This window comes from Lynx rufus, unplaced genomic scaffold, assembly GCF_022079265.1.
Source record: "Lynx rufus isolate CCGP_SWC_20201006 ecotype Redwood Valley unplaced genomic scaffold, mLynRuf1.p SCAF_13, whole genome shotgun sequence".
Classification (NCBI taxonomy): domain Eukaryota; kingdom Metazoa; phylum Chordata; class Mammalia; order Carnivora; family Felidae; genus Lynx; species Lynx rufus.
Window position 1 is genome coordinate 23,920,860 of NW_025814827.1, and position 60,885 is coordinate 23,981,744.

Below are 60,885 nucleotides of genomic sequence, written 5' to 3' on the forward strand. Positions count from 1 at the left end.
TTGGTTGGAATTTCAATGAGTTTATTTTTAGTTTGGGAAGGAAATGATATTTTCATTATTTTGCATCTTCCCATCCATAAACATGGTAAATCTCTGCTTTTATTTGCATCTTCTTTTGTATCTATCAGTAGAATTTTATAGTTTTTCCGTGTAAAGCAGGCTCTCGTTTTCTTAACTTTATTCCTAAATATTTAAGGTCATCTTTTCCACAATATATTTTCTGATTGGTTGATGCAATTGATATTTGCATATTGATCTTTTATTTTATAACTTTGAAGTTTGGATAGTTCCGATGTAGACATTATTTGTATTGCGTGTAAACATTTTAGTGTTGTCTATTTTCAATAAACAACAGTTTATTTCCTTTCAGTCTTCCTTTCCCTTTCTCCTTTTTCTTACTGCACTGACTAGGGATTCCAGAACAAAATTAAATAGAAACAGTAATAGAAGCATTCCTTTTCTTTTCTTTTTTTTTTTAGTTTTATTTATTTTTTATTTATTTTTTTCAATATATGAAATTTATTGTCAAATTGGTTTCCATACAACACCCAGTGCTCATCCCAAAAGGTGCCCTCCTCAATACCCATCACTCACCCTCTCCACCCTCCCACCCCCACCAACCCTCAGTTTGTTCTCAGTTTTTAAGAGTCTCTTAGAAGCATTCCTTTTCTTATTCTTGACCTCAAAGGAAATGCTTCTAATACTTCACCATTAATTGTGAAGTTTGCTCTGTGTTGTAGGTAGATACACATAACACCAATATTGACATTCTGGTTGATGAAGGAGAAATAAATATATATAAAATTCACTCTAATCCACAAATTGTAGATATTAGCTTTTATCATTTGGATTATGGATAAATGATCAAAAAACTTACAGGAAGATTGAATATTTGCAAACAGCCCCAATGTCTATGGGAAAAAAAAACTCACAAAGAACCCTAATTATAAAATGTCAAATAAGTATGAATTCAAGCTGATTCATTCCTGAGATCTACAGGAAACTCTTGTGAAGATCACAAAAAGGAATCATGGAGAAAATTCTGAGGATTGTATAGAACTTACTTCAGAGCATTTTATAACTTATTTGGAGGTGTTTTATGACCCAGGATTTCTCAGGGCTGGTGAAATTGAACATAACTAGGGATGGTTTAGAAATTTGCCTTTATGAGAGAGAAGTGGGATGGCTTTTGAATCTCTATTTTTTGGTGGTACTTTTTTTGTTTACTTGCACTTTTACAGAGGCCTTGGTCATTTTGTAAAGTAATTAAGAGATCATCACTTAGTCTTTTTTCCTGCTTGACTCATTTTCTGCCCCTTATTTTGGTACCTACTGTTCTATCTTTCGGTAATCTCTGACTTGTCAAGGTCATCTTTCTGGTTCCTTATCTAGGCCTGTATTTCACCCCTTTAATTTAGCCTTTCCCAAACTGCTAAATTTATGAGAAGGAGGGTTTCCATGGTCAAACAAGCTTGGGAAATACAGTGTTAAGCCAAATCCAATAGCTTACTTTACCACTGGAGGCCTTCTAGAGCCTTCAGTATTCTAATGTTCATTGCGAATCTCCAAAAGGGAAATACAGCTTGTAGTATTTCCCCAATTAATCAATTAACTTTTTCCAAATGACACTTCATATAATCCAGTTCATTAATCTTCAAATAAAAACTTCCAGTGCTTGGGGCACCTGGGTGGCTCTTTCAGTTAAGCATCTGACTTCTGCTTAGGTCATGATCTCATGGTTCTTGAGTTTGAGCTCCGCATCGGGCTCTCTGCTGACAGCTCAGATTCTGTGTCTCCCTCTCTCTCTGCCACTTCCCCGCTCGTACTCTGTCTCTCTCTCTCCCTCAAAAATAAATAAACATTAAAACAATTAAAAAAAAACTTCCAGTGCTTATAAACTTTTCCTTAGTGGAAGACACATTATATGCTCTCTTGCTACTAGACCACAAATTCTTTGAGGACTATTTCTTTTTCTTGAAGTATTATCTGACCTCGTTATATATTGAAACTCTGCCATTCCACCTCTCTTATAGTTCCTGAGATGGGCACACTGGACACTACTCAAAAATTCATGTATGGCACAATCTTGCTAAAGAATCCATTTTACCTTCCAGGATCTTTTTATTACACCTCAATTTAACTACTTGTGCTTTATTCAAGGCTCTAAGATAGGTACTTCTGGTGCTAAAAAGATGAGTAAGATGTAGTTACACCTCACTGGAGCATGTGTAGAGGAGATAGTACGTGACACAAAACACAAGTTAAATGCTAAACAAGAGGTACAAACTGCCTTGGGATTCAATGGAGAAACACTAACAATTGGACAGGTAGGGGAGGGAGACACATGGGAAGAATCAGGAAAGATTTCTTGGAGGATGTATCATTTGGGATGGGCTTTAAATTTTTGAAAAATATGGACAGTATTCGAAGAGTGGCATTACAGGGGCATATAGCATATGCAAACGGAAAGGTAGGAAAGAGGGGCAAGTTCAAGTGGCTCTTTCTGGCAGGATGTATATAGGATAAGTTGTAGATAGGATATGGCCAGAGCATGGATAATAAAAATGGAAACAATACTTTGGGTGCCAGTATGAGTTACGTTAATGCTATTGTCCACAGGGAGCCAATGAAGAATTTTTGAGTGGGAGGGTGATGTTAGGGCCACTTGCTCCTCTCCTCTCCTTTGTGGTGTCTCCTAAGCTCTAGTTCCTTTGCCTCTGACCAGCTCAGCGACATACAGAAACTTCAGCCAATGAATTAAACTTCCGGGGGCGCCTGGGTGGCTCAGTCGGTTAAGCGTCCGACTTCAGCTCAGGTCACGATCTCACGGTCCGTGAGTTCGAGCCCCGCGTCGGGATCTGGGCTGATGATGGCCCAGAGCCTGGAGCCTGCTTCCGATTCTGTGTCTCCCTCTCTCTCTGACCCTCCCCCGTTCATGCTCTGCCTCTCTCTGTCTCAAAAATAAATAAACGTTAAAAAAAAAAAAATTAAACTTCCGGTCTCCTGACCTGCGTATAGGGTACCTCCTCTTGTAGAGCTGTCCAGAGTAGAACAGAAACTGTGTCATCAGACTCTGATTAAATGCATACCCACTCTATGTAGAATACTGTTAGAAGTCAGAATGTTGAAGAGTGTTCAGATGAAGAATACAGACAAGAGGTCATTGGTGAATTTAATGATAATACTTTGGGCAGCTATTATTGCAGCCTATTAAAGAGGGAACTGAGAAGAAAAAAGATGGGTGCAGATAGTGTATTTTAAATAGTGAGCCACGAGAATGGATGCAGCTAGTGAGCCAGGAGAATTGACTGTAACTAATCACTTGTGCCTGGCAGCTCAGGACTAAAATTGGCACAGGTGCGCAGGGAAGAGTGAAACCCAAACAACCGGAGGGTTAGTTTGAAGTCACCCACCTGGTTCAAAGTTGAAAGGCCTGTCCTTTCTGGTATGATGCCAAAAGGTCTCGACCCCCCCCCCCCCCCAAAATGTTGAGATGGGCCTGGAGAATCTGTGTGTGTTCAGTGGCCTTAATGTTTTCTGTGACGTGGACTTTGAGGTCATCAGGGTGGTCGGGTGAGGGGAGGGAAGTACCCTTCAGCTTGGAGGTCTGAGAAAGCTGGCGTGCTGGGGAATCAATACAGGAAGCAGAGCAAAGCTTTGGTGTTTTGTAGTGGTCGGGACAGGGCTCTCGCTAGGCTCTGTGGGCTCGGCGCAGGGTCCCCCCCGGGGCCGAGGACTCCTGAGGGTGGGACCCTCTCGGTCCCCGCGGCCGCGGGCTTCAGTGCGCCTCGCTTCCCGGCACCGCAGGGCCTGCCCGGCACCGGCAAGCAGGGTGGAGCCGCGGCGGTCTGCCGGGCAGCTGCGGGAGCTCGTCTCGCTCTTCCGCTTGCAGGTGAGCCCGGGGAAGGTGGGACGCGCAGGAGGGGGCGCCCGCCATGCCCGGACCGCAGCTCCCCGCCGCGGCCTCCAGCCCGCCGCCCCCGCGGAACGGCCTGCCGCAGCCCCTGTGAGGCCGAGGAAGAGGAGGCGGCGGCGGCGAAGGCGCCGCCCCCTTGGCGAGCTTCGCGACCTGGCGGCCTCCGCAGGACCCATGGCGGATTCCTCGCCCGCGCTGTCCCTGCGGGAAGGCGGCCCCCGAGCCCCCCGGCCCTCGGCTCCCTCGCCGCCCGCGCGCTCGCGCTCGGGCTCGGAATCCGAGGAGGCCGAGCTGTCGCTGAGCCTGGCCCGCACCAAGACCCGCTCGTACGGCAGCACTGCCAGCGTGCGGGCGCCGCTGGGCGCCGGCGTCATCGAGCGCCATGTGGAGCACCGGGTCCGCGCCGGCGACACGCTACAGGGCATCGCGCTCAAATACGGAGTCACGGTGAGCAGGGCGCGCCGCGGCGGCTGGGGCTGGTCGCACGGGCGGGGGCTCGTGGCGGGACGCGGAGTACTGGGGGTCGGGCAGGCAGCCATCTGTTCCCAGGCTCTCTCCCAGCGCGCGCCGAGGACCGCGGCAGTGGTCTCCAAAGGTGGTTCTGTACCCAGAAGGGCAGGCCTCCGAGGCTCCCTCCCCAGGTAGGTGCATCGAGTTCCCGGTGTCCTGCCCAGACACCGCCCAGATCAGTGAGGAAGGCCAAAGAGGACCTGGGAGCTAAGTTCACCCGATTTTCAGGCCAGATCACAGTACTCAAAGCTGAACTGAGGTGTTGACTCGGGGCAGAGAATTTTGTTTTCTCTGTAAACAAGCGCTGTGATGAGTCAGGGATGGTACGATTGTCTCCGCCGGATGGTTCTGGTTCTATCGATTATGCTGCTTTATTTAGAAGTGAAATTACACCCCTGGGCTCACTGGCAACTGTGAATGTGACACCTGTCGCTAAGCAGCAGCCCAGAACTGGGGTCTAGGTGAGCTGAAGAGCTGTGTTTATTATAAATTTATAAGTGTGTGTGTCCTGGGCATATTGCATTACACTTCTGGGAATAACATGGAAACCTGAGGGAACATATTGTCTCATTAAAATTACTTATAATTAACTCTGAGCTATGTGATGGCCTTTTTACATCTGAGTTCTGTATCAGTTTTCAATGTTCTTTCCTGAAACACCTAAGACAGCAATGGGAAGAAAGGCGATCTTCTCTGTATCTTTCTCTTAAAGAGAAACTCTTCCTGGCCCTTCACAGAATGACAGAGACTGAGTAATTTATTTTGCACATTCAAGTTGGAACTATATGTTTACCTAGCAGATCATTTTGAGACCAGGAATCTTGCTGTGCAGGCATATACTGATATTATTATGCTATGGTAGGCCCTTTCCGTCCTCCTGGGAGTTTGCAAATGTGAACATAGAACTACAATTCTTATGTATATCAGTAAAGCCTGGTTTGGGTCAGAGCCAGAGAAGAGCAGAGTTGGGGAGTATCAGCAACTACCTTCTGCTGAATGCCCGCTGTGTGCCAGATATTACATTTGTCCTGTTCCATCTCGTTCTTATTCAGTTTGATTTCCCTAAAGAGCCTTGGAGGTAGGTATAATTAACCTGTTTACAGATGGGAAGATGGATGAAAGGTAAGGATATTAAGTATGTTTATTCACTGAGAGCAATTTGAATTAGTACACAGCTGCACTTGCGTTACTTACAGCTCTGAAACAGCTGACTGCAGTTCTCTACTTTTCATCAAATGCTTTCTAATCTATGCTTTTGCTTAATATAGATCCTGTTACTCATAACCTTATCACCCCTTTCGGGTAAAGTATAAACCAGATTCTTCACTACTTTCATGAAGACTTGGTTTTAAGATGTTAAGTATAATGAGTTGGGAACTGTAATCTATACCCTCAAAGAGTCTCTCTCAACTTCAACACTATTGATATTATGGACCCTATAATTCTTTGTTTGTGTAGGTTGTGCCGTGCATTGTAGGATGTTTAACAGCATCTCTGAGCTCTGCCTATTAGATGCCAGTAAGACCCCCAGCCTCCATCCAGACATTGCCAAATATTCCCCAGCAAGAAACTCTTCATTGAGGACCACTGGTTTATTACATGTGTATCATTTCCTTTGGGCCCTGAAGTATAGTTGATGAAATTTTTAGAGACTCTTCCACTGGTTGTGTAGAACCAGTGAAAGTGATAATTCTTACTGTAACAGTGAAGTGATGTTATTGCTTTAATTCACATGTACAGATATTAGTTGGATTTACTCGTTGTAAGTTGAGATTTTAGGTAGAAGCTAAAAAGGCAGAAAGGTTTTTTTTCTTTCCATGACTGAACAGAAAGAAGTTGAATGAGTTAAGTTTCAAATATTGACTACCAAGGTTATAAATAATTTAAATGATTGTTTAAAGGAATAGGTGATGATGTGTTGGAGATTTAGAGACCCAGGGCAGTCACCTGGAAATTAAGAGTCAGTCCAGGCAAACATTCGACTTTAATATCCCCTGTCTGGCAATAGCCAGGCATGGTTCTGCTGTGTTACTGAGAGGAGCAGGAATTCTCAGGGAAGCCTGTCTGCTGATGACAGCTCTCCAGCCACCCAGCTGGGAACCAGGCAGGACTTCAGTCCCTCAGAGGGAGAGACTGGTAACAGCCAGTAGTATTTTAGGTACCAGCGTGTTACCAGAACAGTGACTCTGACAAGGGGTGAAGATGGAGATCTGTTTGTCAACCCTTGGTTTTCAGGGGAACAAAACAGAAACTGGCTTTCTTAAGTGATGCTTGATGGCTGGCAGCAGGGTACATCCCAAGATATGGGAATAAATATGTTCCTCAAACTTGCCTGGGTAAGGGAATGCCCTGGGGCAAACTAAAAATAAAGAATCCTAACTGACCTTGAGCCTACTGGATCAGAATATGCAGAGAAGGAGCACAGCAATCTTCATGTTTTACAAGCATGGCATCTTGGCCTGTTCCCAAAGCACTGTCCTTCCTGGGGTCTTTGCGCTTGCTGTTTCACCTGTGTGGAACAGTCTGTCCCTGATCACTGCATGGAAGGTTTGCTTCATGGGTGTATGACCTGGGTAGTCACACGGAGCCCCATGCTTAGAAGAGCCTCGCATTTGGTGTAATGCTTTACTATTGCCATCTTGAAGTTTTTAGTACTCTGTGAACAAGGGCCCCATGTTTTCACTTTTCACTGGGCCCTGCAAATTATGCAGCTGACCTTGGCAGTGTGACTTCCTCCCTCACTGCTTACATGTCTCCTCCCTGAAGCCTTCCTGACTGCTTTCTGTCAAATTATAGCCTTCCTTCACACCTGCTTTCCCCTTCCCTGCCTTGTTTTCCCAACAGTATTTATTGTTCATCTCCTTTTCCTTTTTGTCTTTTTTTCCAGCTTCTATCTTTTTGGTGATACATTAGCGAATAAATAGAAATCCATACCCTCATGGAGCTTATATCTTAGTCAGTAGAGACAGTAAGTAAGCAAACGAAATATGTTTTATGCCAGGTATTGATAAACAATATGAAGGAAAATTAAGCAGGGAAAGGAGATAATGAAGGCTAGTGGGGGTGGCTATAATTATTTAAAATGGGATAGCCACAAAGAACTCACTGAGAAGGAGGCAAGTTGTATGTGTGTGTGTGTGTGGGGGGGTGCAGATATCTGTGAAGAACATTCCAGGCAGCAGCAACAGCCAGTGGTGCAAAGGCCCTGAGGTGGAAGTATAATTGGCAAGTTCCAGGAGTAGTGTACCTGGTGCTTACAATGCAATGGCATGTATTTGGACCTTGAAGGCCACTGTAAGAACTTTGGCTCTTTCTCTGAGTGAGTTGGGAAGCATTGGAGAAGTTCAAGTAGAAGAATGACATGATCTGACTTAGGCACTAGAAGGACCACTCTGGATGCTGCTTTGAGAACAGGCTGTAGTGAGAGAGTGCCAGGGCGTGGAAACCAGATCAGTTGAAGGCTTTGTAATAAATGCAGGTGAGAGGATGGCAGCTTGGACCAGAGCAGCAGAGAAGGAGGTGGTGGGAAGTAGTTGGGTTCTAGATGATTTGTTGATATGCCGTATATTTTCTGCTTACTTGTTTACTGTTTTATTTGAGTATCTCTGCCCTACAAATGGGCCCAGGGATGCAGGAGGCTTCTCTATAGGAAAGAAGAATGTGGATGTTCAAGAATCTGGCCACGTCTGAAGCCTGAGGGACCCCAGTTCTTCTGCCATGGCCTTAGAAAATATCTTAAGGACCCTTCCCACCATTCCTTTTAAAGTCATTATTATTAATAATGGCATTTATTATTTTTTAGCTGTTTTTTTAATGTTTATTTGAGAGGGAGAGAGAGCAGGGGAGAGGGCAGAGAGAGAAGGAGACAGAATCCCAAGCAGGCCCCATGCCATTAGCACAGAGTCTGATGCAGGGCTGGATCCCACAAACAAACAGTGAGATCATGACCTGAGCTGAAATCAAGAGTTGCCTTACCAACTGAGCCACCCAGGAGCCCCCACCTTTTTTTTTTTTTTAACCTGTTTCTTTTGTTTTTTTTTTTATTTTTTTTTTAACATTTATTTATTTTTGAGACAGAGGGAGACAGAGAATGAACAGGGGAGGGGCAGAGAGAGAGGGAGACACAGAATCTGAAACAGGCTCCAGGCTCTGAGCTGTCAGCACAGGGCCCGACGCGGGGCTCGAACTCAGGGACCGTGAGATCATGACCTGAGCTGAAGTCGGACGCTTAACCAACCAAGCCACCCAGGCGCCCCTTTTTTAACCTGTTTTTATTGAGCCTTGCTTGTTTGAGTCCTTGTGCCTCATGCTGGGGCTACAAGATGATACATGCACTCCTCTTTTTATTCATGGTGACTTTTTCCACTACTGCTTTCCACTAGCCTATAGCTACTTGAGAAGCCAGGTTGCTTGTCCAACTCATCTCTGGACATTCTGTGTTAGCCTGAGGCCGGCACATGGCAGGTCCTCCATATATGTATGGACCTGACCCACAGGCCTGACCACTGTGAAATCAGTAGGCCCTAGAGCAGACCCTGAAAGGTGGAGGCCAGGGTAGGGGTTGAGTGACTTATTTTACAAAGTGTGGTTTGAGGCTCTTCTCTATCCAGCCTACGGAAAGGTTGCTGCTACTGGGATGGTGCTGGTTTTCTCCCCTTCCACCAGCAGGAGGTTTTTACATCAAATTAAACATGGGGTTATATTTGAGCATCTCTACTAATGCATTTGAGGAAGTGGTCTGGGAGACTGAAACTTCTTGGGCTGGGTTGAGAAACTATTAAGGGCAGTTCAGATCTCAGACGTGAATTTGCTTGGGCTGGAATTTCCCTGGCTGTGCTTATCTCTACTGAGACATTAAGGCCCTTTCCCTCACCCCGTGTTCTAGATTTAGCTATGGCATTTGTGGCCTTGTTAGCTCCTCTCGGATGCAAGCATCTAGAGGAAACTCACTGATGCTAGCCAGCCACTGTGAGCTTTTTGTTTGGAAACCCTGGAAAAACATCTAGAAAACAGTATACAGACTAAAAGTGGGCAGGAGACAGGGAGGGGACTTCTTATTTGCATAAACTTTTTCTTTGTCTCTTTGCTTTCCCCCTGGCAGCTCGCCTGTCTGCTCCCCTCTCCAGAGGCCACATTGTCTTCAGTGCCCTCAATCACTTCCTGTCCAGTTTAATTCCCAGGGTCTTCTCACTTTCTTCCAGTGAACTGCTAAACTCCAGTCGCTTCTTAACACTTCCCCTACCAGAAGTGTTTGAGGTTTAATAGATTCTCATGTATTCTTTTTTAAAAAACAGCTTTATTGAGGTATAATTTACATACCACAAAATAAACCCATTTTAAGTGTATTCAAGGACTTTCAGTGAATTTACAGAGTTGTGCAACCATCACCACAATCCAATTTTAGAACCGTGCCATCACCCTGAAAAGATCCCCGTTACTTCCTGTTTCCTTCTCTAGCCCCGGGCAACCATGAATATATTTTCTAATCTATAGATTGGCCTTTTCTGGGGATTTCATATAAATGGTGCCTCCTATATTCTTCTGAAATAGCATGGAAAGGAAGTAAATCCTATTCCCCTAATTAGCACATGGCACTGGAGGAGTCTGATTGCCCCCAGCACCTAGAACTTAAGAGTGTGAGACAGTGGGCTGATGGGTGAATCTAGCACTTACTAGAAAATGATCTGGAGAGAGTCCTTTAATTAAGTCTTTTCTGTAAAATAATAATAACCAAATGAAAGTTGTATGTATGTATGCATATATTCTAAACCACAGAGTGCCATAAAAATGTTAGTTCTGAATGTATCCTGAAATGTTTTTGGAAGGGTTTGTCTTTTTTAAGGAGTGGAGAGGAAGAAACAGAAACGAACAAGGAGATCATGACCTGAGCCAAAGTCAGGCGCTTAACTGACTGAGCCACCCAGGCACCCCTACAGGGGAATCATTTTATTTTATTTATTATTATTATTATTTTTTTTTTTAATGTTTATTTTTTTTGAGAGAGAGACAGAACATGAGCGGGAGGGGGGCCGAGGGAGAGGGAGACATAGAATCCAAAGCAGGCTCCAGGCTCTGAGCTGTCAGCACTGAGCCCCATGTGGAGCTCAAACTCATGAACTGTGGTATCATGACCTGAGCTAAAGGCCTATGCTTAACCGACTGAGCTACCCAGGTGCCCCAGGGCAATCATTTTAAAGAAGTTTTTAAATTATTGATGGCACTTGTTCTACCTAATGTCACCATGGTTGTCATCTTGTGGCCACCTTGTTACCTCGTACTTAATTCTTCTGTAATCTGTTTTTTAGTGACCAATTTCATTGAGTCATGCTGTTCCATCCTGAGCATGGGAGAGAATTTTGAAATGAAAGTATTTGATTGCTATCCCTATCCCTGACTCATCTGCCCACAAAAAACACAGGGTAGTTCTTTGTCACTCTGAACAGGTCACACTTTTTATTCTCAGCATTAATTGGGTTTTAAGAAATGTGGAGAACAGAGGGGTGGGAGAAATAGGTGAACTTTTTTTTTTAGTTTAAATAAATTGAGGGGCGCCTGGGTGGCTCAGTCGGTTGAGCGTCAACTTCGGTGCTCACAGTTCATGAGTTCAAGCCCCACATCGGGGTCTGTGCTGACAGTGTGGAGCCTGGAGTCTGCTTCAGGTTCTGTGTCTCCCTCACTCTCTGTCCCTCCCCCTCTCATGCTCACTCTCTGTCTTTCGTTCTCAAAAGCAAATAAACATTAAAAATTTTTTTAAATAAATTGAATAATTTTTTTTTCCTTTTAAAGCCAAAGGAGTTAGGTTCTATATTGAAGGCAGCATGGCTTCCCCAAAGGTAATTCCTTCTCCACCATCCACCCAAGGCCTGGTATGATCCAATCTTGTTTTAGAAGGATAACTCTAGGGGTGCCTGAGTGGCACAGTCAGGTAAGCTTCCGACTTTGGCTCAGGTCATGATCTCACGGTTCGTGAGTTCGAGGCCCACATCGGGCTCTGGGCTGACAGCTCAGAGCCTGGAGCCCACTTCAGATTCTGTGTCTCCTTCTGTCTACCCCTCCGCTGCTTGCACTCTGTCTCTCGCATTGTCTCAAAAATAAATAAACATAAAAAAAAAAAGAAGGATAACTCTAGCAGTAGAGTGGAGGAAATATTGTATATTGGGGAGGGTAGAGAAAAGGGATCCTAATATCTTCTAAGAGTCCTAATTTACTGTCCTTTGCTTTATGTGTTCCTAACACAACCCAGATCTGCATTGTGATAGTGCCAGAAAACTGCAATTTTCAAAGGTTATGACAATTCAAATCCGTGTGATATCCAAAATTTGAGGCAGCTATCGTTATTCTATATATGTTTTTAACAGCAAACCTTGATGGCTTTTTATTACAGTTGCAGTTAAGCATACTAGAATTTGAATACACTGGACCGTTTACCATTAACATAATCATTTATCTCTGGTAATCATGGACTACCGGGATTAGAATATTCCAGAGCTTCAGTGTTTATTTCTGTAACATTCCTGACAAGTGTGTGTGCCCTGGATGAGATTTAATAGAAGCTCCTCCTTATTTCTCCAGGGAGCCCATTCATTCATGGAAAACTCTTATAGCGACTTCTTCCTTATATTGAAAGTCTTAAACTTTTGACAAGATCTTTCAACACAAGGTTTCTAGTTCTAAACCTAGGAGACAAAAGTTCAGAGGAATTTCAAACTTTTCACCTGATAGCATCTGAGCTGCTTTGTGCTTGGAAAAATAAATAAATAAAGTAAAAATTGGGTGTTAGGAAATGTTGAACAGAGCCAGGTTGGGAAAACTCTAGAGTTTTCCAGCTCTTCCTTGGGTTGGATCATGACTTTTCTTAGCTTTATGTGAGGTGACATTCCCAGAACATTAGACCCAGCTATGTTCAGATAAAAGTATAAAACATTCCTAAAACATCATTTCACTGTTTGGGATTATCCCTAGTCTCTTGTATGTGCTGTTGTGGCTTCCTCCGTGACTAGGCTTCCTGTTTCCACTGATGCCTCTTTATTGCCAGTCCATTTTCCACAAAGCTGCCTGAGTGCCCTTTAACTGTAATCAGATTGTGTCAGTCCCTTTCTTCACCCTCCAGTGGCTTCTCATCACATTTAAAGTAACACCTAAATTTTATCCCTTGGCATGCAAGGTCCTATGTAGCCTGGAGTTTTGCTCATTACTCCCTACACTTCAGCCACACTACATTTTTACTGTGCTGGGGCATTGCAGCTGCTTTTTCTCCCCAGAATGCTCCCCCCCACCCCGACTCCTAGCTTTTTGCATGGCTGGTTAATTCCTTAACTTTACTACAGGTACAGAGTTTGCAGCCTGTGCGGTTGGTTCAAGCCACTACTTGTAGAGGAGAACAAGTTAAGATCAAATTTATCACCTTCGGGCAAAAAAACATAAAGCTTACACACCTCAGGGCACTGACAACATATAATGTTAATTATCCAGGCATGTCTGTATGAAATTTTTTTATATATTCTTACTTTGTAGGAGAAATATTTTTTATTGTGAGAAATTCCTACCTCCTTCCTTCTCATCTGCTGAATACATGTTAGGATCTGCCCTTGCCTGTTACTTTCTCCTTTTTAACCACATTTAATAATATGATAGCAACTATTATCATTATTTTTGAGGGCTTCCTGGGGGCTATGCATTGTTCTAAATACCTGAGTTGATTCGTGTAATCCTCATAATGATCATATTGCATGGGAGGTACTATTATTATCCCTACTTTACAGAAAAGAAAACAGAACCATTAATGATTAGAAAGTGGCAAAGCCAGGGTTTGAACCCAGAAAGTATGGCCCCGGAGCCCATGTTTCCAACTACTACCTGTATTAAACTCATTGACCTGTTTTCACCTTCAGACTCAAATCTGCTGGTTCTTAGATTGTTCCCCACCTTGATGCTGTGTCTGGATATCTCTGGTGTCCTTGATGCTGGCATCCTGTGTATCATCTCAGAGTCTAGACCATAGAGTGAATGTATACCTGAAATGCTTGCTGATGATACTGAGATGGAGATAGCACAGTCTCCAACTTCCAGAAGCTTATAGACTAATTCAAGAGGCAATTCTATGGGTGAATCAGTGGGATGATGCACAAGAACCTAGACAACTCTGCCCTTTACTCCCTGTGCTCCTTAACTGTACCCAGCTGTTGATTCAGTCACCTTGTCTTGTATTCCTGTCACTGGCCCTTTGCCTGGCTGTGATGGCCTGTCTTGCTTTGAATGATAGCTGTATGGGTCAGGGTTCTGGCAAGAAACAGTGGGCTCAGGGGGTGTGGCCAAAGAGAATTTAGTCAAGGGACATTTATTTTTATTATTTTTTTTAAATTTTTTTAATGTTTATTTTTGAGACAGAGAGAGACAGAGAGTGAATGGGGGAGGGTCAGAGAGAGAGGGAGACACAGAATCTGAAGCAGGCTCCAGGCTCCGAGCTGTCAGCACAGAGCCCGATGCGGGGCTCGAACTCACAAACTGTGAGATCATGACCTGAGCTGGTCAGACACTTAACCGACTGAGCCACCCAGGCACCCCTAGTCAAGGGACATTTATAGAATGGGAGCAGGGTTGAGGGAACCAAGAAGGGATGGTGAAGCAACCTGAGACTAGCAACAGCAGGAAGATATTACCCCTAGGCTTGAAGGGCCAGGGGAAGAAGTGGTGTACCCCACACGGGGAGAGCTGGAGCCTGGGATAAGGGAGGGGTTACCTGGCAGGAACTCTGCCATAGAGGAATGCAGCTACTGGAGTCATTCATGGTGCTGTCTTTCTGCTGGTGCCTTCCATTGGAACTCCCACTGGAATGCCAACGACATGGCTTAGGTAATGCAGTTCTTAAGAGGTCAGCCTCTTGGAGTTTGGAACAGGCTCAAGAAGAGTTGGGGATGGATTGGATGGTGAGGGTGTATTTAAAGGGAGAGTAACACAACAGATGACTTACTGTCCCTTTCTGGTTACCTCCTGGGGTTAATCTTTTATGCCTGTTCCTCTAACCTGTTTTAATTAATTCATCTATCTATCTATCTATCTATCTATCTATCTATTTATCTATCCTTCCACCCTAAGCACTTAGTGTGTACAAGATCTTTGTTAGCCTCAAGGAAGCTATAGAAATAAAAGTGCTTGTCCTTAAGGAACTCACAGTTTATGCTTGGTGTTCTCAGTTCTGCCTCAGCAATGAGATCTGGTGTTCCCTATCAATTCCTGTCCTCCTTCATTATTCTCAGAAAATGGTAGACCCCTGCCAATAAGCATTTCAAAGAGCACTGTATCAGTGAAGTCTCTTTCATTTACAAGAGACAGAAAACCTAACTCAAATTGGCTTAGGCAAAACAACAACAAACAAACAAACAATGGCATTTATTAGCTCAAGAATGCAAAGGCCCTAGGGTATTCTGGCTTTAGGCTTTGATTCAGAGGTCTGATTGCTTTCCTCCAAGGTGGCCTTGTTGTCGGGTTCCATGAAGTGGACAGATTGCTGCTCTTTCTGGTAGAGAAAATGGAGGACCTTTCCCCTCCCAGACCCAGCAAAAGTGTCCTTGCATCTCTGAATCATTCCAAGATGGGACTGTGACCTATCATGAAAGCGAGGACACTGTGACACTGCAAAGGGCAAGAATGAGTCATATGCTCACCCTGGAGTGGGGAAGGGGGCAGTTGTTCTGTGCCAATGGAAGCCCACATACTAGGATGGAGGATGTGGATGCTAGCTGATAAATAGGAAAAAAACCCAAGGGGATATTAAAGGCAGAGTCAATATACCTGAACCTGTTATGGATAAGGTATTCGAATTATTTTAAATCACTCACATTGAAGCCTAAACTAGACCAGAGATACTTAGGATTTTTAGACTTTAATTTTGTCTCCTAAATGCCCCTGCCTATTCATGCCTCTCTTTCCCACCCTCACCTTCTCTCCTTTACCAAGAAACTAGAACACAAAAGACCAACCCACTCTACACAAAAGATGCTTTAATGTAGTACCTTTAAAAGAAAAAAAAGCTTTCACTGTACTATTTGTGTAGATTCAGCTTATAGTAAGAAATCAGGAGATAGAGGGTCCATTTACTAGTCGACTGTTGTTTTTTCAGGCTCTTTGATACAGAAATCTAATTTTTTCACTCACAATCAATTTGGCATTAAAAGATCCCGTAATTTGGTCCCATTAGTCACGCACTTTTATCTTGACTTCAGAGTCAGACAGAAATTCCAGCTCATACATTTAAAGAACTGTAGGCACTTGGTCAAATCAGTCATCTCAATTTCTTCATTGGAAAAGAGAGTAGTATCATCTGCTGCTAAATATTTTCTTTCTCTCTTATATATCCTGTCTGTTTATCTACTTACCTACCTATCTGTCTCCTCTAAGCAAGCATGTATATAATCTTTCATTTAATCTTCCCGACAACCCTGTGAAGGCTAGAGGGTACCTATTTTACATACCAGGAAACAGGCTGAATGAAAGAAATAACAAGCTAAGCTTGTGTTGAGACCTTTGGTGTTGGAGGAGCTGGGATTTGAAACCAGGTCTGTCAGATTCCTAAGCCTGTGTGCTTCGTTATCTTACCAAACTGTCTCGGTTCTGTGCCTCCCAAGAAGGAGCTGAGGTGAAAATTCGATGGCACGGGGCGCGGAGGAGCCTGGCATCCCCATACACTGTTAATGCCGTGTGGTGAACGCCAAGTGCACGCATTTCTCCCGCTCGCTGGGAGCCCACAGACGTGCAGCCCTGCCTGCGCTCACAGCATTGTGGACTGAAGCACCCCACTTATCTCTCTGGAGTGTCCTTTTCTTCTTTTGCAAAAAGGAGATGATAGTATCTCGATTACTACCCAACCCGTGTAAATTCTGTTCTCCCTTTCGCCCCCAGCTCCCAACTCTGTGGTCTGCACGAAGCTTCCGCAGGTGTGAAAGAGTTTGAGGTTCTAGAAACTGTATTAAATGCCAGCTTCTTCATCTGCCAGTTTACGATGGTTCCATGATACATAATCTCTATGAGTTTTGTTTATTTGTAAAGTGAATCTTTAAATACCTTCTCCGGGGTAGGAAATACGAGATACTGTATGTAAAGTGCTGCCCACCTCCTCTCCTTACCTCTACTGCTTCTGCCCATTCTTCAAGGCCCATCTAAAGTCAGAAGAATCAAAATCAGAACTCCACCTTCTCCTTGAGGCCTTTCTTAACAACTGCAACCCCAGTCTGCACCATTCTTGCAAATTCTCATTGTATTTATCCCTGTACCAGCTCCTGTATCCTTTATATTTACCAAACACAATTCCAGAGACATAGGAAGCACCCTGTAAGTAAAAGAACAGTACTAGTTTTTTTTTTTTAATCAAATAATAGAAATGTTAAAACAAGACTGGAAGTTAGAAAATAAGTGCTAAAAATTCTACATTTTTTAATTTCAGGGATTGAAGGCTGCTTGGTAAAAGCTGCCTTGTAGGGCGAATATAATAGTGGGGGGAGAAATTAGGCTTTCCTTTTTTAAAGTTGAGAAACAATTTCCTGACATCTCTTGAAGTAACTAGGGGTACCTGGGGTAGTAACTAAACCCAAATTAACAGTCTCAAATCCAGGGGCACCTGGGTGGCTCAGTTGGTTGGGTGTCTGACTTGAGCTCAGGTCATGATCTCACTGTTGGCTTCAGATCCTCTATCCCTCTCTCTCTCTCTGCCCCTCCCCCACTTGCACGCGCATGCTCTCTCTCAAAAATAAATAAAACATTAAAAAAAAAAAAAGAATCTCAAATCCAGAGAAAGCATTGCACAACGAGCCCAGATATTTTTAGGTGCTTGTATAATAAACCCTACTAATGGATTTATTTACATAAAACTCTGTTTCCTTTTTCATATTTTAGATGGAGCAGATTAAAAGGGCAAATAAACTGTTTACGAATGATTGTATATTTCTGAAGAAAACTTTGAACATCCCAGTTATATCAGAGAAGCCTTTGTTGTTTAATGGGCTTAACTCAATAGATTCTCCAGAAAATGAAACTGTTGATAGCAGTTTTTCTCATGAAGAAGAGCCAGCAGCAGCTGGAGAAGACCTCTCTCCTTCCAGTCCTCAAGAATCTGATGTTCAGCCTGTACAACCTGAAGAAGTGTCAGCTAGAGATTTCCTGCAGAGACTAGACTTGCAGATTAAGTTGTCAACACAGGCAGCCAAGAAACTAAAAGAAGAGAGCAGGTAAAAATATGCTGGTAAAATGTCAGAAGCTGAATAAATTACTCTTACGATGTCCTTGCTTTGCTGAGTTTTGTTTTGTTTTCTCTCTGCTTCTGTTTCCTTTTTTCTCTTTTGCTTTAAAAACTGTATTTTAATTCTAGAAAGTCATTTTTAATATATGAGGTCTAAAAAGAGCTATTGCATTCTGCATAGGGCTTTATCTATTGCAATGTGCTTGTTTTTAGCTCTGTTACTTGTTATAAAAAGTTTGGGGGTGGTGGGGTGGCTCAGTCGATTAAGTGTCTGACTCTTGATTTTGGCTCAGGTCAGGATCCTAGGGTCGTGAGATTGAGCCCCGCATCAGGCTCCACCCTGATTGTGGAGCCTGCTTAAGAATCAATCTGTTGGTCTGTCTCTGTCTCTGTCTCTGTCTCTGTGTCTCCCCCCCTCCTCCACCCCTCTCCCCCACTTGAACTCCTTCTCTCTAAAAAAATAAATAAAATATATATATATATATATACATATATATATATATATTTTTTTTTTTTTAAAGTTTGTTTCTTTGCTTTAGTAGCATAACTGTCCAGCTAGCAGTCCTGGATGGCAGCCAAGCAGAAACATCTAGTTTACCCCTTCAAAGGAAGCAATGCCCTAGGGAATACTTGCGAAATACTGATCCCAATAAATTTGTCAAAGACCTTGTCCATTATTTGTTACTAGGTGTCTTTCATGTGAGCTTTTTTCTTTGTTCTTTGTTCTTTGTTAGGGAAAATCTTTCTCTCTCCTATAGAATTGGTTTTCTTCTTCCTTTATGATTCCAAACATGGCACAAGCTATTGTGTTTGCTTTTTTTTGCCCTGGCTACCAGGAAGCTTGCAACTAAAACTGATTTTCAGTTCAACTAGTACAGTATTTCATATGGCTAATATATTTGGATCCTTCTCCTTTCCTTAATCCTGATATTTTATTTCTAATTCATCTTATTATATGTATTTGTTGTAGGCACATCAAGCCCTTTGGAGAAAAAGGTGGCATATAAAAACTATAAACAAATATGAATATAATAATTTTATAATTTAGTACATTTTGTTTAAATGTAATAGAAAATATAAATATAAAGCAAGTACCATTCTTTATTCCAGTAACTGAGATGCCAATAAAATGCATCTAATGAGTATTTACCCTAATGAGTATTTACATTTCATCCAAGACATGCAAAATATTATATATTGATGTACTCCTGCACTTCTTTGGCAAGTGGATATTAAGTTGTATAATAAGTACAGTATATATATTAGTTATCTGAATATCATTTTAAAACACTGATTTATGCTGAATTTTCACTTTTTTTCAGAGATGAAGAAAGTCCTTATGCAGCTTCCCTCTATCACAGTTAGATGATCAGGGACGATAATCTAACCTGGATTAAAAGGTGGTTGGATCATGAAGAAACCAACAACTAAAGATTCAAAAGCATATACATCCTTAAATCACAACCAAATAGTTTCACCTACTGCAATTGCACTGACGTGATTATTTCCTCTGGCTTTCTATGATTTTAAGTCTTTATTATGGCATGAGAGCAAAATCGTATCCTAAAGATCATCACTTTTGTAGGTGATGGTAGTTTTTAGACTAGTTTTTGTAAATACTAGTTAACATAAAGCATCAAAGACTATATACATATTCAAGCTGAAAACAGTATTTATCTTCTGAAAAATCCTAATGATGTGAAATATATGGTTGCTGTTTAAGTGATGCTGATTTTGCTATGTGTTTATAACTTAAGTGCTATATATATATATATATATTTCGATATGTATTGCAATATTCTGTATTAATATAAAGAACCAAATTTTGTCTGCTATTTTGTAAGAATAAACTACAAAAGCCTGAATGAGAAAATAAACTATGTTTTCATATTTGAGTCTGTAATTTTTTTCAACAAATAGAAATAAAATTGATTTTTAAATTATTTTTGAAATGGTGACAGCTTTTCCATTTTAATTGCTTTTATTATTATAATTGGAATTTTTAAAAAGTTTCAGTAATCTAAAAGCAAATCAATTATGGGTATTAGTAGCCTTTGCATTTTCATAATATTTGAACTGGTTTGTTTGAGGTATAGTTTAAACACAGAATATGATCAGAAGGAGAAATAAAAAATACCATGCACTGAGACACTGGTGAATTCTAGTTTAGATTTCATGAAGTCACTTTGGAGAGTGTTTTTTAGTCACTGTGCTCATTTGAGTTGAGGATTAAGCTTTTATTTACCTCATTTGTATCATATGTACAGGTTATAGCAGTAAGACTTAAGCAATACATTACTTACAATTAAAGGGTTTTTTTGGTCTCAATTTTTATTCAAGTATCAGGTTAAATCTTAAGCTTCCACAAAAATTTCCCATATTTACCCGTCCCCCACTTCCCCAAAGGAATCTGCTTTCTGTGGAGCAAACAGGACTTTCCCCTCATTTTCTCTTCCCTTTCTTGCTCCTCCAGGTCTTCTGTTAAGCAGGAAACAGGTGTCCTTAGGTGTCAATGCAACAGAGCTGGTAGAAGCAGAACCGCACAGGTCCAGCCCTTGAGGGTGACGTATAGGTGCATGCATGGGAACAGCAGTTGTCTGCCCTTGGCTGGAATTTGTTCATAACATACATAATCCCTTGTGTTTTTTTTTTTCTCATGCTATTATTGTTTTTGATATAGGGTGATATGTTTTTCTCTTAAAGTTTATTTATTTTGAGGGAGAGAGGGAGAGGGTGTGAGTGTGGGGGAGGGGCAAAGAGAGAGGGAGAGAGATTATCCCAAGCAGGTTCTGCACCGTCCACTGTCTGCACAGAACCCAACACAGGGTGCGAACCGTGACCTGAGGCAAAATCAAGAGTCAGATGCTCGAATGACTCACTCAGGGCCACTGAGGCACCCCAGGGTGATCTCTTGATCATGCTTGCTACTACCTATGAGGAGTTAGTTGGAAGAGGAGAAAACAAGAAGAAAAAAAAATTGGGGTGCCTGGGTGGCTCAGTCGGTTGAGCGTCCGACTTCAGCTCAGGTCATGATCTCATGGCTGGTGAGTTCGGGCCCCACGTTGGGCTCTGTGCTGATGCCTCAGAGCCTGGAGCCTGCTTCGGATTCTGTGTCTCCCTCTCTCTCTGCCCCTCCTCTGCTCATGCTCTGTCTCTCTCTCTCTGTCAAAAATAAACATTTTTTAAAAAATTAAAAAAAAAGGGAAACCATCATGTCTGTAAGAAAAGGTCTAGGCCTCTCTGGAGGCAAAGGAACTTTAAAAAATGTAAAGTTATGTTGTTTAACATAAGCTGAAATTTGAAAGAAATCCAAAAGACATAAATCCAAAAACACTATCCAAAAGATGTAATATAAGCAGAAATTTAAAATTAAGGGCACAATCTTAGAAATACTCTTCTGAATATTTCATCATTGCCTAAGGTCTCTCTTAGCACTTTGTGGCCAAAACATCTCTCTCCTTCATTAAATTAAATTCTGAATTTGTTGTGGCCACAGCTGACCTGTCTTGGACCAGAGTACTTTAGTACTGCCTTGGAGGAGTAGACTGAGCCACAAGGAACCAGGTTTGAGGCCACGCTTTAACTGCTTCTTGGCCATCAGAATTTGAGCACATGCTGTGCCCTTGTTCTTTTTGTGAACCAGTTTCCTCATTTATAAAACAAGGCTGACGATCCCCTGCTTGTCTTGGTTACTGCTGGGAGCTAATGAATGTCACTGTGTCGGAAAACTGCAATACATTCCCTAAGTAAATGTCTCATTTTAAAATATACCGCATAGATAAATTATAGAAAAGTGAATGGATAAAATGCTTTAATTGCAGCCAGACTTTTTTTTTTTTCTGATGTAAAAGCTGCCCATTTGGACTTAGCCCTATAGGACACAGGTGAGGTAGCAGTCATGTTATCAAAAATGACATTAAAATGCTCTGACTCATTGTGTTTGGCAAGGATATTTTGGGCATAGGTTGTTTTTAGCTCTCCCTTACTGCTCACCAGTGAGTACTGGCTTGTCTAGAACATACTGAGTTTAGTTTTTGTGTGTGTCAGGCTTTGGTTTTTGTTTATTTTTACAACTCAGGAGGGGGAGGAGCAGCAGTGGTTTCCTACCCATGAAAAATAGCCTCTTACATTTCCCTATAAGTTCCTCCGTCCTCACCAAAAAGTAGGTACCAAGCAGGAGCATTCAAGACAAGTATCAGAAGGCCATTTGGATTAGGGACAGCTAATACACAGAGCATCATATTCAGATTTCCAACTGAAATATATAGAAAAATATGTTATTACTTTATGCTGAATAATGCATTTGCAAAGCATTCTTTGGTTTGGGAACATTGCCCATTAACATTTCAGGAGGACCTTGGGCCACTGTGGGTTTCCAGGGATGTGTTTGTGATGGTAGCTGAGGGAGAGGAGATGCAGGGACCCCAAGTTCATTAACCTTTTCCTCAGGGAAGTTCATTTACCAGCTCTGGTCCACAAAGAAGGGAATGATTGTTTTCTGTGTTTCTGTTCTACTGCCTGGCTTTCTTGCTCTCAATTGAGAAATGTTGGCCTGGATTAAATTCAGCTTAGATAACCCAGATCTGGCATACATTTTTACTTTGCTTTGGTAGTGTTTATGACCTCATTTTTCTTCTTGGGGAGCATACAGTTATCCCTATTAATAAAGTGGATGTCTGAAAATTCACTAATAGAAAATATTAAGAGTGGGGGAAATTACTGATGAAACCAGCAACTCCTATGCCCATTTTCCAGGTTCCTTTCTGCACCAGTGGGACTGATAAAGAGCCAGCAGGAACAGCCAAAAAGCAGAGAGCTATCCTTTATGCTAGATAGGCTTTGAGAAAATGTTAATTTATTTTAACTCCCAAAAGGGAACTGGTGATGGAAATGACATCTTGTAACAGACATATTCTATGAGGTGTTTTGATACCCAGCATGCCTTGAAAACAGAACCCCCTAATTCTTCAGGGGGTGTCTATGTGACACAGCGGGAAGAAGCTTCAGTTTTAAATTCAGTCTGTTACAGGCTTTCCAAAGCAGCATATCTCTGATTATAAAATGTAAATCTATAAGGAAATAAGGATTCTATATACAAAATCTCAGCTTACATACAACTTTACTTCTCAAATTGTTTTTATGGCAAGAAAGCTATGTTTGACCACTTCTAAAAGGTTAACTACTGCACTTTCGTCACTTTCTAAAAATCCTTGACTCAAATTACTTTAATCACAGACTTAGAAGTGTTTGAAGCTATGTTTTCTGAAACAGTTTAAAGACTCCTGAATCTTTTGCCATTTTTACAGGCTGCTGTAAATACGCTTGATGGCATCGGCTTCTTCTTTATCAAGGATGCCCTTCTCCACGTAAGCATCAGCTTGTTGGTTGATGAAGTCCCTCATCTTTGAAAGGTCATAATCTGGAAAATATCGTCAGAGTGTCATGAGCAGAGATAGGAAAGAGACATCCCCTTATAGTGATTGCCATGAACTAAGAAGCGTTTTATACAAAAACACAACTACTATTCCATCGCAGTCTTTCACATCAGAAGACATATTAGATGTTGGCATTTTTTCAGTCTTTACAGTTTAAAATCGTGTTTATGTATATTGTCTCATTTGTTGTCCATGATCGCACCTGCAAGGTGTTCAGGTAGGGAGTATCACCATCATTTGAGCATGGGGAGAACAGGCCCATAGACTATGGCTTTGAAAACTTTTTATACCAATCACCTGGGGGCTCTTACAGATTTGTATCAGTAGGTCCGAGGCAGAGGTCCAGATCCTGCATTTTAAATACACTCCCAGGAGATATTGCTGCTGCTGGTTTGGGAATCACACTTGGGGAGACAATATCCTAAAGCTTAAGTACCTTCAAGGTCACACAGGTAGTAAGAGTTACAAATAGAACCAGGTGTTTTGATTTTCTGTAATTGTTATACAGGTTAAGTTCCTGTTGATGTGACAACCCATTTTTTTTTTCCGAGTTAAGAATTACCATTGGGGCACCTGAGTGGCTCAGTCGGTTGAGGGTTCGACTTTGGCTCAGGCCATGATCTCACAGTTTGTGGGTTTGAGCCCCAAGAGCCTGCTTCAGATTCTGCGTCTCCCTCTCTCTCTGCCCTCCCCTGCTTGTGCTCTGTCTCTCTCTCAAAAATAAATACTAAAAAAAAAAAAAAGAAAGAAAGAAAGAAAAAGAATGACAATAATTTTCACACTATCTGAATTATATGCATGGAGGAAAAATGCACAGAGCTTTTTTATTTTATAAAGAGAAACTGCTTTGTGGTTCTGTCCTAATTAAACAAAAAAATCTGTGTAAACCATCAAACCACCCATCAAAAGCAAAGAGATCCTCAAGTAAGGAGGACACCTGTGGCATTTTTCTGAAAGCTTAAAACCCACATCCTTCCTTGATGCTCATTGTTTTAAAAAATGAAAAATAAACACAAAAATAAAATTTAAATAACCTGAATTCTATTAATCATAAATAACCAGAGTTAGTATTTTGTTATAAATATAAGCAAAAAAAAAGAAAAAATATATGTATGTATATTTTGCTTTTCAAATATATCTATCTCAACCCAGAATTAAGATCACAGTATAATATACAACCTTATTAACAATCTTCTTTCACTCTACACAGTAAGCATCAATATTTTCCCGAAACACCACTTAATGGCTATGTACAATGCATCCTATGGAGGGTACCAAAATTTATGGCACACATCCCTCAGGGCTGGACATGGGGGTCTTCCACATCACAGTGTACCTGGGGAGATTCCCCCCCAGATTCTGAGTTGCCCGAAGCTGAGTTCCTTGAGGACAGTGCCATTCACCTTGGCTATAGCCGCCGCTAGAAGAGAGCCCTGCCTTCTGTCAGTTTGTAAAGGAAAAAAAAAAAAAAAAGGAAAGGGGGTAACAGAAGCTCAGAGCACCCCATGAAAGGAAAACTATAAAGAACATCTCTATAAGTGCCAGGTGTTTATCATATCAAATGAGCTGAGGCTCAGATAAAGCCGGTTTCCTCTCAACCAAGAGAGGCATTTGCTCCCATTAGGGCTTCGCCTTGAAGATTAAAGACATAACTGCCAGCCGGGGCACTTTACACCCATCATCTGATATGCTGCTCACAAAACTCCATGAGGTAAGCATTAGTATCCCCATTTCAGAGATGAAGAAACGGGACAGAGGAGGGAAGTCACTTGCTTGGGTCATGGTAGAGTCAGGTTCTGAACCCAGGTCTGTCTGTCACTGCCCTGAACCACCCTGTGGCCTTGAAGTAATGAACGTGAAGCCACTAACAGGTGTAGAACAAATGTTCAGTAAGTGCTTGGGTTTTGTTGTTGGCTTTTATTTTCCCTGTCAGGACAAAACAGAATCAAGCTGCACATATGATTTGTGTGCTGATTCCTCACAAGCTGATTCCAGTCTCATAGGGCACAAAGAGGCGCCTCTTAATTATCACCAGCTCAAATTAATACTGGCTTTTCTGAGTTGGCTGCAGGGTCAACGTCTTTAGTGGGACGAAAGACAGCTCAAGGGCAGATGTGAAGAGGTCTGGGTGATTCGAATGGACAAACAGGAAAGTATTTTGCTTTCTTTTGAAATGGAAAAACTGTATCGTTAAGACAGCTCTCACTGTGCGCCGTAGGAAAACTAGCTGGCTGTTAGATTACACAAGTCAGTAGTCACGTTGCTAATCTTAAAAATATGTTTTAAGGTTGTTAGGCTCAAAAGAAAAAAGGGCTGTGATTCATTTTTTTTAAAAGTACAGACTTTTTTTTTTTTTAAAGGTGCATAAAGTTTTATTATCCTTCTCAGCATCACATCACATGCACCTCCCTTTCCTGGCTCTGGGAAGGAGAGGCAGGTTACCCAGACCCCTGCCCAGCAAAGGGCATGAGCAGAGGTTAAGGAAGGTCAGAACTAATAGAGCTACTGGACTTCCTGCTCACACAGCTGCAGCCACTGTGTGACCCTAGGAACGAGATCCACCGGCTTTAAGAGATGACCTATGTCAAGCAGAGCACATATGAAGGCAATGGAGGAAAAGCTGTCTGCTTCTGTCTTCAGGGGGGTATACTGCACATCACCCTCACTTCCTGAGGGCAGAAGGGAGCATCAAACTCAATACCGTCATTTTGAAATTTGCTCACAGAGCCTTGGAGATGCAAGCACCAGGGTTCCATGCTTGACTAGGTTGATCATTTCTGGAAGTTGAAGATTATATTGCAGGATGTTGCGGGTTATGACCGGGAGTGTGATTCATGTTAATCAGTGAAAGAAATAACATAAGTATTCCAAATTGTTGGACCATCAAATTAACATTGGTTTCAGAATGCATTTTGGTACTTTCTATATTACACTCATTCTAAGATAAACATTTTTTATTGTATATTTTTAAAAAATTTTTTATGTTTATTTTTGAGAGAGACAGAGAATGAGCAGGCAAGGGGCAGAGAGAGAGGGAGACACAGGATCTAAAGCAGCCTCCAGGCTCTGAGTTGTCAGCACAGAGCCTGAAGCAGGGCTCAAACTCATGAACTGTGAGATCATGACCTGAGCCAAAGTTAGACACTTAACCATCTGAGCCACCCAGGCGCCCCATTTTTTAAAAGTCTTTACAGTCACTGATGGCATGTTATAACTTTTCTTCCTTAGTGGTACATGAAACAATGGTTCATTCATCAATCAGTGACAGATTTGATGTAATATGGTTCATGTGAATTTTAATGGAACTGATAGCCTGAAAATTCACATTATTTTGAGTCAAATAAACTATGTGTGAAAAGCTGATAATTATTTCCATTTCACTGAATTTAACAAGACCATAGGCTAAAGAGGAACTGAAAATACCTCTTTCTCCCATTGTGCTCTCTTATATCAGTGGTCCTCAAACTTAGCTACACAGTGGAATCATGGGGAGGGGGTTAAAAATACTGATGCCTGCATCCCTTTCTTTGAGTTTCTGCTGTAGTGGTCCTGAGATGTGACCTGGACGTCAGGACATGTAAGAGCTCTGCAGGTGATTTGAATGCACTTTCAAGTTGGAAAACACCCCTCATCTCATTTTAAAAGCATCCTTTGGCAACTGCTCAGCCAGACACCTGGGAGTCATACTGGACTCATCTGTATCCATTGCTGTCAAGTTTCTCCCTTCTTTATTTCCTCTGCCTTGCCTTGGTTTAAGCCCCATAATTTCTGCTCCAGATCTTTGCCTTCAATCTCTGTCCAATCCCCTGGGGTCCTATTTCTTCGATCTATAGCCACACTGCTGCCAGAGAGATTTCTCAGCTCTTAACCTAATTAAGTCCTAATTTAGGTTCCCCTGGCTAAAACTTACCTCCTTTGCAGGACACGCAAGCACCTTCCTGATCTGGCTGCTACCCACCTCCCACCTCTGGCTGCCGATCCTTCCCACAGATACCCAGTGTTCCTGGGAAACTGGGTGGCTTCAGTTCCCAGAACACATGACTCTCTTTTGTCCTTTTATGTCTTGGGCCGTGTTTCCTCTGCATCCACCTCTCGTCACTCAGCTTTCCAACAAAGGCTTTCCTGCAATCCTTTCTCCCAGTGCTATGCATCCTTGTAAGGAGATGTGCCCCCCACCTTTGTAGCACTGCACCTGTCTATGATAGCGCCGAGCAGGCTTTAGTGGTGCTGGGAGCTCCTTGGGGGTCAGGGAGGGCAAGGGGAGGCTGCATCTTACATTTGCATATCTCTGGTACTCAGAACAGAACAGTCTTGTTCTGTGTTTTAAGTGAGTGACTGCTTTTGTAATTGCAGGGTCCATCTAATATGTGGTCAAAAAATTCCCTTTTTAGAAAATACTCCAAGGGGGCCCTGGGTGTCTCAGTTGGCTGAGCGTCTGACTCTTGATCTCAGATCAGGTCATGATCTCACAGTTTGTGAGTTCGAGCCCCCTGTTGGGGTTGGAATTGCTTGGAATTGCTTGGATTTCTTTGGATTTCCAAGCAGGTTCCATGTTGACAGTGTGGAACCTGCTTGGAATTCTCCCTTTTCCTCTCTCTCTTTCTCTCTCTGCCACTCATGCTGTTTCTCTCTCTCAAAATAAATAAACTTAAAAAACTTATGAAAATAAATACTCCAAGAAAAGGGCAAAATATTGATAATTATTGAAGGTGGTTGGTGGATACATGGGGATTAATTATACTATTCTCTCTACTTTTGTTTGATACATTTCATAATAAAATGTAAAAGAAAAGGCCTTTGCCCAAGAGGTGGCTTTGAAAAATAAGAGAAATGGAGATTCTATTCCTGTATCCTGTAGTGTTTTTGGACTCTGACAGGAGACTTTAGCCCAGTTTGACTGTGGGAAACTTTATTTAACAAGAACCCCTGACAAATGGGTGAGGTTGGCAGTTTGCAACCATACTAAATCCTTACCTTCTTTATTTCCTTTTTTGTCGTGTTTCTTCAGCCACTCAATATTTTTTCTGATGGCTTCCAGATAGGCTTCCGTTTTCCCTGGAAAAGGGAAAAAAACTCATAGCAAATACTCATAAAATATCACTGCATCTCTTTTTAAAGACCACACTCTTGTTCAGAACCATAAATGCTGGACTCCTCAAGCACTTGTGAGTAACAAAATAGTGTGCATATTTGGGTGGGGGATGTTGAGGAGAAAGGGTAGAGATGAGATTCCAGGACACAGGACCAGGCAGGCTAGTAAGTGTCAAGGAGCCATTATTCACACACACATAACTGCAGTCTCATGTCTTGGCAGAGAAGAGTTTTGATTCAGTTCACTGGATAGGTGAACAGTTCTTAGACTGCATCATTTCTGGTTAGGAATGTTCTTCCAGTTCTTCCAACTGGTTAGGAGTATTCTCAGGTCAAGAATTAAATCAGAGTGGCAGATCCTGAAAAGACTCCATCACCAAATAAGTCATGTTAAGGAAGTCCAAATCTGTGGCTTAGTGTAGGCTGCTATACAAGTCTTCTGCCCAATCTGGCAGGGAGCGTGTGACAACTCAGATGAAGAGATGACCTGGGCCTCATTTCAAGGTTTGGGTATGAACCTTAGAACTCATTCTAGTAAGACTCCCCTGGATATAAACATTCTCCCATGAGCCTCGAGTGTTGTGAGAGAAGTGCCTGCTCTGTGGTGCCCTTCATGTACATTGTTGTCTGCAAGTGGGCATTACCATCCACTGAGAGATGAGGAAACTAACACCCAGAGAGGCTAAGCGACTTGTCTGAGGCCACATAGGAAATAACAGAAGTAGAATTTGGACTCTAGTCTTCCCAAACTTCTGCTACCTGCACTATCTGAAAGCAAAGTCTATCTTCAGTCACAGACACTGATGTAGCCTTGTTCTGTCTCAAGGAAACCAGCCATCTCTGAAACCAGGTGAGGTCCCTAGTGCCCAGAGTGTCTGCACCAAGGGACCAGGTAGTCTGGAGAATTCTGGGTGGCCTAAGAACGGAAGGCTTCGAAGTCCAGGGGCTCTGCAAGAATCAATGGCTGCCAAAGCTCTGTGTGGTAACCACCCATTCTGAGCCCCCTTTGAGCCCTGTTACCTCTAGTCTATTCCCCAGACTTTTTGGTTGAGTTACCTGTGTTCTTATGATGTGCCAAGGGCTGTGCTTTGAGCTCCAAAATGCAGTATCTCTTTTACTCTTCACAACAACCTTTTAAAGGCAGTCCCATTTCATCCCCATTTTACAGATGAAGAAACCGAGACATAAAGTAATATGCTGAAGGTCATATGGCTAGTAAGTTGTAGAGCCAGGGTTGAACCTGGGTGCATTTGACTACAGTCCATGAACAATAACACTGCCTTAGGATTTGCTGATGTTCCAATTTCCACTACTGCATTTACCTAAGTGACCTCCTGAGCATCCTTCTTCCTGATCTTGTAAGCCTACTCTTGCCTCACCAGTGGGGCTCCATGTTATGTGGACCCCAAAGAAGCACAGAGAAGATCTTTTGCAAAAGGGTTAAGTGGACAAAAGAAGAGATCTACGATTTTCAGCCCCTGTTCACTTCAGTCAACTGTATAAAAAAAAGTCTTGATTTCAGTGCTTTGTTTTTAAGAATGTTAGAGCACGTGGAAGACCAAAGTCCTAGCTGATGTTATAACATTTTAGTACAGCGAATATAGGAATATTCATTGTCTGTTGCCTGTTTGTTGAGAAGGTCAATTGCATTTGGTAACATAAAAACACTGTTCTCTGTTTCAAATTAATTCAGTTAGAAAAGGCATGCTGAACAAAGAAATCTTAGTGTAGACTATTTCTAGAGAATGCAACTGAAGAGTTTAAATCAAAGTAGTGGGTCTCATAGGGCTTTAACAAATAGATAATTTGTCATTAGCATATTAAGTAATTAGGGCTTCTGAAACTTTTACGAATGTTTGAAAATAGTCTTGTTCTTTAAATAATGTTAAGCATTCGTGCCACAATATTATTTATGATACATCATAATATTGGAAGCTTATTTGAGAAAAGGAAAACCTGAGCTTAGTCTCTGTGTAAATATGGTGTTAAAAATTCTGAATTAGGAGAATGAAGGTTTGGGGTTTTGGCCATAGTGTAGCAGACATTGTTGCTTCCCCACCCCATGTCTCCCTTATTCCAGATATGCTATATATTCCTTATATCCCTATATGATATATCCTTATGTCCTTATACTCCTTATATGATATATTCCTTATATCTCAGAAACATTCCATACAGCCTCCCAGAGATCCTCAGTGGGAAGCCCCAGTTGCCCACAGCTGAAGCCCACTAGTGAAACCACTTTCTATGGGCTTCTCTCCTTTCCCTGTCTCTTGTATCTATGCCCCCAGTGGTCATCTCCCGATTAAATTAGACCGCAACTCCTTCTCTCAGGGTCTGCTTCAGAAGGAAGCCAGCCTAAGGCAGTTTGAAAAAGGGGACTCGGGGGGCGCCTGGGTGGCGCAGTCGGTTAAGCGTCCGACTTCAGCCAGGTCACGATCTCGCAGTCTGTGAGTTCGAGCCCCGCGTCGGGCTCTGGGCTGACGGCTCAGAGCCTGGAGCCTGTTTCCGATTCTGTGTCTCCCTCTCTCTCTGCCCCTCCCCCGTTCATGCTCTGTCTCTCTCTGTCCCAAAAATAAATAAACGTTGAAAAAAAAATTAAAAAAAAGAAAAAGGGGACTCGGCATCATCTTGTTAGGTTGCCTTTTGCTCAGGAACTAATTTTCTATAAAAATATTAATTTTTAAAAAGTATGAAATGCACAAGAAGCAATTTTATCCACTATATTGATATTACCAACCCATAACAGAGAATGAGTTTACTGCAGCTTGAAGAAAACTATACTGCAATTCATTTAAAAACTAAACTACTATCTTGTAGATCATAACATATGATTATGACAGTTTCTGTAATTTAAAATAGAACCCCCCCATCACCCTCATCCCCCTTTCTGCTTTATTTTTATCCATAGCACTTATCATTTTCTACTGAATCATATAACCTACGTAAATTTATTTTTTGTCTTCCCCCTTAGAAATATTTCTTGTTTGCTGATATGCTCCCATGCCTAGAATAAAGCTGGACACAGAATAGTCTATCAATAAATATTTGTTGAATAAAGTAAATGGGTAAATGGGCAAAGTCTTCTTATATAGAAACCAAATCATAATAAGAAGAAAATATATTAAAAATTTTTAAAGTATTTATTTATTTATTTTGAGAGAGAGAGACAGAGACAGAGACAGCACCAGTGGGGTAGGGGCAGAGAAAGAAGGGGAGAGAGAATCCCAAGCAGGCTCTGCACTGCCAGCACAGGGCCTGACTCGAACTCATGAAACTGTAAGAACATGACCTGAGCCAAAACCAAGAGTTGGATGCTTAACCAACTGAGCCACCCAGGTGCCCCGTAGATACAATTTTTTAAAGTATAAATGGCATAGACTTCTTTTTCCTTAACAAAAATGAATTGTTTATTTGAATTCTGAATTTAAGTGATAGTTATAGCAGAAACAGTTTAAAATATCTACAAATGTGCTAGACATACTCTATCTGTATGTTATTTAATCTTCACAGAGCTCTATGAAAGAAGAGTTATTAGTTCCAATTTTACTCATGAAGGAACTAAGGCTCAGGGAAATTAAGTGACATGCCCAGGGGGACACAGCTGAGTAACGGTCAGAGCCTGGTCTTGAACCAGAATGAATCTGGAGCCTCTACTGAGTGTAGCTGGGTGAGATTCACCTTTTAGACTAGAATGATTTAGTGCCTGTTGTTGTTACCAAACTGGGAAGAAAGGCAGTGGTTCTCAAACTTGGCTGCACAGGAGAATCATTTAGGGAATCATTAAAAAATCCTGATGCCGGTCATGATCTCACAGTTCCTGGGATCAAGCCCTGCATTCGGTTCTGCACTGACAGCACAAATCCTGCTTGGGATTCTCTCTCTCTCTCCCTCTCTCTGCCCCTTCCCTGCTTATGCTCGCTCGCATGCTCTCTCTCTCTCTCTCTCTCTCTCAAAATTAATAAATAAACTTTTAAAAACATTAAAAAAATCCTGATGCCAAGGCTACTCCTCATATGAATCAAATTAGAATATCCTGAGGTAGGGACTGAGCATCATTTTTAAAAAATGGTCCTGAGGTGATTCCAATGTGGGGCAAAGTTTGGGAACCACTGCCATCAGTACTGAGATCTCCACAAGTTTACTGGAGCATTGGTAACAAGGTGAATAAAATCAGGTGTTCCTCTGCTCTTGGAGAGAAGCAGCTGGTTCCTATTTACATTTCCTCCTGTCAGGAGCTGTAAAGCAAACCTTTTATTTACACAGTGTGCAGTAAAAGCCCATGAGAGTCCACTTTGGAAAGCTGGGCTATTTTTTTCAAATATATTTCAGTTTCCTTTGGAAAAAAATAGCTCATGGCTGAGGTAATATGGCACAAGCTTTAAAACATATGCTGAAGCAGATGGGAAGAGGGCCAGAATCAAGACGCAGCCCTCCTTTTCTGGCTGTTCTGGTTTTCAGCACTGCAAAGAAATACCCTTTTTTATACACGAATTTGTCCTTACTGTGATATGTTGACCTGATCTGCCCACCCCCAAAGCCCCATTAGAAAACAACAACAACAAAACATTGTAGAAATCAATAGAATTAACCTATTGAATTCTGGACATACTAAAGACAGTAGATCTTCTAAAGAGTGCTTATAAAAATTAAGTTTGATATGCTTAAAGTTCTGTAAAGATTACATGATTACAGTTTTGAACGGTATAAAACAAAGTAAGTGATAATGGGATCATGGATGCCAACATGGGCCTCAGAGCCATTCAGTGTAAGGATTTCTGTACATTGATGACATTTTACATGCCCCAAAGAAAATACTCAGACTGAGTACTGGATAGGAGTCAAGGGACAAGGGTTCAAGGCCTGGCTCTGACACTCTTTGGCTATGGATCATGGGTGAATCACTTCATCTTCTGAGCCTTGGTTTATTTATTTATAATTTAGGGATGAATTCTAAAAAGAAGGTCCATGGTTTCTATATATGGGAAGAAACACTCCTTTGCTATCCTCAAAAAACCTGTGTTGATGGTAGGTCTCCTGTGCCTGGACTTAGCTCCTGGCATCCTTCCTGACTCACAGGGGAGAAGACTGTACTTACTATTTTTGGACATTGTTAGCAGAATGGCTTGGGGCTTGAATAAAAGGCACAAATTGTTTCCTCTTATGTTGCTTTAAAAATAACAGCATCCACATGAGTTAGCCATTTATTAATTAAATAGGCTACCTTTTCTTTTCTGGTTTCTGTAAGGAAGATATGGGAATAATAGAATATTTAGGTGAAAGCTATCATAGAGATCACTTTTTTCACCTATTTCCATAATCTGGCCATAAACTTGACAAATGATAGCAATGGAATGACTTTTTGAGTATGCTAATACTTATCTTATCCTTTGGATGGTTTTTTAAAAAAGATTTTCAGTGACTCATAGAGCAGAAGTGAATGAGTAAACATCGAATTGGCAAATAGATCCATACTTAGATCATGGAATAAAATTTTAAAGTACTTTTCTTTAGCCTCCAGAGAGCAATTTACTTGAAAAATTAGGTAATTTTATAAATATGGTTGAAATTAAAATAAATATGATTTCATTGGCATACCCCTAAATTTAGGAATAATTATGGAATCATTCAAATGACTGTACCAATTAGAAATCAGTATTTTAAAAGATTATTCTTTTTTTGTTTATTTATTTATTTTGAGAGAAAGAGAGAGAAAGAATGAGTGTGAGTGTGGGGGAGAGGCAGAGAGAGAGAGAGAGAGAGAGAATCCCAAGCATGGAGCCCAACTTGGGGCTCAATCTCACAAACTGTAAGATCATGACCCAAGCTGAAATCAAGATTCAGCCACTTAACTGAGCCACCCAGGCACCACAAAAGATTATTCTTTTTTTTAATGTCTATTTATTTTTAAGAAAGAGAGAGAGTGCGTGTGCAAGCCGGGGAAGGGTAGGGAGAGGGAGACACAGGATCTGAAGCAGGCTCTGCATTGAGAGCAGAAAGCCTGATGTGGGGCTCAATATTATGAACTGTGAGATCATGACCTGAGCTGAAGTTGGACACTCAACTTACTGAGACACCCAGGAGCTCCCCTAAAAGATTATTCTTAATGTGAATCCCTGTAGAATACAGGACTTTCAATAGTGTAACTCAATTATATTCAAAGGTGGATGTGCCACTTTTCATTATTGGTAATTAAATTGGACTTTTTTTTACATTAAACCTAAAACAAGAGGCATGGAAACATGCTGTGTAAACTGAAGCCTGAGATAAACTGAGGGTATTACTATTCCCATGTCCACTATTATTCCTATTCCTCACAGGGTCCAGCATATGCTTGGCATGATTAATAAATATTTGCTGTGGTTCGATGGGGCCATCGCCCCACATTGCAAGACCAAAACAGATTCTTTACAGACTTTTCTGACAATGTGTTCTGCTTATGATTATTGTTTGAAGTGGTTTTATCTGGATCATTACCTCATCCCTTGCTCTGCCCTGTAATGTCTTCCAACTTTCTTTCTGTTCTGCATGCTCCTGACTCATCGATAGGGGAGATACATGTGCATGTATGTAGCTTGTGTTAGGCTTGCCTACATATGGGTTAAGAACATTCTCAAATCATTTCAAAGCTTGCTTGAGTCCTCAGAGGTCAGCATTTGTTCTTATATTACTTCAATAGGTCTACTTCCTGAGCATAGTGCCAGGCATGCCATCAGAATACATGTGTATTTATAGCTGAATAAATGTCTCAGAAAACCCAGTAAGTCCTGCTTTTACCCACATGGAGGCCTTTATTTTTCTGCCCAGGGGCAATAGGTGTTGTCTCAGTGGTTCTACAACAGAAACAAAATATCCTTGAGAAAAGTGCCAGCAAAGCAATTGTCAATACAAAGGTATGAGTCATAACATGCCCTTTGGGGATTCAATTTGTTTTCAAGAAATGTTGGCCCTTGGTTTAAGCTAAGGTTGGTGTTTTCTAAATTGTACTGAAATCAGTTTTCCTTATCTCAGAATAACAGGGGTCAGGGGTAGTATGAATAAATTCAATCTCCAAATAATGGAGAGGGGACTAATTTTAGCCCCAATCCCTACCCTCTTCCTAATGTTTCAGGAGGGCCATGACAAACAGTAACACTAAATGGATGGAGTTTTACTCTTTTCTCTCCCCCTTAGTATCTGATGAAATTCCTAATGAGAAAAGAAATCTAACCTCATCATTAGCCTTTAAACACTTACATCCTAAATAGGAATAGGAGACTACCAAGAATCAACTCCTTCAGATTTCTTTTTTTACACAATGTTTTCCTAAAACAAGCAAAGATACCTGTCAGCATCCATTCCCAGGGATATTTGCATAGTGATAGAAGGTGTTGTCTTAAGCACTGAGCATGCCACCTCTGCCAGTCAAAGGACTTAGATGATGGCTTACTGTCTTCAGGAAATATAGTCATTACACATGGGTTACTCCTGGAGGAGATGACCTAGGCATGCTGGTTTTCTGTGGGGCTGAACTGCAGTGCTCTGTGCGGCCCAGTTCCTGGCTTTCTTTCTCAGGCTACAGGACCACTCTTTCTTGGTTAGCTATCTATCAAAAGTTTACCACTCACCTTCCACCTCACATCCATTAGCACTGATGAGGATTTAGAGAAATTGGAACCCTTGCACACTCTTTGTGGGGGGGGGAATGTAAAAATGTACAGCTGCTATGGAAAACAGTATGGTGTGTCCTCAAAAAATTAAAAGTAGAATTAACATATGGTATAGCAATTCCACTTCAGGGAATATTCCCCCAAAACTGAGTGCAGGGTCTTGAGGAGATATTTGTACAGCCATACTGATGGCAGCCAAAAGGTGGAAGCAACCTAAGCATCCATAGACAAATGGGTAGATAAACAAAATGTGGTATGTATATACATACAATGGAATATTATGCAGCTCTAAAAAGGAAGGAAATTCTAACATATGCTACAACAGAGATGATCATTAAGGACATTATGTTAAGTGAAATAAGCTAGTCACACAAGCACACATACTATATAATTCCACTCATATGAAGTACCTACAATACATTCACAAAGACAGAATGTAGAATGGTGGTTGCCAGGGGCTGAAGAGGGAGGGGAATCAGAAGTTTTATTTGACGTGTATAGAATTTCAGTTTTGCAGATGAGAAGAGTTCTGGAAATGGATGGTAGTGATAGTAACACAATAATATGAATGTACTTAATGCCACTAAATTATACACTTAAAAATGGTTAGTATGACCACTTTTGTTATGTGTATTTTGCTATAATTTTTTTAAAAGACATTTAAAAAAGTTTACCATTCATCCAAAGTAGACCTAGGGAAGTATCAAAGCAGTGTGACTGGTCTAAGAGTCAGTTAACATGGCATGTATATTACCAATTCCCCCTTCTTATGCCCATGACAAACATTATTAATTAATTATTCCCAAGTTCTTTCCTCCTGAGCCCAGAGGAAACATCATAACCTTTCTCAACACAGGCTACTATATCCAACAATTAGAATTGATGCATCAGCTATGTTGATGTAGGAGAGAATTGTGACGGTCTATGAAATCTGCACTAGAGAAAAAAAATACAATAATATAAAGCCTTTTTAGATAGGAAAAATCAACATGAACTTGATATATTAAGAAAAAATATATTTTTCCTCTGTCTCAAAAAAGTCCCAGTAACTGGAACAGAAGCAGTTCTCTGGGCCCACATTACTACTCATTTGAACCTATATAACTCAGGTTCAGATCTCTATATTTTCTACAAAAAGTAACTAAAAATCTTTGAAGAGGAATTTGTTTTAATCTTGGGATGAGAAAATTCAGTGGGTCTAGAATACCCTGTTGTTGCCAGAGAGCAAAGATACTTTAAAAATACTGGGCATAGTGCTAAAAGGATAAAGGAGGGACAGAGGAACTCCTATAGCCCAAGCGATACCAATTGGAGCATAAAATCACTACCACCACCATCATCATCATCATTGTCATCATCATCTTACATAAATGGAAAAGATTGACATTAAGTGTCAACAAAGGTAGTTGTGATACAAAGGGGAAGTTGTTGGTAATTTTTTGCTGTTGGTAAGTTACAAGGTATTAAATACATAGCTAGTTTTTTTTTTAACTTAATATACAGATACTGTTAAACAGGATCTATTATCAAACATGAATGTGAACTTGTTTCTATCTATATGAGCAACAAAGACTAGGAACCTGTAAATAGGCCAAGCAGTCCCTTCAAAATTAAGAGCTATACTATGAACATGACCAGCTTTTGTGGTCTCATAGCATCCAGAAAGGAATGAGCAAAGTCCATCAGTTCATTGTCACTAATGATTATACATAATAAATAATGAAAGGAGAGCCCAATGGTGTATCTTCAGATGATAAATTAGCTGAATGTCACACCTCCCCTGCCCTCGAGAGACAGCGCGGACCCACTCCCTCATTTCCTAGGGAATAAAACCTCTAGATGACCCTGCTAATGAGACACTGATAGGACAGACATATGTAACATTCCAATTATACCAAAGAGGTCAATATATCATAATGACATAAAAATAGGTTTAAGTCATCTGTTCACAACTTTGGGTATAGACAGTTTGAGAAGATAGATATATTTTCCATGGTATAACTAGCACACTTCATAGTAAAAGGGGCTTGAACCACTGGCCTATACAACCAGATCCTCATCCTGATCTGAAATCAAAGGGTTAACAACTTAGACCTTGCATCCTCATAAGGTCTTTTTCTTTTTCTTTCTTTCTCCGCCCTCTGTGCCCCTTCCCTTGCCCAGGATCTTTTTCTTTAAGGGTGTAGTAAATTCTTTAAAATCCTGGGAAGAAGTAAATTTTGTATCACATAAACTTCCTAAGGCAGAAAAAAATTGGACCTCAGGAATGTGTAAGAATAACAATAAAAACATAAGTTTTGTAATTATTGGGCTCATTTAATGTGTGCTTTTTGCTTTTAAAGACATTTAGGTTATTTAAGGAAATTTGATATATTGGATTTATGATTTTTAATCAGGGCCTTAAGAGTGTCACATTTCTATCATTGTAAATGATTAAGGAAATATGCTCTGTTAAATGTGTAAATTTTGATTACTTTCTTAAATAAGTAACATTTAGAGGAATGTTAATTATGTTTAAAGAAATATTGCTTAATAAGTTAATAAATCAGATTAGACACTAAACAATGCACAATGGTCATAAGCATTCCTCTCCAAGCACAAAAGTCCATTGGACAGTTAAGCCCATCAGAAGATAAAACCAATTTGCCATTCTCAGAGACTCAAGGCCATTAAAAAAGATTGCTATTCAGATAAAGATACCATGTGCTGAATCTCTTCTCTACAGATGGTGCTGATTTCACAGATTTGGTGGGGTGTGCATTTTTGATCAACCTGTGTGGTGAAATTTTTTGCTTCCCCCACTTTCATTGCCAACTTAGAGCTGTTAATTCCGTACCTTTTGGCTCATCCGTCTTTCCTCTTGGGTTATCAGCTTTTGTGGAATCTTTCAAGGCTCCATATTCCTTTTCCATCTTAGCTGCTTCTTCCTTAGTACTATCTGTTTCTTCATGACTTTTTTCTGATGGTGCTGTAATCAGATTGAGCACTGTTGTTAGAACCCTATTTCCTATCCATTAACCAATTTGTAATGTAGAAATAAATTTGTTGAAAGGGTACAGCGTAAGGTCGGATCATTTTTCAAGCTGAAAGCGGTCTTAGTGATTGTCTAATCTAGTGATTGTCCAACTTCCTTCCCCCATTTCACAGACGAGGAAACTGAGGCCCAGAATGGGAGATATGCACCGAGTTAGCAAAAGAGGTGGGCCAAAGCACCGACTTTCCAGATTTTGGTTTAGTGTTCTTTCCCTTCTACTACTGTGTCATTAGAACATAGATTATTTTCCTTACTATAATCAAGGTAGGCAATGAAGTGGCATATGTCAGTTCCCAAAGTAAGTTTGAGTCTTCATTTCGAAGTAAAATAACTTGGTTGTTGTTCAACCTCTCCATGATGTTGTATTTTTGAACAACATTCTATGACTGAGAGTAGCACCTAAGAATTTGGGGCTATCGCAGGACTTCTTTCCTTCTGCCTCTTTCTTCACATTCCCTTATCCCTGGTCACCCTAATGCAAAGAGGAGAGTTGGACCCTTGCTGTCAAGATGGGATAATCTTTGCTCACTTGACACTTAAAAATAACTAATTTCCATATCAATTATACTTCAAAAAAAAAAGTGAGGGGACAAGAGTTGAAAAAAACTATATTTATTTCTGGCTATCTTCTATTGAATTTTAAAAAGTCATAAACCTTAAAGTAGCTAACCACTTGAAAACAACTGCAATGTATCCCTGTTGTAAATAAAATAGGAAACATCAAGCAGTCTAACAAAAAGCTTTGTTTCTTTTTTGTCAGTAAAAACATTATTACTATAGAAAAAAAAAAAGAAAAAAGAAATGAGTCAGTTACTCTCATTATGAAAACCTCCACTAGTGCTACGATCTCTCTGTATTAAAAAAATTTTTTTTTAATATTTTATTTATTTTTGAGCATCAGAGTGTGAGTGGGGGAGAGACCAAGAGAGAGAGGGGAACAGAAGATCTGAAACAGGCTCTGTGCTGACAGCCGCAGGCCTGATGCAGGGCTTAAACTCACAAACTGTGAGATCATGACCTGAGCTGATGTCAGAGGCTCAACCGACTGAGCCACCTAGGCGCCCCTCTCTATATTTTTGGATGCGTAATTTTTCTCCATAGTTGCAGTATAATTTTGTCACTTTCTTTTGTCATTAACATCATCACAGAAGGATGTTTCCAGGTTATTGAAAACTACTTGAAAACATCATTTTAAAAGGCTATATAGGGGGCGCCTGGGTGGCTCAGTCGGTTGAGCGTCCGACTTCGGCTCAGGTCACGATCTCGCGGTCCGCGGGTTCGAGCCCCGCGTCGGGCTCTGGGCTGATGGCTCAGAGCCTGGAGCCTGCTTCCGATTCTGTGTTTCCCTCTCTCTCTGCCCCTCCCCCGTTCATGCTGTGTCTCTCTCCGTCTCAAAAAAAATAAACATTAAAAAAAAATTAAAAAATAAATAAATAAATAAAAGGCTATATAGTATTCCATCAAATATATGTACATAACTGCTGTGAAAGGGACACAAAATCGTGCTTAAGAACTTGTGATCCTTCCTCTTTTTGTTCCTCCCTCCCCCCCTCAAAGCAGGCTCCTTTGCACAGCTTGGTTCTGTGTTGTATTGGGTGGAAATGCAGAAGTGAAGAAACCAAGAGGGGGAATCACACAACATAGGGGCATAGAATATCTCAGAGGAGAGAAAAGACTTGGGAGGGGAGAGCCAGTGAAGTAGACAGGTGACCAGGGATAGTGGTCTGGAGAAACTGTGCTCTTGGGAGAGAAAAAAATACTGAAAGGAAAATTTCATGTATGTAGAAAATTTCATGATGTAGCCTCCTCCTTTTCCCATGAGCCACCTCCTAAGAATCTTCAGGAAAGACCTACATTTCTTTTCAATGCTTCTTGGGGTCAGATTTCTATGCTGAGACTAGCGACAAAATAGCCAAGGTTATAGCTACTTAATCCTATGGTAGGATTTCAGATTTTAAAACTTTTGAAACCTCTAGTTATTTATCAATGTTTATTAAAGCCATTATTTACCACTCAAAGGGTTATTGTGCTCAAAGGTAGAAAAATAGTTAAATAAATCATACCTGGAAAAAGTTTGCTCTTATTGTCAGTAACATTTTTTTCTAGCTTGTTCTTGGTCTGAAGAGCAATAGTTTCATCCAAGTTTTCTGGAGTGAGGAAGAGAAAAAATATAATTTTATTTTCTGAAGGATGATATCAACTGTTTAATCCTTACCAGAAATATCACAACGTAATTCCACAATATTAACACTGCAATTAAGATACTTTGATATGGATTTTATTTCTAGGAATCTACTATTCCGTACTATTTGGGATCCTTAATTCAGCCTCCTATTCAGTTAATTGCAGAAGCCTCTTCCACATGTCTGTGGCCACTGCTAGAACATGTCCAGGGTTGAAGCCTTTAATGGACACCTGTGGTCTGGGCCTCCTCAACACTTTCTGTAACTATATCTTGGTTTTCCTTTAGAGAACGCAGACCATTCCCATTCTCGACATATTTGCCTCAAGTGGGGAGTAATAACCCAGGCCTGGTTCCTCAGGGTCTACGCCCACCCTTGGCTGAGTGATTGGTTCAAAGAGGAGCATGTGATACAAGCCAGGCCAATGAGATTCAATGCTAGGACCACTGGGAGAAAGAAGCTCTTTTCTTGCCAGGATTGCTGTACTGTGAGGATGGAGATTGCCAACCATCTTTTTTTTTCATAGGGGAGCAGCTTGTCTAGAATGAATCAACATATGGAAAGTCAGTGCTGGGAGATGAGGAGGGATAGATTCCTAACACTGTTGGTGGACTTTACAAACCCAAAGTCAGACTATCCCCATCCCTGGACTCCTCAGTTACTTGAGGCAATGAATTCCCTTCCCACTGCCATACTGGAAAGCACAGCTATAAGTAGTAGTGGAAATATCTACCTTGTACCTAAGCCTTGTGGCATTTCTAATCTATTTCCATAGGATAAATGACTTAAGTATGGAATTTCTGAGTTACAGGGTATTGGTATGAAGCAATGATTGATCTGAAACAATGTCTTTGATCTGCTGTTGAATTAAATAGGCCACAAAGTACTATGTATAACATGAGCCCATTTTTTTTTAAACAAGATAAAACAAAGAAAGAAATGACAAAGGTACATGGGTGCACATACACACACACACACACACAGAAAAACATCTGAACAGGTACAAATAGACTGTCACCTGGGTGCTGGTATCATGAGTGACTTTTTTTACTTCTTTTTTAACATAATTTTGCACTGACTGATTTTTTTAAATGAATATGTTCTTTTATAATGAGAAAAACACAGTAAAACTATCTTCATGTGGAAAAAAAATTGAGTTCATAGAGAGTAATTCTGAATTATTTTGTCCTATGAGATTTTCTCTTCTGTTTAATCTTCCTCTTCTATCAGAGATCAGAGTAAGGGGCTGTGAGGTCACCTTCCCCAAAGGACATCAGAGATAAATGGTACTTATTGATTAACTAGACCAAGCAGGAAAACCAAAGGCTTTAAAAACAAAACAAAACAAAACAAAACAAAACAAAACAAAACAACCTGCACGCACAAAGAACATCAAAGCTTATGCACAAAGCTCAAAGAATCAAAGGTCAGCAAACTTTTTCTCCAAAGGGCCAGATGGTAAATATTTCTGGCTTTGTGGGCCATATGATCTCTGTTACAACTATTCAACTCTGCCATTGTAGCACAAAAGCAGCCATAGACAACACTGAAACAAAGGAATGTGGCTGTGTGCCAATAAAAATTCATTTATGGACACTAAAGTGTGAATTTTATATAGTTTTCTCTTTTTTTAATGAAAAAAATACTGTATTTGTTTAAGTAATCTTTACACCCTATGTGGGGCTCGAACTCACAACCCCAAGATCAAGAGTCTCACACTCTACTGACTGAGCCAGCCAGGTGCCCCTTTATATAGTTTTCTAGTGTCACGAACTACTATTCTTTTTTTATATTTTTTTCAACCATTTAAAAACGTAAAAGTAATTCTTAGCTGGTGTGCTATAGAAAAATAGGCAATGGGCCAGATTTGATCCATGGGCAGTAGTTTACCAGCCCCATTATAGTTCACAACATCCTTTATTTTACAAATGTAGAAACTGAGGCCCAGCTGGGTGAGTGCCTTGCCCCATGGGACAAACTGGACCAGGAGGCACAACTTCTGCAGCCTAATCCAGACCTCACTGGCTAAAATCAACTCTTTTAGTCCTGACTATCCAAACACAATTGAAAAAAAAGAGGTCAAATTTTAATAAAATGGTCTCGATGGAGATATTAGAAAATGTTAATAACACAAAATGAAATGTTTATACTCAAGCTGCTTCTATAAAGAATTGAAAACTCCTGGTTAATTTATTTGTATGCATTATCAAGCTGGGCAATTCTGGTTACTCAGACGATTCAGACAGTTTTGGCATGAATGATAAAATTTGTGAGGTAGTTATTGCCAAATCCCTAATTGACTTTGGACAGTGAAAACTATCATAGTAAAAACAAAACAGATTGGACTCTCACCAAGGTAGGAAACACCTTCTTCTGGAGATATTGTGCCATACTTTACCATCATCTTCACAAAGTCAATCAAGGTTTTCATGATTGTAATCAGCGTTTCTTTCTCTTTCGCCTCTTTTTCTATATAAAAGGACAAAATAATTTTTAAAAAACTAGTGGAGTATAGCTTCCTCTTTCAGTGTCAATTTATGAAGTACAGCATCTGATTGAAATATTTCTCCCTACATTTATAGCTGAAACCACATATATTTAATTTATAAAAAGTGTAATAAGACTTGGGCATTGGGAGTTGGAATTGGGAATATAGGATAATGTATAGATGTACTGAACTTCTTCAGAAATGGGCAATTATAACTTTTCTAAAAAGATTTACTTTAATCTAAAATATTTTACTAATAGATGATAAAGAGACAGTTTGCAACCTGAGGTAATATGAACTCAAAAAGAAAATTGTAAGATTGGTGACCCACCAATTTTTCTTTACTCAGGCTGTATGTTTTTGAGGGCAAGAATGGCCTGTTTTCATTAATCAAACTTAATATTTGAAAATAAAAACATACATGTATCTTTATTTTTTTAATGTGAGGTTGACTTTTTAATAGCAGTATATATTGCTTTCTAGATTTTATTTCATTTGAAATAATATATGCATGTACTAAAAATATTCCAACAGTATAGAAGTAAATAATAGTGAAAATAACATTTTCTTCCTACCCCACAACTCCTACTCCCTGCAGGTAACCACTATTAACTGTTTCTTGGGAACTCTTCATATTTGACATACTGTTCTGCATCTTGATAGAAAACGGCTGATCATTCCATAGTTGTTCAGAATATATAACTATGTATATTTATTATATACATCTACATATATATACACATACACATATATGTGTATGTGTATATATATATACATATATATATATATATATATATATATATAAATTCTAAAATTAAAAAAAAATTTCCATTTTTGAAGAAAGGTGCTAGAGGAGAGCCCATTTTCCCTATTCTTTGAGTGGCCATGAAGGATTTCTTCTAAATACTCCTAGCCTTTCCCTCCATCTTTTCATCCTTCCCACAGATGAAGTTGGTAGGCAATGGGCATTAGTCTACATTTCTTGACTGATAGGGATTTGGAATCTTTCTTTTTTTTTGTTCCCCTGGAACAGTAGAAGTCAGGGACTTGAGAAAAGTGCCTGTTCTATAAATCAAACTATCCTAAGGATTGGCTGTTCCAACAATTAGACTGAGGATAGGGAGTGAGCAAGCCCATTTTGGCTCTCACACTATGCTGTGTTCTACAACCCTTACAACCCAGTCTTTACCAGTATCAAAAATATTTTGGATTTCGACCTGTTTTATTTTTTCTCCATTGGTTCAGACCTTGGGTGAGAGGGATGAGTACTATCAAGTACCTTAGTGTAAGTATTTAAATTAAAACCCTATAAATATTGAAGAAATAAAGTATGAGGTCAAGGAAACTGAAAGATAAAATAAAATAAATAAAACAAATAAAAAAATATTCCATACAGTGGACTTTTTCAAATATCATGAAATCCTCAAGGTTGGGAGAGAAGAAAGATGAGAAAGGAGATAGGGAAGAGATCCTGGAAAAGCACTAGTAAATAACTTCAGCCATCACATTATTTCCTCAATGTCACATCTGTATAGGTGTTCGGTGTCATGCTGACACTGACAAGAAGTGACTCACCAAGATGACAAAAGTTCTGAGCTGGGCATTTGCCATCCAGTGGGGCAAGATGGCTCAAAATGGACCCTCAAGATATACAAGCCCTTCAGACACCAGCAGAGGGGCTGATGCCATCTGGCCAATGTCTGGAATTGAAGGACAAATGGGTGTTCTCCAGAAATGAAAGCACACTCTAAAGTCACTTCTTGGGGAAATATTTATTACAAATTTTCCTTCTGGGGCTGAATCTTTGAAAAGGAAGAGGAAAAACCAGAAGGCAGTGCAGAACATCTGTCTGGACAATAACAACCATAGAAAATTTGCCCATTATTATCTTCCTTGAAGATTAATCAAGATTAGAGATGAAATGAAATCTTCAGTTAACTTATTTTGGTGTACAGGTAAGAGAAAGGAACAAGGCAAAATAAGGACTTAGTTTTTTAAAAAACATATCCGTTTCTAAGTGTGTTTTGGGCCCCTGTCTGCTGTGGTCCAATGCTTAGTTTACTTTAACTCATTTCAAGACTGAAGCTGAAAGTGTCTAAAAAGCAAAAATCTGAATTGTTTTAAAAGGACAAATTATGGGGGCACCTGGGTGGCCCTGTTGGCTAAATGTCCGACTTCGTCTCAGGTCACGATCTCATGGCTTGTGGGTTCGGGCCCCGCATCGGGCTCTGGGCTGATGGCTCAGATCCTGGAGCCTGTTTCGATTCTGTGTCTCCCTCTCTCTGCCCCTCCCCTGTTCACACTCTGTCTCTGTCTCTCTCAAAAATAAATAAACATAAAAAAATAATAAAATAAAATAAAAGGACAAATTATGTTGTACACACTGTTCCCACTAATAGAGGAAAATAAATGTAGCCTTTTTTTGTTTTTTAAAGATTTACAATAAGATTTGAGGCTGAGCAGGTCAGGCAGGGATGTTGACTTCTCTCCTCATCTGCACAGGGCTCACCTCAATGTCCCAAACATGTTCAGTGACTATTTGCTTAACAAATAAATGAACCCTCTGTTAACAAGAAGATTAAATAATCCTGAAATTCCACCTTTCATGATTATCCTTTCCTAAATATTTCTATGACTAGCATACTTCTTTTGAAAAAAATTGATGTGAACTCTTTTCCCTGGGGTTACAATAAATTTCATTGAAGATTGAATTTAGAAACTGAAAACAGGAAGGAAAAAAACCCCACCCACACATTTCCTGGAATTATTGTTTCTATTCCACATGTCAGAAAACAGTGTTTACCTGAATCAATACTTTTCAGTAGTGCATAGAAGTTTGGGAAATATTGGAGTTCCTCAAAGTTGTCTTCATTGTAGATTTTAGTTCTTCTTTCCAAGCCATTTGTCAAGGTTAAGGTATTAGATACTGTTTCATCATTTTGTCCATTAGTAAAACCATCTTGAATTGCTGCCATTGGAGTCTACATTGGGGGAAAAAAATCAATAAAAAATAAACATTTTGTTAGAGCTAATTACATTCCAGCTTGATTCCTTCCTCTTTGGTGCCCTTGAATGTGAAGTGAAATAACACCTCTTCCTTTGCAAGCTCCTGTAGGATCAAACCCTTTTCCAGGTATATGGGCATCTAGCCACATAGAAAGGTCACTGGGGCTGACAGACATATGCTTCACCTGAGGACCCTGGCTCCTGCTCCTGGAGAATTGACAGGGAATTTCTAGGTTCCCACTTGGCCAAGTTCTCCTCTATCAGTTCTCGTGAATGTCTTCTCATAGGACTGCCTTTTACCAAGCAGGAGAACTTCGAAGTTACAGAATGTGTGGTGCCAAGATACAGGAAATCATGTGAGAACATCTAACACCAACAGAGCAGTCACACCTTGGGGACTTCTCCGTGAAATGTTAATAGCTATCTGGAAGGGTACACAGGACACTTCTCTCCCAGACCTGATCCATTTCCAGTGCATCTTAGTTAATGATCCATTGTCCATTCAGCGGACTAAACAGAAATTTAAGAGTCTTCCTTGTCACTCCCTCTTCATTTCCTCCATATAATTCATCAGTAGTCTTGTTGGCTCTACTTTCAAGATTTATCCCAAATTTGTACATTTCTCTCTTTCTCCATTACCTGGCTCTAGTCCAAGCTGCTTTCATCTCTGACTTTCTAACCATGTAACATCAACCACTTCCAATCTATTCACTGTATTTTCCATGTTATAGCCAGAGTTATCTTTTAAAAAGTATGGTCACATAACTCCTTTGCTTAAAATCCTGCAGTGTTTTCCCATTGGTCCTACAATGAAGATCAGAATCCAAGGCCCTGCCTGGTCTGGCCTGGGTCCACCTCCCCTGGCTTATCTCTCACTGCTCTCTCTGTGTGCAGCCACCCTGCCCTTGTTGCAATACTTAGATACTCCACACATTCTTCTCTACACACGGCCTCTCATGGTCACAGCCTTCAGTTTTTGGCTCAAGTCACTTCCTTAGGGAAGCCTTCTCTGAGCCTAAGTCCAGAATAGGCTCCCTTTTTATGAAGTCTCATAGAACCATGTTTCTTTCCTCATAGCACTTGAGGCAGTTGCAGTGAAGATATGTATTTGAAGACCATCTACTTCTTCCATTAGACCTTAAACTTCGTGAAAGCAGGGATTCTATCTTTTGAAATAAGCATTGTATCTCCAGTGCTTTGTTCATAATTGATACCTCAATAAATATTTATTGAATGAATTAATATTTCATTTGCATCGATGCATTTAAATGACATGAGCAAACAGGTCAAGCATATGAATGTTTTAGAGATGGGTGAAAAAGGAGTACAAAATGGGAATGAAGGAAAATACAGTAGCTGTGTCACTTTCAGTTCAGAGTCCAGAGTGCTCACCATTACACTATGGAACCTGTGTCACTTTCAGTTCAGATGGTAAGCTTGAGTGAATGTCATGAGCCCTTTGATAAATCAAAAGTGTTTTGGGTGGATCTTCAAAAGCTGTTTAAAAAAATGAAAGCTGGTGGAGATTGGAAGTAGAGAGAGCAAAAGAGAGCTGTTATGCTATCTAGTAAAAAAAATGCAGACCCAATTTCTGTTTTCTAGCCTCCTCTAAAAGAGGATTGTAAGCCTATACACTCTTTTTCCTTGTATTTGGGATAAGACATTGGAGGGGATGAGGAGCCATGGGTCTAGATGCTGTGATGGAGAAAATAGGAGAGGTGAAGAATTTGATTTTTTTCTTATATATAACCCCCTGTGGTCAGCTCATCTAGAGTTTTACAGGGAATTCAAAGAGCGGAGAAAGATTTTTGTAGCTTGGCTGATGCAGAAGAAAAGATGAAGAGGCACAGAGTCCAGGGAGGGGAAGGAAGGATGGATGACTAGTCTAAGTAAAGGACAGTTCCAGGCCTCTGAACCAAAGAAAAGAGGAACGAGCAGGTGGAAGAGCACAGGATAGAATGGTGAAGCATATTCAGGCAACTAGCTCTGGGGAGTATACAGGCTGGTGTGGCAGAGGACCAAATCAACCCAAGTTTCTGTTTTTGGGATCTGGAGGCAGATGATGACATTCTGTGAACAGAAGTTGTATACCGAAAGAGCTGCGAAATATTTGATTTCAGTTCACTGACATTATACAAGCAGTTGTTTTGTGGAATGGTTATAACATTGCCACATAGCATTATGGATTAATTTACTGTGGAGTATAAGACATAACCTTTACTGTGTAATACAGTATAACCTGTATCTTCATTTTCAACATAGAGTTGATTTATATATTTTAACTTGATATTTTGTGAGTATATATTTTATGTGGGTTAAATGTGTCACATACTCCAAATCTTCTCTGGCACCAAGTGAGGTATTACTTATATACAGATTGTATTAATTATATACAAATACAGGTGGACACATACATTCATGCACATGTATATATACATATATCCATAACATATGCATATGAATTCACATATACATACCACTTTCTCTGGTATTTTTCCAGTCTGACTTTCAGTCACGCTTATGGGTTTATTGGGTTCCTCCGCATAAGTGTTGGCTTCCTTTGAGATCAGTTTTTGTAAAACCTCTGCTACTTCATCTTCTAGTGTGTGTGCCTGGCTTTCTGTGATCTGTTAAAAAGTAAAAACATATGTAACTATTATTCTCATATTTATGATTAAAAAATCTAGACTAAACTCTGAACTTGAACACATTTTTACACAATGAGAGAATCTTCTGGTCCCTCTTTCTAGATAGCCCTTGTTTATGCCTCTGTTTGTTGTTGGACATTCCCCAGAACTCCTGGGAAAAAGTGCCTTTGAGCCATGCAAGCGATTAGTCCTGTCTGTTGGAATCTATGAACACTTATTTCTCAACCGTCAGCTACAAGTCATGACTAGGGAACCTCTGAAACAGGCACATTTAGGACCTTAGTAAAACTTGTCAGGGCTGTATAAGGGCTGGGAGCCTGGCTGGGAGAGGATCAAATTGAATTGCTTACAGTTTCCCAAACATGGCATGCCTTTGTTCCTGTTATTCTCTTCTCATAATTCACGTATATTTTACTGCTGCTGGTTAAATCCTAATGATCCTTTTTTTTAAATGTTTTATTTATTTTTGAGAGAGAGGGAGCACAAGTAGGGGAAGGGCAGAGAGAGTGGAAGACAGAAGATGAGCTCCATGCTTATCAGTAGGGAGCCTGATGCGGGGCTCGATACCATGAACCATGAGATCATGACTGGAGCTGAAGTCAGTTGCTCAATTGACTGAGCCACCCAGGAGCTGCCTAACTGTTTTAAGCTGACTTTAAACACTTCCTTCTCTGAAGTTCTTCTTTATTGCCCAATTGGATATGGCCCATCCTGTGGCATGCTGAACTGCTTTTATGGTTTTGATGCTGCTTGCATTGTGGACATGTGCGTATTTGTGTGGCTCTTCTGGTAGACTATAAGTTCCTAGAGGGAAAGAATGTTGTCATATTTGTCCTCAAAACCTACAGTGCCTAATATAAAGTAGATGTATTATAAGCACTTGGCTACAACTCGGATCACGTGGCTTGGCTTCTTAGTAAATTCCAAACTGTACTAAGAAATGGGTTTATTCTCATGCATGACTTACTAGGCCAAGATTCAACAGTTTAGAAACAATCTTGTCAAATACTCCTCTGTCATTTTCCTCATAAATCCTGGTAGCAATTTTCTGGACAATGTCTTCAGCAGTTAAAGGAGTTCCATCTAGTTGATGAAGGCCATCTGGATCATCTAGACAGAGCAATCACAGTTTCACATTATAGTTATCATAGGCCTATTTCAGGATCATACTATACTTACAATCTATACCTTGTTCTTGTACACTTAGATATATTTGGAATGTATTTATGATACTGCTTCATTCACATAAATTGTTGGTTTGAAATATAATTTTGCTTAAAGTTAAGAACCTATGATGATAATGGAAATTCTGAAATCTTCTTACATGACTGTAAGAAAAAGAAAGATCTGAAGACACCACAAAAAGCCTCTCTATTTTTTATTCTAATAATACAAACAAGATTATACTTTTAAATTTTACAGTATGCCACATTTATATAGTATGCTATATTGTTCAAAACACTCTTCTACATATTATATAATTTGATATTCCATTTCCACACAAGGAGTAGACTGGTAACATCCACATGTGTATTTCTTCTGCTGGCAAATTCCTGGGCTGATGGTGGGGGAACCTGCCTTACACCCAGAATCAGAGAGGGTGTATTAAAGATTTTATGACTTATCTGGAATAAATATTTACTTCTAACTGAACATGTGTCAGAACTCCTTTATGGAAGACAGCTTAATGTGATAAGCCCCTTACTCCAGAGAATAGGGAACTTACTTTATGTGTATGAAATTTAAACTTTTAAAATGAGACAACAGATTTGAACAAAGCAATATGTAAATCTATGTAAATCTCTGCAGAGATGTTTGCAAATGCGCATCCTTAGCTTTCCTGGGAATACACCAGCAACATTACTTCAGAGTACAGCAAGAGCCCATCCTGAGGAAGGACACAGTAGGGTTAGTGGCATATCCAAGAGAACTCTTGGGGAATCCGTTTGTCTTTTGTAACCTACACCACATCAAGCAATATGTTAATATGTGCAAGTTTACAAGGCACTTAACTCCTCCTGTCACCTCTAGCAGATCTGAAAGATCAGAATTTTAACCCATGATACCACTGTTACCTCTATATCCTTGGATGACTATAAAGGGAGATAATAGGATTATCTGTTTCATGGGATTCTTATGCAGATCAGATGAAATAAGATGTAAATGTTCCTTTTAAACTGCCAAGTACCATATGAAAGCTAATGTGCAGTATTATATGAAAGCTAAATGTCATTATATATAGTGGATTTGTACATGAAAAAAAGGAACTACGATTATCTTCTAGAGAAATGGAAATTGAGTCTCTGGTCAAATTCCGCCCCAATAATTCTGATCATATTTACTCAAAGAAAGAAGAGCCTAATATTTCTAATCTGATCCTGTCCTTTTCTTCCATGGCTTTGGGGATTCAGACAAGGAGTTTCTCTCATGACCTTTCTTCTAGAATCTATACACCTGAAGATATATGCTGCCTTAGGCAGAACAGTTTCTTGTTGTTTGAAAAGAAGCTTAGGAAACTGAGTAGGGTGATTATAGACGGAGAACTGGAAGTTTCCTGGCAGTAGATTATTGCTGAACTGTCAACCAATCCATTAGCTATGAGCCCTTTGAGCCCTGTGTACCAGAGTGACTAATAAGCAGAAAAGACCCTAAGAAAAAAAAACCTCATAAGATCAGTTCCCCTCCAGACTGACTGAAAATTGGGTTCATTATCCATTTTTTTTTTCAGGAGCAGAGATTATTATTTAGGTCTGATGCTTCCATTTGTGGGTTGTAAGACTGACTCTAGGGATTAATGTGAAGCAGAAACTGCCCAAGGTCTATGCAGAGGTGGAAAAATTTATTTCCCTTGCCACTTAATCCCTTAGGATCTGAAAAAAAGGAAGCATACTGTTTGCCTGCTGGAGCTGGAAAATAACTGAGATGACTGTTTTTCAGTTCATTTACTTCATAACAGGGAGAACATAAGCAACATTCTGAAGAAACAGCCTCTTCACTTTGCTGCACTGCTGCATTCTCTTGAGCCAGGAACTTAGGACTCCACTAGCAGACCTTTGCTAGATGGGGTTAAGAGTTGACCACTTGGGCATTGCTCTTTACTTTCCATTGATTTTCCCTGGCTTCTCTAAAATGGACAGAATTACTCAGAGTGACTTCTTTTTTCTCATCAAGGAGTATTTTACCCTCCTACATATATCCTCAGAGGGAAGCCAAACATGAGTTCAATGTTCATAACTTTTTTAAAGCAGCTGCAACATCCTAAGTGGGTGTGAAAGGGCCATCTTCCAAGTCATCATCTTCCCAGTTACTCTTTGAATCCTTGGCATCTATTATGGCACTTGACATTCATTTGTCCAGTACATTTTTATTAAAGTCTTAATATGGGCCAGAACTGGAAACACACTGATAAATAGTTTAGGCATGATACCTAACTACACAGAGCTAACTGTCTAGTTCAAGTCTGAAACATAGCAATTGCTCAATGAATGTCTGTTTGGTGAATGCACTCAGGAGCCCTGAAACACTGCTTTATAAAAGAAATTTGGAAAAATCCTGAATCACATATACTATAGAAAACATAGAAAAGGAGAAGTGATGGGCCCTACAAGCCCATCTGGAGGTTTCCTAAAAGTGTGAAAGTACCCTGCAGAAGTTCGGCTTCCTTACTCTCCCTTCTAGGATGTAAGTCTACATGCCTCTGAGGTTCCAGTTAACTTGGTGTTCCCAAACCCACCTGGTTCCAGGATTCCCAAGGTATGAGAGGAGACCAGTAATTCACTCATAGAGCCCACTCTCTCCAACAATCTTCTCTGTAATTTCAGGTGGACTTGAATGACTCCTAGGGTAAACCTAGAGCTGTCAGGGCTAGTACTTCGTAGTTATAAACCCATTTGGGATGGTAATAAAATGTTGAACTATTTAAAATAAGTTACTCAGGTTAGTGGTTGGATCACAAACAGATCTATGCCTCTGCCTCCATATACAACCAGTTTGACCAAAAAAAAAATGTAGTCAAACATTAGACTAATTAAAAAAATTTTTTAAATCAAATGGTCAGTTCAGTCAAAGTGGTTGAAACTGTTTTATATGAAGCTATACCCAGTGTCTATTTCTAGTCTAAATATTTTAGGTTAAAAGTAGAATTCACAAGAAATTTCCTTGAGTAGTATGCTATATGAAATTTTTCAAAATATAAACCATCTCCCTTATCCCATTCATATACAACACACTTCTGAATTTTCCTCAGCCTGTGATATCCAATGAAAGTCAAATTTAATTGATAGTTGTGTTCTGGTGGAGATAACCAGCATAATGCTCTTGTGACCATGGAACAGAATAAGGACATTAAAGAAAATCTGTAGTCACTCTTAAGCAGTGGTCCTCAGCACAGAAAACACACTCTCTCCATCAATGCTTAGGTACAATAGTTCGCTTATTCCCTTGTATATATTATTTTATTTGTTCATTCATTCATTTACTCATCTATTCATGCAGTGAATTCGTAAGCATTCAGACACTGGAGCTACAATGTTTCTGTACTAGTGAAGTTTTCAGTTTAATTAAGGAGAAAGGCAGAAATCATAAGTAGACGCACTTAGGAATGTAAAATTACAAATTGCATTAAGTGTCACGTGTGAAAAGAACAGGTTTCTATCAGATTATGTGTATTGGATGAACACAGGAACCTGTCCTTGCAGGACCATGGAGGCCACATTAAGGCTTTTGGTTTTTATCCCAAGAGAAATGGGAATCTACTAATGGGTTTTATGCAAGAGTGTCAAGCTCATACTTGTATGTTGAAAAGATTACTCTGGCTGCTATGAGTTGGAGAAGGGCAGAGTGGATGCTGGAAGGTCCATTAGAAGATTTTGCTGTAGTTCAAGTGAGACATGATTAGAGTTTGGATAAGGTGATCAAGGATGGTGATCTTGGTGGTGATCAAGGTTAGAGGGATAAAACCCTACTATATATATTATATAATATATATACATTATATAATATAGATCATTTATATGTATGATATGTATGGTGTGTGTGTGTGTGTGTGTGTGTGTGTGTGTGTGTGTGTGTATAAAGTACTGGTTGCCCGCTGGAGCTGGAAAACAACTGAGATGACTGTTTTTCAGTCATATATGCAGTATATGAAGTCTGATATATACATACATATATGAAGTCTGGGCTAATGTTAGGAGACATCAGGCTATGGATGGTAATTAAGGCCATTAAAAGGTTAGAATGACCTATGGAGAAAGATATGACTAGGAAGAGAACATTGAGAAGAAAATAATGATATTTCACCTTTTCTGGGGAATATTTTTTGATTTAATTAGTTGAGAATTAAATATTTTTTTCTTTGTACTCATAGTTAAAATAAATTGGAATGTTAAAATGAATTTAATAGCATAAAATATAGACAGCAGATTGAAGTTGATTTCAAAGCATCAGTAAAGGAAACTTAAAAAGAGAAACTAAAATTTGGGCTTCTGTGGAGCTTAGGCCTCACAGAAAAAACTGGGCTTTCTCTTCATTTTGGTCCTGACTAATAAAGGACAATGAATGTATAATGGCTGTTTTTAAAACGTAGGACTTTCTCCTAACCCACAATGGGAAACTCCAAATTAGAGCAAGCAAATAGGAAACAAAAGTTCTTTTTCCTCATTTACCTTGAAATTTATGATTCAATCCGCTCTTAGTAGAATCATAATCATCAATCAGTCTTCGATTCTTGGTTGAATCGACATCTTCCACATTCAATTTATTATCATCTGGGGAGCTTCTTATGGATTGTCTTTCTTTCTCAATTTTTTCCTTTTCTGTTATTGCCTTTAGCAGGTTCAAGTTATCAACAAAGGAGTAATTGCTTTCACCTGGCTTGTTTTCTGGAAGAAAAGCCCCCAAGCCCAACACATCCATTTTAGTTAAGATTTTCATAACCTACATTATTTAAATTAATATCAACATAATTTCTTTTTACCTGGAGGGTATGTTTTTTTAATCTTGTCTGCCTCTGCTTCAGCAATCTAGGAAGTAAATTGGAGATAGACCTGATTTTAAATCATTGCTCCCCCACTTATCCAATATGACAGCTAAATGATTCAATCTCTGTGGGATTTAGTTTTCTTATTTGAAAATGCAGATAATAATTTCTGTGTCAAAGCACTACCATAAGGATTAAATGAGATAAAATAAAGGGCAGATGGTCTATAAATATTAATTCCCTCTCCTATAATATTGGTGAGAGATAAATCTCGGATAAATTAAGCAGCCTTAGAATAGAATGGATGTGATGTTGAGCTTACTGGGTTATTATACAGTCAGTCTTATGTATTATACAGAATTCTATGTATATAACTGTCAGGATATACAAATTTCCAAAACTATATTTTCCATCCTAAGTTCTGTCAATGTATTATTAAGCTCTTGAAATTTGTGAATTCAAAATAACTAAAATGTTACAGCATAATTACATTAAATATAACTAAAATAAAATGAAATAGCATTTATAATTTTACTTTTGACCTACCTGTTCATTCAAAGGTCTTTCTGCACTTAATTCGCTATTATGTAGAGGTTTGTCTAGAATCACCAAACACAAATACAAATTTAATTGTGCACTGGAAAGACACACTATGTCTTTTACTACATAAAATCTCCAAAAAAGAAAAACAAATATTAAGATAAATGTTTTTGGATGACTGTGGAACAAAAATATGTATTAACAAAGATAATCAAGATTATACAATAACAATCTTTATCAACGTTGCCTTGCTTATTACCCTGGTGTACTTACTGAGTTAATAAAATTGCACTTTTATTTTTCTGCCCAGAAATCTAACATATAGTTCTAACACTTGGCTCACCAGCTGTTTTCAACTAGATAGAGCATAATTTGGATTGGCATTATTAGCACATTAAAAGCTCTTTTATCATATACTGCACATATCATGAATAAAGTATCGGAGAAAGGTTATAAGACAATTAGAAAAAAAAAATAGACAAAACACAGGCAGAAAAATCATCCCCCAGCCCCGTTTCAGAATAAGGTATTTCAAAACAACCCATGTTATTACTCTATCATTCAAAAAGTGTAGGGGAAAAAAAAATCTGTCTTCCTGCTCTAAATTCGAACTGATCTCTGTCAATATGCACGGATACTGTCTGATCAGAAAACGAGGCAAGGTGATTTACAGTTCACGGGATTATGCCAAGCTTTACCTTTCCGTGGCGAAATAAAAGGGAGATGGGAAGAAAAGTGTCCACGTACCTTGGCTGCCTCCCGGCTTGGGGAAAGCTTGAATTGGGCTGCTTTGGAGCACCAACACCAGAATCCAAGTGCCGGTCCAAAGAAACCCCATTCTTCTACGCTTGGCTTCAGATACAGCCTGGCGCCGGGCTCCCTGAGCTGTGGCTTTTGTTATGAATGAAAAGAAGGAGTAAAAACAGGAAGAGCTAGGAGGGAGGGTGTGGGGAGGGTGAGTGGCAGGGACCCAGCGGCCGGTGGAGCTCCGCGCGGCTGCAGAGTAAAGCGATTAGAAAGGCTCCAGGCTCTCGGGAGTCAGGTCCTCAGGTGGAGGAGAGCGCTGTCCGCCGTGTGGGTGCTGAAGTTCCTGTGACGCGAAGCCGGCCGCGGGTCCGCTAGGGCGTAGCCTTACTCTCCTTCCTTTAGAGGAAGTGAGGAAGGAAGCGCATGCTCCTTGAGAGCCAGAGGCGGGAAGGGATGGCGTCAGCGACACCAACGCTACTCCAATCCCCCGAGAATGTAAGGGGGGAGGGGAGACTGGCAGGCTAGCGTATTTTCTGTGCCGCAGTCTTACGGGTGCCCCTGCGCTCAGGGTCACCTGGATTGCCATAAGCTCGGACGTCATTGTCGTAACTTCCCAACTAGACGTTACCTCAAGGACCAAATGACTTCCCTGCTCTTGCACCTGTCAAGGAGAGATAACCTTTTATGAAGGTTTTTGCTTTGGGATAGTTCTGGGATATCTGCCCCAGAATTCCTTCTTTCTGTTCCACCTGCTGTACCCAAAAGGTAGATGTAATTCTTACATACATCCTTAGAGAAGCCCTGCCTTTGTGATTTGAGTTGACATACAAAACGTCTCTCAGTACTTTTATTTCTTTCTTAGCTCTATGCAGTCTTTTGAATTGGGAAATTCAAGGAACATTGTTTCAAATAGTCAGGTTGTTGTTACACTTTCTTACTGTCCTAGATGCTAAAACAGAACTAATAAAATTATTTGTTTCCCCAAGCGTAGATGTCCTCATCAGTCTTGAGTAGGTAAGCATCAAGGGCAGTTTCATTGTGAAATTCTCCCTTCCCCACTAAGGGGAAAGCTTCCTCTTCATCACCACAAGTGCCACAAAACAAACAAACCAACCAACAAACATTTCTGTAAAATTCTCCCCCAGGATTCAATTATGCCTAAGAGCCTGGCTGTTTCAGAAGTCTTTGAAGAGAGAAGATAGTCACAAAAAGTATTTACATCATAACTGGGTCAGGAGGTGCTTCCTACATTCTGAGAATATTCCCTGAAGCCTAACATCATTGCATAAAAGGAGTTATCAAAAGACTTTTAAATGATGAATACAAGCAACAGTAATGTGAGCAGGGTGCTGAGTAAGCTCTTTAGTTTCTGATTTTTAAACAGAGCTTGGAACCTTTCCTTTGGACTGTGGCATGCTGGGAACCAGTCTGAATAATGACCAAATAGAAGGATTCAGCACAATCAGGCCTTTGATTTCTGCACCCTTGCTTTTCAAGGAGCAACTTAGTCATTCAAGTACCTAAAAACAAACAAACAAACAAGCTAACAAACAAATCTCCCTTGTTCTGAAGGTTTTTGAGTTTGGAAGTCTCTCAAATACTTCCCTTTAGAATCTGAAGAGTACTTTCAATCTAACAGCTACTTCAAGACAAATAGTTTTTTCTTGGCACTGATAACATAGCATTATTATCCCAGCATACTAGTATACTGTATTAAAAAAAATCATCACAATTTATAATCTCAGCTGAGTGAAGGGTAAATTTCCTTAGGTTACTCTTCTTTTTTATTTATTTATTTTGAGAGAGAGAAGGAGAGAGAATACCAAGCAGGCTCGCACTGTCAGTGCAGAGCCTGACACAGAGTTCAAGCTCAAGAACTGTGAGATCATGAACTGAGCCAAAATCAAGAGTCGGACACTTAACTGACTGAGCCCCCCAGGCACCCCAAATTCCTCTTCTTTAAAACAGAGAGGACCAGCTCTGTTTACCTCATGTTATTGTGGGGATCAAATGGTACATGTTTCAATCAAGTGATTTTGATGCCAAGAATATTATAAAAGACACAGCTTAAAAATAAATCATAAAATATTTTCAGCATTTAAGAAACATCACTGAATATTATGTGAAATAGTCATTCACCAATCCTGACACTCGCTGTATTGCTCACCTGATTCCTCAGTCTCACTTTATTCTTCTTTTCATTCTCCTCCATTTTTCCTATTGAGATACAGTTGACACACAATGTAACATTGGTTTCAAGTGTACAACATAGTAATTCAACAACTGTATATCTTATGCTGTGCTCACCACAGGCGTAGTTACCATGTGTACATCGCTATCACAATACCACTGATTACATTCCCCATGCTGTATGTTTCATCCCAGTGACTTACTCATTTCATAACCAGAAGCCCGTACCTCCCATTTCTGTTCATCCATTTAGCCTCACTCTCTTATTTGTCCTGTTTCTGACTCACTTCTCCCCTCAATATGCTTGCAGTTGAGAGAGAGGCTCAGGGTAGAATGAAGGTAAGAGATGGCTACTGAGCACATTGCATTGCTTACCCCCCAAAATTTTAAAGGTGTTTAACCTTTCTCTGCCATTTGGAATCAAGGCGACTGTATTAAGTGGACACCGAATCTAGAAACATGTTATGTTTCTGATCAAATCACCATGGAACACTGAATAAACTGTAAGGCATGGATTAGTTTATATACTTCAGTCCTATGGATGTTTCTGCTGGACACAGGGTAGGTCTGAATGGAGTGATCCTAAGTTTCATTTAGTCATTTAGCAGATGTTTATTGAGCACTTGAAATGTAGCAAGTATTAAGATAATTGTTGGGCACACAAAAACAAACAAATAAGATGGCCACTGCTAGTCTTACAGCCTAATAAAAAGAAAGGACTGTGATTATAACAACACAACTATTTACTGACTGAGTGACAAATCCTACATATTGATCTCATTTCAATGTAAGTGAGCAAATAAACACAAAAGCGTGTTATGGGTCCTCTGTTTTACGTGCAGAGTTCAGGTAGGGTGCAAATAATGAAATGGATGGTCAGGCAAGGTTTCAAAAAGAAGATATCTCTTTTTTGTTAATAATAAAATATTTGATTATTGTGTGTAAGTACACTATAAACATTGAATAATATAAAAAATACATGTTGAAATTACAAGTGTCATTGACACAGATCAGATGATCATGAAGTAGACAACGTACAATGCACAGGGAGTTTGTCAATGCTTCTTGTGTATAGGTGAACACATGCATGGATTGCTTGTAATGCCCTCATTCACTGGTGGGAGAAGACACTTTTTGAGCTGAGTCTTGAAGATAGAGATACTTGAAGGATGTTTTTATTCATTACAGAAAAATCATTATATTAATTATTGCAAATTTTATTATAGGAGATTTCAAACAAACATAGAATTAGAGAAAATATTGAAATTAACTGCCATGATTGCATTTTCCAACTTAAAGATCATTAACTCATAACCACTTTTTTATTTTATATTCCCAACAACTTTGCACTTCCAATGGATTATTTACTTATAAAAATCCCAAACTTCATATCATTGCATCCATATTTAAGTCAGTATGTTTACTTAAAAGATAAGGATTCTTTTTTCCTAACATTACTGTAATGCCCTTAGCATATCTCATAATAATAATACTACCTTAGTATCATCAAATATCCAGTCAGAATTAATACTTCCCCACTTGCTTTATAAATATTTTGACAGTTGGTTTGCTTGGATTAGGATCAAAACAAGGCCACACAGGGGCGCCTGGGTGGCGCAGTCGGTTAATCGTCCGACTTCAGCCAGGTCACGATCTCACGGTCCGTGAGTTCGAGCCCCGCATCAGGCTCTGGGCTGATGGCTCGGAGCCTGGAGCCTGTTTCCGATTCTGTGTCTCCCTCTCTCTCTGCCCCTCCCCCGTTCATGCTCTGTCTCTCTCTGTCCCAAAAATAAATAAAAACGTTGAAAAAGAAGAAAAAAAAATTTAAAAAAAGGCCACGCATTACTTTTGGCTAACATGTGAGAGGTATATGTGAGTGTAAGATAAAAAAGATACATGTTGTAAGGTTTTCTTTATCTTCCCCAGACAAGTTAGCTTATTCCTTATAATACTGTGCATAATTCCAATACAGCATGTATCTCATTGTGCTGCTTTTTGAACATGCTTCTTTTCTCCTTATTTCAAAAACAATAAATATACATTGAAAGAAAATTCTGCTAATACAGATAAGCAAAAAGGGGGAAATCTGATAGAGAAAACCACCAACTTTTGGTATATGTCCTTTTGGTGCATGTTTTTGTCTAAGAAAATATTTTATATATATCTCTATAAAATTGTATCTTATACTATAATTATTATCTTACATAATTTATCCCATTAGCTATTTATCCCACTAAACT

At 39.9% G+C, this 60,885-nt stretch overlaps 2 protein-coding genes across 2 annotated transcripts; one reads left to right on the forward strand and one right to left on the reverse strand.

The window, feature by feature from the left end:
* The first annotated feature begins 4,090 nt into the window (after nucleotides 1–4,090).
* LYSMD2 (LysM domain containing 2) lies at nucleotides 4,091–19,547 on the forward strand. The gene is made up of 3 exons (XM_047074453.1): nucleotides 4,091–4,363; nucleotides 17,315–17,646; nucleotides 18,980–19,547. The coding sequence occupies exons 1-3, from the start codon at nucleotides 4,091–4,093 to the stop codon at nucleotides 19,020–19,022; spliced, it is 648 nt and encodes a 215-aa protein (XP_046930409.1). The 3' UTR covers nucleotides 19,023–19,547.
* Nucleotides 19,548–22,957: 3,410 nt separating this feature from the next.
* On the reverse strand, nucleotides 22,958–56,546 carry SCG3 (secretogranin III). Its single transcript, XM_047074454.1, has 12 exons — nucleotides 56,456–56,546; nucleotides 55,715–55,767; nucleotides 55,166–55,211; nucleotides 54,855–55,070; nucleotides 50,159–50,301; nucleotides 49,021–49,170; nucleotides 46,341–46,518; nucleotides 43,402–43,518; nucleotides 40,930–41,013; nucleotides 38,669–38,800; nucleotides 28,067–28,147; nucleotides 22,958–23,076 (listed from the first exon to the last, which is right to left on the reverse strand). Exons 1-12 carry the CDS (start codon nucleotides 56,544–56,546, stop codon nucleotides 22,958–22,960), a joined length of 1,410 nt encoding a protein of 469 aa, XP_046930410.1.
* Between the last annotated feature and the right edge of the window lie 4,339 nt (nucleotides 56,547–60,885).

What these genes read in the sequence shown, in the direction of transcription:
- LYSMD2 (XM_047074453.1), top strand. Translation starts at nt 4,091, where the DNA reads ATGGCGGATTCCTCGCCCGCGCTGTCCCTGCGGGAAGGCGGCCCCCGA. An exon ending in CGCTCAAATACGGAGTCACG is followed by an intron (nt 4,364 to 17,314) that starts GTGAGCAGGGCG and finishes TTCATATTTTAG; the next exon opens with ATGGAGCAGATTAAAAGGGC. An exon ending in AAACTAAAAGAAGAGAGCAG is followed by an intron (nt 17,647 to 18,979) that starts GTAAAAATATGC and finishes ACTTTTTTTCAG; the next exon opens with AGATGAAGAAAGTCCTTATG.
- SCG3 (XM_047074454.1), bottom strand. Translation starts at nt 56,546, where the DNA reads ATGGGGTTTCTTTGGACCGGCACTTGGATTCTGGTGTTGGTGCTCCAA. An exon ending in TAAAAAAACATACCCTCCAG is followed by an intron (nt 55,071 to 55,165) that starts GTAAAAAGAAAT and finishes CTTTTCTTCCAG; the next exon opens with AAAACAAGCCAGGTGAAAGC. An exon ending in AAAGACGGATGAGCCAAAAG is followed by an intron (nt 28,148 to 38,668) that starts GTACGGAATTAA and finishes TCCCTTTTCCAG; the next exon opens with GGAAAACGGAAGCCTATCTG.